Consider the following 72,089-nt stretch of genomic DNA (forward strand, 5'->3'; position numbering starts at 1 on the left):
TGGTGGTATTGTTTTGTGTGTTTTGGGGGAAATGTTTGTGTCTCTAAAGAGCTGATTTAATGTGTGATCAGCTGATTTAGGATGTTATTAAATACATTGCTCTGCATGCGTGTAATTCAGAAAGCTAATTTGTCCTTTTTCTTTACCGTCAGCCTTCAGGCATGGTTTATGATCTGTAAATGGTAAAAGTACATGTATGACCTTCTTCGGCCACTGTGGTCCTTAATATTATTGTAGTTTCTCTTGAGTTTTATAAATTTTTTCCTGCACCATCTCAATGAAAACCTTCTCATTTCTCCTCATCTCACAGCAAATCAGTGAACAGCAGTCTGTTCATGTCACATGTGGTCCTGACTAATTCCCAGTCGGACCTGCTCAGGAGCAGGGACCAAAATAGTAGGTACTGCTGCGGAAAAAACAGTAATGGAAATGCTCGCAAAGCGAGCTGAGTGGAGTCGAGTAGAGCCAAATCGAGCCAGTGGAAAAGGGGCATAAAAGTTAAGACAATGGAACAGTGAGTGTTCCACCATTCGGTTCTAACAGTCCAACTTTTAAGTTCACCTGAGTCTGCGCCCAGGTGTTCAAACACAGTGAGACACACACAGTTTCAAAGCACGGTGGCTTTCAGAGTCCAACAGCAATCAAAGTTTCAACAAGACATTGCATGCACATACAACTTAGAACACATTGGACTATAAGTGTCGGTTCTAAATCGCCCTAAAATCCTACTCTATCCTGCCCAGGCTATTTCTAATAAAAATGAAACAAAATGGGATTACTTAATGTTGTCATCTCTGGAGTAGGGGAGAGAGGAGGAAGTAACAAACTCAAAGACGGTCGGCTTCCCTCCTTTGGTAAAGGGGAAAAATATGACGGACCGTCAGCATTTGACTGGAACAAAAACAAAGAGGAAAATTTAATCTCCTTTGAAAACCTTCGTGGGTTTTTCTTGGGTTAAATCCATGCCTTTGATCGGTAAAGTAAAGCATTTAGCTCGTTGAGCTTCTCATGAATTTGGCCAGTAAGGAGAAGGAATGAAAATCCATGTGTGAATGTCTTCTCCAGAATGATGCGCACCTCTGTTGCGTGGTAACCGCGTCTCGGTTTCCAGTGGGAGAAAAAGCAATGGTGGAGCATCTCCCATGTTCTTATATAGCCCACTGTGATATCAAAACTGCGACAGCCCTTCCTATTGGCTGCAATAGGATAATTCCTGTATTCAGCCGGCCGAGCTGTGATCCTGATACCTTTTCTCCAGGTCGTGGGGAAAACTGCTTTAATTAGAGCTGCTGTGGGAAGTTTCAAGGGACTCAGGATGTTTCTGTAGGCCTCACAAAATAACTCAAGCTCACTTAATTACTCCCTTTTTATAAATGAATGCTGGGTACTCGAACAGCAAATCATTGCTTACCGTTTTGCCCAGTATCGGTGTGATTGGTGTCCCATTTGGATCCAAAGATTCTTGAAAGTAGAAGTCTAACTTTCCCTCGAGTTTCAAGGCCTTCCCCTGATGCGCAGTCTGGTCTCTCCATTAGCTGCGGTATACAGCTGGATTGTGGGTGAACAGAGAGGGGAGCCCTGACTCCTTTTCCTGGGCTGTGTTAGGTAGCAGGTTGATGTGATTAATTTTGAAAGTTCCAGAAACGTTCATACCGGCCTTTAATGTTGTAACCCATGGCTCGGGTTCCAACACATAGTTTTCCTCTTGTGTTGGTATAAGACATCTGTTATTGCAATACAATAGGGCAGCACTGTTGCCCTGTAGCATGAAGCTACTGGGTTTGACTCCTGGCTGGGGGTCTTTCTGCATGGAGTTTGCATGTTCTCCCTGTGCATATGTGGGTTCTCGCCAGGTTCTCTGGCTTCCACCTACAGTCCAAAAACATAACTGTTAGGTTGGTTTCTCTAAATTCCCCTTAGGCATGAATGAGTGTGTGTGTCTGTGTTGCCCTGAGATGGACTGGCAATCTGTCCAGGGAGTACCCTGCATCCTGCCCATAGACTGCTGGAGATAGCCACCAGCTTCCCAGCAACCCACCATGGAAGAAGCAATAGAAAATGACTGACTGACAGCAATACAATATTTATTTAAAATTAATCAAGAACTAAACAAAAGGGATGAGGATAAAGGAAGTAATAAGCAAATTAAGTGTGACAGATGACATGACATGCACCAGAGAACCAGAGCATATACGGAAAGCTGAAATGGCTACAGTGGTTCTGGGATGGAGGCTTCCTGAAGTGCTCAGACACACTCACAGACAATGAAGGATAAAGGGAAAAGCAGAAGAAATGACAGAGTGGAGACATGGTCTTGGCATTTAATAGTAGCTTGTCACCATGTTGCCTAAGTCAGACAGTAGAAAGACTGTGGAAGAGTGTAAGTGTGTGTGCACGCTGATGTGTTAGAGATTGTTACCAGAGCTAATACCAGCATAGTGGTCAACAGGGAACAAAGCTTAATTGTGCTCTTCAAAAGTCACCTTTCTCATCTTTTCCTGCCTCGTACCTCTTGTTCCAATTTTGAAGTTGTTTTTCCTCTTTTTCTTTACATTAGCTTGCTCTTGTCTTCTATCATTTTTATTTTTTCAAATTCTGTTCATGTATTTAATTTTTATGAAATGTTCATTCATTTTAACTATTATGTTTTAAGCTTATTTGAAAACCATTAGTGCAGGATATTTCTGCTCTAACCTTTCTTCACAACAGTAACTCACCAGTAACTGAGAAGGGGTAATTTGTTATTTTTGAAATGTAAAGGATTTTGCTTTGTGTTCATTTTGCCATAATCTTCTGGTTCCCTCAGCTTTTGCTACTCAGTCGCACCTGTTTCCTGTTTCAGTAATCACCCTCCTAAGCATGTTTACATTCTGGTTTCTATAGGAAACTGTGAGAACCTCCTTTTAGCAGCCCCTGTTGTAATGCCAAGTTGTAGCTTTCTGGCCTGGGTTTAAGTATTGTTTTTGTCTCTCGTCCCCCAGCTTACAGGTCCTTCTCAAAATATTAACATATTGTGATAAAGTTCATTATTTTCCATAATGTCATGATGAAAATTTAACATTCATATATTTTAGATTCATTGCACACTAACTGAAATATTTCAGGTCTTTTATTGTCTTAATATGGATGATTTTGGCATACAGCTCATGAAAACCCAAAATTCCTGTCTCACAAAATTAGCATATTTCATCCGACCAATAAAAGAAAAGTGTTTTTAATACAAAAAACGTCAACCTTCAAATAATCATGTACAGTTATGCACTCAATACTTTGTCGGGAATCCTTTGGCAGAAATGACTGCTTCAATGCGGCGTGGCATGGAGGCAATCAGCTTGTGGCACTGCTGAGATCTTATGGAGGCCCAGGATGCTTCGATAGCGGCCTTTAGCTCATCCAGAGTGTTGGGTCTTGAGTCTCTCAACGTTCTCTTCACAATATCCCACAGATTCTCTATGGGGTTCAGGTCAGGAGAGTTGGCAGGCCAATTGAGCACAGTGATACCATGGTCAGTAAACCATTTACCAGTGGTTTTGGCACTGTGAGCAGGTGCAAGGTCGTGCTGAAAAATGAAATCTTCATCTCCATAAAGCTTTTCAGCAGATGGAAGCATGAAGTGCTCCAAAATCTCCTGATAGCTAGCTGCATTGACCCTGCCCTTAATAAAACACAGTGGACCAACACCAGCAGCTGACACGGCATCCCAGACCATCACTGACTGTGGGTACGTGACACTGGACCTCTGGCATTTTGGCATTTTCTTCTCCCCGGTCTTCCTCCAGACTCTGGCACCTTAATTTCCGAATGACATGCAGAATTTGCTTTCATCCGAAAAAAGTACTTTGGACCACTGAGCAACAGTCCAGTGCTGCTTCTCTGTAGCCCAGGTCAGGTGCTTCTGCTGCTGTTTCTGGTTCAAAAGTGGCTTGACCTGGGGAATGCGGCACCTGTAGCCCATTTCCTGCACACGCCTGTGCACGGTGGCTCTGGATGTTTCTACTCCAGACTCAGTCCACTGCTTCCGCAGGTCCCCCAAGGTCTGGAATCGGCCCTTCTCCACAATCTTCCTGAGGGTCCGGTCACCTCTTCTCGTTGTTCAGCGTTTTCTGCCACACTTTTTCCTTCCCACAGACTTCCCACTGAGGTGCCTTGATACAGCACTCTGGGAACAGCCTATTCATTCAGAAATTTCTTTCTGTGTCTTACCCTCTTGCTTGAGGGTGTCAATAGTGGCCTTCTGGACAGCAGTCAGGTTGGCAGTCTTACCCATGATTGGGGTTTTGAGTGATGAACCAGGCTGGGAGTTTTAAAGGCCTCAGGAATCTTTTGCAGGTGTTTAGAGTTAACTCGTTGATTCAGATGATTAGGTTCATAGCTCGTTTAGAGACCCTTTTAATGATATGCTAATTTTGTGAGATAGGAATTTTGGGTTTTCATGAGCTGTATGCCAAAATCATCCGTATTAAGACAATAAAAGACCTGAAATATTTCAGTTAGTGTGCAATGAATCTAAAATATATGAATGTTAAATTTTCACCATGACATTATGGAAAATAATGAACTTTATCACAATATGCTAATATTTTGAGAAGGACCTGTATTTTTGTGCTTTTGGACCTCATGCTTGTGAAACATTGAAGTTATCATTACTGCGTCATCCTGCCAGCCAACTATAGAGCTGTACGGAAAGCAAACCCACTAGTTCACTTGATGCCTGATATACTCCAAACACTAACAGGTGCCATGATGAAGAGCTAATCAGTGTTATTCACTTCACCTGTGAGTGGTCATAATGTTATGCCTGTTCATTGTAAACCAATGTTATTAAAAGCATTGATTTCAAATGGTTACTTGATTAGTAAGTACGAGGCTGGGAATACTTTATATGAAGTCTATGTTGCAATTTTTATAGTAAAAAAAATACTTTATAAGGACGTTAAGAAAAAATGGTTAATTCATATGATTACAGAACAGCATTTTACTCACCATTCTTTTGTTTCTTTGTGCAGTGACAGTTATGTCGCCACATAAATCATCCTCCCATAACAGAATAAATCCTTGAGTATGATGAATAAGTAAAGATTTCTCTACCATATCAGAGCTTTTCGACTGAAATCAGTTGCATTTAAGCATCACTTTTACTGCACCATAATCTATCCTCTCCCTTTAGCAGGACTATTGAGGCATATGTATAATGATTCCACAAATCACAAAGGATATGCTGCTTCTGATATTAGTCACAGCTAACTCTGAATTGTAGCTTGAAGTAGTGACAGTGGGAGAAATAGACCAAGTGTGAAAGGGTAGACTGTTTTTAGAACCAAATCAATGGAAAATTAATTTGTATGAAAAGCTTTAAACCATTGTTTACCCTCTTTTAATCTGTTGCCTGTAAAGTATTTGCAGTGCTTATTAGTTAGAAAATAATCATTTGCTTTAGCTGCAGTTGCCTTTATTACACTTTGGCCTAATAAAGGAAGCACATTTTGTTCTGTAAGCGAAGCATCGATCAAAATGAAATTTTTGGTGCATGCTAGCAATCTTTTCTTCCCAGATATAATTACTTTCTGTGCTTCTTTCTTTAACTCTACTTTCTCACTCACATACCCCAGTGTCAGCCTTGCAGCAAGAATGTATCTGTTTTTGCTTTGGGTTCAATCACTGATTGTCATTCTCTGCCATATTGATGAATTACAATCCTTGCTTATCTTGCTTTATTTTTTGAAACAATGTAAAGACTTCATGTGAGACTAACCATATTACTCATTTAACCCCTACCATGTCCCTGCACTAAGGTCAAAGTAATCCTCTCTTTAATTCTATGCTGCATTTCATCCTTTTGACATCTCACACTCAACAGGACTCTTGAGCTCAGCCTACTGAATTTGGGAAAGTCGCCTATGACTCGAAATAGACAACTATAATAAACAACGCATGAAGAACACCAATTTCAGTCTAAAGAATTCTGCCAGACTAGTGCCACAACACTAAATGGTAATGGCATCAACCTTAACTGCATTAGCAGGGCCAAAGCAATACTAGGCTCCTCATTCATCCAAAACAATTGCAACAATTTTTCTTCAACACTATATTTGAAAGATTACTTTTTTCCCTCATTTACTGACTTCACTCTACTATATTCTTTATTTTGTGATTTATTAAGCTGATATCACACTATTTCCTATATTGTCATGTATGCAGGCATTTTGAAAAACACATGTTGTTGCAGAGCTGGTTTCAATGGTGTATGTGTACTGGGATCAATTGTGCGGCCTTCAATTTTTGATTCAGATGCCTCCCTCAACAAAATGTAGCATTTACATGCTGTAGCATGAGTTAAGCAATGTTATGATTGGGTCATTGCTGTAATATTTGAGTGTCAACTCTGGGCATTTGTGTGGTTTACATGTCATGTCAGAAGTACCTCCATGGCAGCCTGGCTTATGATGCAGGAGAGGTATTTTCCAGTCAGTCATTTTCTACTGCTTATTCCATAGTGGGTCGCAGGGGAGCTGGTGCCTATCTCCAGAAGTCTATGGGCAAGAGGCAGGGTACACCCTGAACAGGTCGCCAGTCCATTGCAGGGCAACACACAAACAACCAAGCACACACTCATTCATACACCTAAGGGCAATTTAGAGTGACCAATTAACCTAACAGGCATGTCTTTGGATTGTGGGAGGAAGCCGGAGTACCCGGTGAGAACCCACACATGCACGGGGAGAACATGCAAACTCCATGCAGAAAGACCCCCGGTTGGGAATCGAACCCAGGACCTTCTTGCTGCAAGGCAACAGTGCTACCAACTGGTATCATATTTTCCTGTCATTGAAAGCAGAAGCATTTAGCTATTATTGTTACCTGGGTACATTATATTGCCAAAAGTATTGGCTGATTCATCCAAATAATTTAATTCAGGCATTTCAACCACATAAGCAGTTTTGGTGCCTTTTTTTGCTTGCTGTTTCCAACATCAAGAACACTGTAAAAAATATGTACTCCACATACTGAATAACTGCACAAGTTGACCACTCTCATCCAAACCCACAGTGTGACCCCTATGAACCATCTGGTTAATGTTATGGTAGTAACATAGAAACAATACTGCTACTGTCCTTATGAAAAAAAACCTCTAGCCATGGCTAATTGGAAATAGTTGTCCCATTTAAGGTAATAAAATAAAAAAATAAAAAAAATAAAAAGCTTAAAACTGTGCTGGTAACTTTTTTTTTTTTTTTTTCAGACAGATCTCTCTTGTAAATTAGTTGTTGGCTCTCAATGCAGCAACCTGTAAGCTACATGTAATTTTCACCAAAAGCTTCTAATGCACTTTCACTGTAAGCATTTAACTCTTACAATTCCGTTTTAATCATAAACCTTTTTTTGCCTGAAGTGCTTTAATGAGTGCACATCATTTCTGCTCATGTCTAAATCTCAGTGAAACACCATAAAATGTCTAAAATGTACATCAATCAGCTGCTACATGTAAACAACTTTCATGGTTTTGGAAGGCAATATTTACATTATTTGCCTGCTTACAGATTATTTCTGTTTTTCCTTTTGGTCACAGTTATGTTTCTGGACATCAAACTAATTTTAATTTGATTAAATTATCATTTCATATATCAGGGGAAAAAAAGATTTCCCCAACCACCCTGGCCTTATGTGAAAAAGACATTGAACCTCTAATCAAAACTGGTTGTACCACCCTCAGCAGCTGTCATCAAGTGTTTGAAACTGGCAACGAATATCTCTGGAGCATTTCTGGCTCACTGTTCTATTAAAAATTATTTTAATTCAGCCACAATGCAAGGGTAAGCATCCCAGCAGTTTTAGGTAATCCCACAGCTTTATCGGATTCAAATCCAAGCTCTGGCTTGGCCACTTTTTTTTAACTATTCGGAGGTGGACTTACTCATGTGCTTTGGATCAATGTCCTGCTGCATAACCCAATTGCACTTCAGCTTGAAATCACAAACATGGTTGGACATGGAAATAACAAGGTTCCATCAAATACAGGTACATCTCAAAAAATTGGAATATTTCATAAAAGTGCAAAAATATTTTGCCAGTCATGTCCAAAAGTGAAACTCATATATTATATAAAATAATTCCGCAGAGTGATATATTGTATGTCTTTGCTTCTTGTAATTTTGATGATTATGGCTTACCTTGTAAAGAAACCCTAAAAATTCAGTGTCACAGGAAACTAGAATACTGTGAAAAAGTTCATTTCCGGACACTCGTAGTGTCACACCCTTATCAGCTAATTAACTCAAAACACCTGCAAAGGTTTCCTGAGCCTTTAAACAGTCTCTCACTCTGGGTCTGTAAGCTATACAATCATGGGAAGATTGCTGACTGGACAGATGTTCAGAAGACAGTCATCGACACCCATCACAAGGAGGGTAAGCCATAAAAGGTAATTGCTGAAGAAGATGGTTGTTCACAGAGTTCTGTATCAAAGCATATTAACAGATAATTGAGTGGACGGAAGAAGTGTGGTAGAAAAAGGTGCACCAGCAACAGGGAGAACCGCAGCATTGAGAGGATTTTGAAGCGAAATCCATCCAAGAATTTGAGGAAGCTTCACAAGGAGTGGAGTCGGTGCATCAAGAGCCACCACACACTGACGAATACTAGACAAGGGCTACAAGTGTCAAGCAACTCCTGAACCAGATACAGTGTGGGAAGCATCTTAACTGGGTTAAGGATAAAAGCAACTGGACTGTTGATCAATGGTCGAAAGTTATGTTTTCAGATGAAAGTGATTTCTGAATTTCATTTGGAAATCAAGGTCCCAGAGTCTGGAGGAAATGTGTAGAGGCATAGAATCCCCTTTGCTTGAAGTCCAGTGTGAAGTTTCCACAGTCAGTACTGGTTTGGGGTGCCATGTCATCAACTGGTGTTGTTCCACTGGGATTTCTGAAGTCCACAGTCAATGCAGCCATCTACCAGGAAATTCTAGAGCACTTCATGCTTCAAGCATGATCGCTTCTATGCCATGGCACATTGATGCAGTAATTCATGCAAGAGGAGGCCCAACCAGGTATTGAGTGCATAGAAAAGGGCATACTTTTCAGAAGCCATTTGTGTTTTACTTCAAATGACTACCAAAAAAATATATTGCATTGTTGGTCAGTATTCTATTTTTTTGAGATGTGCCCGTATGGAAAGTCATCCATTTTCTAATGAAGAAATTCAGCCCCAATCCATCACACAACTGTCATGTTTCATTGTAGGTTGGATGCTCAATTTTAAATGCAATGTTGCTGTGTTAGTTTTACAAAAGATTGATCTGCAAGAGGTTTCACTTTTGCCTTGTCAGTTCACATAATTTTCAAAAGTCCTTAAGATCCTCATGTTGTTTTCCATTTTTCACTGAGACAGGTTCATGTATTCTTTTTGGTCAGCAGAGGTTTTTGCTTTGGACCTGTCACAGGGATGCCATTTTTTCCCAGTCTCATGAATCATGAAAACTGATGTTAACTGACACAAGTGAGATCTGCAGCACTTTAGATTTTGTTCCAGCTTATTTCATGACCTCCTGGATGAGTCATTAATATTTATATGTAATAATGTTGGTTAACTGGCGACTGCTGGTAAGGATCCATGTTTTTTTTTCATTTGTGAATAATGGCTCTCACTGCTGTTTGCTGGTGGCCAAAAGCATTAAGAAATTATTAGCCTTTGTAGATGGCAGTGACTTTGCTTCTTATCTGTTCATTAATTTCTTCAGATCTGGGCCTAGTGCGATGCTTTTTTAGATGTTTTAACCTCCTTGATGGTGTCTGACAGGTCTTTTTTTGAGTGATTTCCTGGTTGTACAGGTCAGGCAATTATCAGGCCTGGGTGTTTTCCAAAAATGTGACCAATCGCATTTAATTCATAAGGCTAGGTTTGTTTATTGTACAATTTTGGACACCTGAGGTACATGAGACACCAGAATCATTTTAGAACCTTGTAAGGGCCAGATTGTTTTTATCATAGCCTGATTTGTAAGACACTGGATTTCAAAGAGACAATAGTTTCTTTTAACTTTAAATCATGAGGTATTTTGAACAACTATGAAATATAAAATATAATGGCATTTGTCCTAAAATAAAAATCTAATTACTTACTGTGCATCTTAAAAACTTTTCACCATATTCCTTTTATGACTCTCAGCAATGATCCAGGTCCTGGGCTGTTCTCTAATATCTGCTGTGCCCAATTTTGACATCACAGTCAGTGTCAGGTTCCCTGGAATAGAAACACTTCCACAGCTTGTGTACATGATTGTTAAGCCAAAAAGAGCAAGGAAAACAATTATCTATCTTTTTGCAGAACTAATTGAAAGCATTTTCTTTTTCTCTGCAGGTGGCTGCTGCTGAATAAACATGAGGGAGTCACTGCCAACTGAGCTTACCCTGAACTGGATATCCTGCAGGTGGGGAAATAAATCCATACACAGCTAAGATTTTGATGAAAGTATGATACAGTGCAGACCAAATGCTGTTTTGATTAGATTTTTTAATATATTTATTTCTCGATTTTGCAAGACGACACCGTTGGCAGGCTGGAGATGATATCCTTTTTTGAAGTGTTTCAGCAGCCGAAACCTAACAGCCTACAATTTTAGCATGTTACCCATTTAGCTGTCACTTGGAGTCAGACTGAGCTAGACAATGTGCAAGAAATGAAAATGATCAGTTACATTTCAAACATGTCCGAAAACCTCTCTCTCCGGTTAATGGATGTTACCAGTGACACCTCAGTCTCATTACATGTTATAAAAAGAAAAGGAAATGAATACTCAAAAGTAAATAGAAAAAACAGTACATAAGTGGACAAGGTATTTAAATATATTTTGAAGGACCAGTCAGGACAATAACTGATATCAACTGCTATCTAATACAACCCCTGGGATGTAATCAGTGGAGCTTATCTACAGTATATCTACAGTGTAACACAAACAAAAAGTCATTAACAATAAACTTGAAGCTGGTTCCACAAGACAGGAGCCTCATGTTGCATAGCTGTGGTTTCATTTCTACTTCTAGAATGTATAACAACCACACACAAATTGCAATATTGGATAGTAGTGCTCTTTGGAACCTGTCCAGGGTGTACCCTGTCTCTTGCCCGTAGACTGCTGGAGAAAGGCACCAGCTCCCCTGTGACCCACTATGAAATAAGCCATACACAAGATGAATGAATGAATGAAAGGAAATTGTAAACTCTGGCTTAGTGGACCTGAATTGACAACCAGACAGAATACAATTTACGGATTTTATTGCAAAACATAGGGTGGTGGAAGTTCCAAAATGCTGGTAGATGCACTCAGGAGCAACTGGAAAGAAGAAGGGAAGGTTGGTGATCTCAATAAATGTGCTCTATGACTTAATCTGGTAAACAGTCTGTAGTTGGAAGGATCTTAAGTAGCAGGTGAAACAGGTGAGTGGCATGAGCGGGATTACAGGCAAGGGGAAGACTGACTGAGCGTGACTCTCTGTGAACGTGAACAGTAATGGAAACTGGGATGCAGACTGGCAGGATCATTACTAATTTTATTTTCAGCCCACATGCAGAAACACACTGAGAAAGCACAAAGATTTAGCAGTTTTCTTGTACAATGAAGAATAGCAAAATGGCTTGAGATGTTTAGACAGCAACCTGTTGGTGTCAAGTGGATTTGGTTGGCTGGATGAAGCACTAAGGTTCAAAAGAGTGCTGATACTGCTGCTGTGGGTGGTGGGAATTGTAATCCAGCTGACCTGATAGGGCTCTGTGTTGGTGGATGCATGAGATGGGCAGAAGGGCAAGAGATGGCAACTGCTCCCCAAATGCTGATGTGGGAGGAGAAGCTAGGTAATGCTCCAGATAAGTATTGATAATTTGTTTGCCAATTAAAACACACAGGGGTGTGTTTAAGGGTGTTATTAATAATCTGTATGTTTTTTCAGGCGTTAATACATCTAAAAAACAAAAAAAAAAAGACATGCATCCTTTTATATTTTAAAGGTATAATCAACTTAATGTTGACCTATCACATGAAATCCTAATAAAGGAACAGTGTAACCTGACAGAATTGTAAGTTAATTTTGCTTTACAGCAGGACCTATTTGTTGAATATATGAGCCAGTCTAAATCCGTTCAAAATAGAAAAGACCTAAAAAAGTAAATAAAAAAATTGTGCTTCACTACATCGATGGAACGAGAAAAACCTTCAGCTTCTGCGTCAACATACTGGAAAAGCAGCTGAAAATAGGTAAGACGAATATGAGATTAACAGAAAAAAAAAGAACTTCAGTATACTGTTTCCAAGTTACAAATTGACTCTAGCAATGATGTGTTTGTTTTTGAATCATGAGAGACTCCATTTTAGGAAAAAAAGGAATGATAATTTTAGTTACCTGTAGCTTTTCTAAAAAACATTTTACTTTTTCATCTTAGAGTTACAGGGTTACAACTGTTAGGGGCGATGTCAGGAAGGGGCAGTTACGTCTGTTTCTTAGATAACATATCACCTTTGAACTCAAGAAGGGTTTTGGTCTTAAAAACATAGTCTTTGCAGTTGAGATAACACTGTCATGTTCTGGTATAAATACTGTGTGTAAATGTTGGGGCTCTGTTTCATTGGTTAACCTCAGTGTCAGGGTCTTCAAATGCTGAATGTCTTTGAACCATAACACTTGTTACATTGAAAAATACCAGTGCTGACAAGAAAAAATGTCGGTAAATATTTCAGGAAACTCGGAAATTGTGGCTTCTTCTTCTGATAATTCACAAAAGCACAATGACATCTTTAAACGTAAGTAAGTAAGTATTCATTTTTAAGAAATCATTAAATGCATGTGAATGTTCTCAAATTTTGTTTATATATATTGTTTATATATATATATATATATATATTTGTTTCTTTGTCATAGAACCCACTGCTGATGACCTTGATGATTTCATCTTGACACAATCAGATTATGGTAAGTAAATGTTAAATGCAATAATATATATATATATATATATATATATATATATTATAGTTAACCCTTGACAATGTTTCAATTTATAGATTTGATGAGAGAGGTAAACCCGAATGATCAAGTTGGAGGGTTCAGCGGCTGGAATCGACAGTCAAAATTAAGAAGGCGAATTATCTCCAAACAAGAAAAAACCGCAACAACCAAACTTTCTTTTAACACAGAAATTAAAACTGATTCTTTGAATACCCCCCCGTCAATTATCATCATTTCCCCTGAAGACACACCGGACAAGTTACCGGCACCACCAGAAAGTAAGTCCTAAGAACTATCTATTTTTTCTTTGAGAGTGAATGTATTTTAAACCTCAGATAAAAAACTGTTTACAGATTCGACTGAGAGCTCTGTGGCAGACATAGTTGTCGAGCAGGAGCAAGGTAAGGAAATAAAAATTAAATAAAAACAATATATATATATATATATATATATATGTATTTTAAGCATAGTTCAATAAAATGTCATATAAACCTGTTTACAGATACATCCAAAGATGCCACATTGAATCCGCCCACCAGGAGGTCGCTTTTCAAAGATCAAGACAGCTTTCAGCAGAGAGGCACCGTTTCAGTCCAACAAGAAGTGAAATCTGGAGGTTTTACCGCAAAGAATCGGAGTAAGATAAAAAAAAACAAAAACGTTTTAGTTTTATTTATGAACGCTGTGCTGCGCAGCGTAAGATAACCTTTATTGTCTTCTGTTTTTACAGAATATTTAACCCCGGCCAAAAGACAGCGACTCAGAGACTCAAGACTGCGCTACAAAGCAGAGCAACACTAGTGAGTGGATTAATGAACGGTACGTTTTAATTCATACATACATACTGAATTAATTTGAATTCCTTTATTTTTTTTCCAGCTTTAATGTGATTATTTCAATATATATATATATATTTATTATCTATTTATTTATTTTTTGTTCATTCTCCTTACAGAGGTAACGTTGATGGTAGGACAGATTGGTCACAGAAACGGACAGCGCAGGAAGACAGTCTCTACAGCCTCACGGAATCTTCGTAATAAGGCCTCATCGTTAACGCTTCTGGCAGCATGTCAGATTCTGTTAAAGAAGCATTTTGGTGACATCAAGGTGATTTTAAACTGAACTGATCACTGTGTTTTGTTTTTTGTTTTTTTTTGTTTTTTCTGTAGGTTAGTTTTATTTTTATTTTGTTTCTTATGTTCATAGAAATGGATAACCGAATCAGACTTGCCCTGGATGAAATAAGAAATTTAGTTAATGAACTTCACGAAATTCCCGTTAATGCAGAAGTAAATAGCGCACCGTCTCCACACAGCATTGAGCAAAATTATCATAATCCTTCTACGTCACACTCCGCAGATCGGCACGGGGGTCATTTTAATACGGACGTAGCAGTTAGTTCTGATCAAGTAATCAGACTTGCCCTGGATGAAATAAGAAATTTAGTTAATGAACTTAACGAAATCCCCGTTAATGCAGAAGTAGCAGATAACATCGTTTTAAATGCATCTCCTGCTAACAGTGAAAATGTAATAAATGAACATCAGCACGGTGACGTTTTAAACGTAATCAATCAGGCTCTTTCCGATTTAAATAGCGCACCGTCTCCACACAGCAGCATTGAGGAAAATGATCAGAATCTTTCTACGTCACACGCCGCAGATCGGCACGGTGACGTTTTAAACATAATCAATCAGGCTCTTTCCGATTTAAATAGCGCACCGTCTCCACACAGCAGCATTGAGGAAAATGATCAGAATCCTTCTACGTCACACGCCGCAGATCAGCACGGGGGTCATTTCAATACGGACGTAGCAGTTAGTTCTGATGAAATAGAGCGACATCCTCCAGCTGTGGTTGTACGTGAACATTTTAATAACCATGAAATAAGGAGACCTTTTACCATACCGCCGCCCTGTCCAAGTAACGTTCCAGATTTAGCAGCATTCTATACAGACATCATGCGTATTATAATTGAATTAGCCGACGCTGCGAGATTGTTAACCAGACGTAACGACGTTGTGCAGCTGGAATTAGTGGGTGAAAATCTCAATCGTCACATCACATTTACTGTTACAGATGATGGAAATATGATCCTGCCTGCTTTCGAAAACTTCCTCGACGATTTAGTACAATCGAATGCAAATATACTTGTAGATAATAACATGGAATTTGTTCTTCAGGTTGTTAATGAACCAGCAGGAGGTTCTAAGCGTAAAGCTGCAGGAACGTTAGACTGTGAACTGTTTAATAAGAAAATGCGTCATTTGTATATTATAAACAATACCGGTAATCAGTTATGTTTTGCAATCAGCCTCGCACACGTCTCTGACCCTGAGCTTACTGATGACCGTGCCGTAGAACTGGGGAGGAGATGGCAGCATCAGGCAGGCCTCGACGAGCAAACAGCAGTTACTTTTAGTGATATTGGTAAATTTGAAACCATTCTGAAGAGAAAAATTGTAGTGTTTCACAGAACCACGGGCTCTACTGCTCTGTGTAAATTTGAGACCAGTTTCCCTGATCGTTCAAACCCTCTGTTTTTGCTGTTATTTCAAGGTCATTACTATGGGATAAAGAATCTCAAAGGTTTTATGGGGTGCAGATATATTTGTAATTACTGTTACGCCAGCTATCAGAATGCCAATACACACCATTGTGAAGGTTATTGTCCAGTGTGTCGAACATATACATGTATGCAAGAGATTAGCAATCCTGTAAGCTGTGCAGGCTGTCAAAGAATCTGTCGTAATTCTTCATGTTTCAGCAGACACAGGGAACCGCGCATCAGAAATAGTGCTGAAAGGCCTATGAGTGACTGTGAGTTGGTAAAACTGTGTAAAGTATGCAAACGGATATACGTTATTCCAATCAGTAAACCGAATAAACCACACGTGTGTAATGTAAAATGCAGTATTTGCGGTGAAAATGTACCCCCCAGCCTAGACATTACATGCGATGATCATAAGTGTTACATTCTGCCTTGCAGTGCAATTAATCAGCTTGATGATAAACTGATTTTTTATGATTTCGAATGCCTCGTCAATGAGAGCGGCATGCATACCCCCTTTCTGGTCTGTGCTAAAACGTTGAAAGGTGATGAATGGTACGCTTATGGACTGAATTGCACCCAAAAATTTATCCTGCATTTCAGGAGGCCAATGTACAAAGGTTACACCTTAATAGCGCACAATGCGCGGGGGTACGATGGTTACCTGATTCTCACAGCAATGCTGCAGTTAGGGATTAAACCTCATATCGTCATGGTAGGGAGTAAACTTCTCTGTTTAACCGACCCTGATTACAGGTTAAAATACATTGATAGCCTGTCCTTCATGTGCATGAAGCTTAGTGCCATGCCGAAAGCGTTAGGCTTTACCGATCAAAGCAAGGGTTTTTTTCCCCACCTATTTTCCTCTGAACAACATCTCCAGTATGTGGGGGCTTTTCCTCCTCCATCCTGCTACGCTGTAGAACGCACGAGTCTTCAAGAACAACAGGTGTTTAGTAGCTGGTACAGAGAAGCGAGCAAAGAGGTCTTTGACTTTAAGAAAGAAGCTATTCGTTATTGTAAAAATGACGTTGAAATTCTTTTTCAAGGATGCTTAAAATTCAGAGACGAGTTCTTTAAGGAGACAAGTGTGGATCCGTTTAAAAGTATCACAATAGCATCAGCCTGCATGAAGGTTTTTGTAACCAATTTCCTTCCTCCTCAAACCTTAGCCATTCCATCACCTCTGGACTACAGACGTAGCAGTAAAACGTTCTCCAGCGCGTCCATTCAATGGCTCGGCTGGATTGCAGACAGCAGAGCCATATTTATCGAGCATGCATTAAATAGGGGTGAAAAGAAAATCGGGCCATATTCAGTGGATGGGTATGCAGAGATTAACGGTGTCAAAGTTGCGTTTGAATTTTATGGCTGTTTTTTCCACGGCTGTAAAAAGTGTTACATGCCTCATGACAAGTGTCCGTTGAGAGGGGTCGCATTTGAACAGTTTTACGCAGCCACTGTTGAGAGAAGCAAGGTGTTACAAACTGTGTACGGCCTTCGTCTCGAAGTCATATGGGAGTATGAGCGGATTGAAATGAAAAAATCAGACCCAGGGGTGATCAGCTTTCTTGAGAAAGTTAATGCACCCGAACCGCTATCCCCCCGGGATGCGCTGTATGGTGGACGCACCTGTCCTATGAAGTTGAGGTACACAGCGGAACCGGATGAAACTGTACACTATGTGGATTACACATCTCTGTACCCTTATGTAAACGCCAACTGCGTTTTTCCCCTCGGACACCCCACCATCATTTACAAAGATTTTGATGACCCCAGCAGCTACTTCGGTATAAACAAAGCTGTGGTCTACCCACCACGTAACCTGTTGTTCCCTGTTTTACCTTACAGAACATCCCAAGGTAAACTTGTGTTCACTCTCTGCCGCTCATGCGCTGAATTAAATAACCAGTTAGGTCCTTGCACGCATAATGATCAAGAAAGAGCTTTGATGGGAGTCTGGACGAGTGTAGAATTCTGTAAAGCGTTGGAGTGTAGTTATCGTCTTGCTAAAATCACAGAGGTGTGGCATTTTGAAAAGAGAAGTGATACAATCTTTAAAGGTTACATTCGTTGCTTTTTAAAGGGTAAGCAGGAGGCTTCAGGCTATCCGTCTGAAGCAGTGGATCAGGAGAGTAAGTCAAAGTATATAAGCGACTACAAACTGCATCAGGGCATCCAATTAGACCCTGAGAAAATCGAGATGAATCCTGCCAAAAGGCAGGTTGCAAAATTGTGTTTAAACAGTTTTTTGGGGAAATTTGCGCAAAGAAGTGATCTGTCTCAGACCACAGTCATCACTAACCCTGAAGACTTTTTCAGCTTCATGTTCTCGAGTAAATACAGGGTTAACTATTTTCATTTTTTCAACCCTGAAATGTGTGTAGTGCAGTGGAACTACAGCAAACGTGTCATATATCCACCAAGTAAGACAAATAATGTGTTTATAGCAGCATTCACCACCGCTTATGCACGTTTAAAACTTCTCAGCAGCATGGAGAAGTTACAGGACAGATTTATATTGACACGGACAGTTTGATTTATGTGACAAAAAGTGGTGAAAGTCCTCTGGAATTGGGGAATTATCTGGGTGATCTTACTGACGAGTTAGATGGTGACAGCATTTCGGAGTTTGCATCGACAGGACCCAAGAGTTATGCATACCAAACTAAAAACCGTAAAAAAGTAGTGATACGTGCTAAAGGCATCACTCAGACGCATGAATGCAGCGAGAGGGTCAATTTTGACAGCATCAAAGGGCTGGTCGAGGGCTACTTACAGGGGTCAAGTGAGGGTGTCATTGAAATCCCTCAGCACACGATCAGGAGGGATAAAAGAGATTCCGTTTGACAAACGCGACATTTCTTAAAAAGTTTCGACTGGTGTATGATAAGAGACGTCTTTTTTCTGACGGGACAACTCTGCCTTTCGGTTATTAGAGTTGAAGAAGAAATAAAATAAAAAGTCACATGGATTTACAGGAGATTGATTTTGATCCTAGATTTAGAGCCCCTTTCTCATGTATGATAGTTGGACCCAGCGGCTGCGGGAAAACTTTCTTTGTAAAAAGTATTTTACAAAACTGTAATCATGTCATGGATATTGTTCCAGAAAATATTGTATGGATTTACACATCTTTTCTACCCATGTATGCTGAATTGCAGAAGATGAATAAAAATATTACCTTTGTGGAAGGATTGCCTCATTCTTTTGAAGATGAAAACCTGTTTCCTCCTGATCAGAATCATCTGATTATTCTAGACGATGTTATTGCTCAAGCCTCAGATGATGAAAACGTGATGAAAGTCTTTACCCAGTTTCGTCACCATCGTAATATGAGTGTTATGATGTTGACTCAGAATGTTTTTCATCAGGGAAAGTTCAGTCGCACTATTAGTTTGAACTGTAATTATATGGTGTTGTTTAAGAACCCGAGAGATAAACTCCAGCTGAATATACTGGCCCGCCAAATGTTTCCATCTCAAAAGGGTCTCTTCTTGGAGAGTTTTGAAGACGCAACGAGAGAAGCTCATGGATATTTAATCATCAATTTTACGCCTACCTGCCCAGAACATTTCAGACTGAGAACGGGGATACTTCCTCAGCAGTGGCCTGCTGTGTACGTACCCAGAACAAAGTAAGTCATCATGTCAGCGCGTATAAAAAGGAATTTACCATTATTCAGAGCTTTGTACCAGGCCTGTCCACAGAAACGTAAAGATATTCTCGCACACTGCTCTCCCGACTTTATTCAGGCTCTGTGCGAGATTGCACTGAATATCCTAAAAGGTAACATTAAACTATCACCCTCTCAACACCGACAATTGAAGAAACAAAGAAATATCATCAGATTGTTGGGTGATAAAAGAACCGGGATAAAAACTAAACAGTTGGCTCTCAAAAAGCAACGAGGTGGTTTTATTCTCCCCATCTTAACGGCTCTTGCACCCTTGATCGGTGATCTAGTGGGTGGAATCATCAGGAGATAATGTCTCTCAGAACATCGCAGAAGATGTTTCTCATTTCACCTCATCAATTCAAGCGTCTGACCCAGTCAGACACGTCCATCAGACAGACGGCGGAGGAGAATTTGGATGTTGAAATGAGAGCGATATTAAACGAGCCGGGTTTGACTTCTTATGAAAAAATCAAGAGATACGATGCTCTTCTCCAGAGGTATCTGACTTTACTTAAGCAAGGTGTCAAAGAAGAAAAACAGCGAGTCAGTTTAACGCTGCAGCATGACACAGAGGTTCCTGAACATGAGCGGTCCCAAGAAAAACAAGGCCCAGGGCAGGACGAGGCCCCTAAGGATCAGGTTCTTACGGAAGTACTGAAAAGCCTTCCTAAACACAACCGTAAAAATGCCGAGTACATTTTGAAGAAATTATCCGAAAGAAGTGAGAGTTGAACTTCGCGAGGTGAATTTGTATTTAAAGGAAATGTTATAAAAAGGTCCCACATGATTGATTTGTTGAAAAATCTCATGCTTCCGTTTAAAAAATCTGGAGCATCACAAACCCGAGGATGGTCTGATTTTCTACACTCCATGTCAGAAGTAAACATACCTATATCTTCAGTCATTAACCCTTATGCTCGTGAAGAATATAGACGTTTCAAAACAGAGGGTACATCGATTGAAAACGGGGGTACACCCCCCAGCGTTAAGCAGAGAAGAAAAAGAAAAAGAAGGCAGATAACTCATTCTCCCTACTGGTCGAGATCTGAGCTGGAAGATCCAAAAAATGCTGATGGGAGATCAAAAAGGTCTCTTCGTAAGACGACACTACCACCCCGATGGATTACATTTTCACCATAAACCGTTATAAGAAAAATGAAACATGTAGTCTATTTCTTTTATTCAATAAAATATTTATTGATTATATTTTTCAAGTCTAACTTCGTTCTCTACTTCACACACTAACATATGATATCATTACACAAATATTAAATCATAAGAAGAAAAAAAAAACAAACAATGAAAAAAAAAAATAAGACATTTTAAATTCCATAACAATCCAGAAACATCTCCAAAGAGCATGTTCCGTGAGTATAAAATTTACAACTTTGATTAATGACACATTTCTGATATTTTTTCACAAAGTTAGATACCATTAAATCATTTTTAATCACATCTCCGGTGTATTTCGACAACACTTGCTGCATTGATAATCCGCACGCTCTATGACATAGATAAAAAATGCAATGGTGACCGCACACAGTGGACAGAGTGTTTTGAAGCTGATTATTATGATACAATATTTTTGAGGATCTGTCTTCTAAAAATGTTACGATGCTTGACGGGTAGAACTCGAAATCCGGAGAGAATCCATAAGAGTCAAAAAAGCTGGATTGACCATTCTCATCCAATGTCAGAGCTAGCCAGTGTTCCCCCGGCATGTGTGAAGGATGTGTATTCACAATAAAGTAGCCCGGCCCCGGGAATTTGTCAGCTAGCAGCGGCAGCTGGTCGCACGGCCACACACCGCAAAACAAATCTCCCAGCAGATGACGCATCAGGCTCTCAATTTCATGATTATTCATGCCTGATTAGATTAATAATAATCCACCAGCACACGCCTCTTTGAATCAATCTCTAAAATAGAATCATAACAAGCGTAGATGATCACGTGGTGGTATGAGGCAACGGGTTTCTGAAGCGCATTTCCAATCTTAAATTCCCACTGGAAACTGGAGATAGAGCATCTGTGTCCTCGCCCGGGTTAAGATTAAATGTGAATAGAGAGTATCCTTGATTAAATTCCTGACGTGTTATACTCAGTGGAAGATCTTTTAGATGTCGTCCTGTAGCTGTAAACAAGTTGTAATACTCTCTCACTGAATGACCTTGGTTAAAATTTGGCTTGAAGGCTTTAGCAGGAATTTGTCTGCCATCCTTACACAAAGCTAAATATTCCATATCAAAATGATTAAAGTCAAACGGATTGAGATTGCGTGTTCCTGTAAAAGCGTCATGATCCAGTAACGCAATCACCACATACTTGGGAAAGACGCCTAAGAAAAGATTCTCTTGGTTGCATACCCTTGAATTTTCAGGGATGGAATATGTTTTTACATTCACACGTGAAAGTGGATACAGAGCATTTGCTTTCATTAAAGCTGAAGCGTGCCCCAGTCGTACAGCTGGAGAGACAGTAACTTTTTTGATAAAAAGAGATGCTCCTAATATCCTGAGTTTGTAAGTGGAGTCTCTTGCGGCCATGAGACAAAAGGCATCGTTGGCTCTTGTAAGTTTAATTTTAAGGTCAACAGAGTTTAAAAGAAGTCTCTCGCAGAAAAATATGTCTGCATGCAGGGGGCCTAGGAGATGTACCTCCCTGGAATTTGCCGTAAAGCCTGCTCTGCTGTTAAGACCTTGGTTAGGGCTGTTAGTTGTAACAATAGAGTTCAGAGCACCTGCAGTGTCTTTATAAAAAAGACCAGAGCTAAACTGGGTTTTTAAAGAATCCTCAGAAAAGTTTAACAATGTCTCAATCATGGCTCTATATGGATGTGTAGCGCTGGATTGTGAAATCATTCGATCTCCGAGAGTGACGTCACACTGACTGAAGATGGTGTTTAACGGGTAGTTGATGAGCCCTACAGGTGCATCATCTGGCAGATTTGTTCCATTCTCGTTAGTAATTTTCACTCTGAGATGCAACAGCGTATCGTTGAGATCCAGATACTTTTCTCCGTCTCCCGGAATGAAAAACTCGATCGGCCCTCCATCAGTGATTGCTGATAAAGGCTGGATCTCGGTGTAAATTTTATCTTCGATCGATAGCTGCGTCATCGGGGCAGAAAATAAGTCCAACTCTGCCAGCGTGCACTCTGATGATTTGTTATGTAAAAGAGCCATTATTTAAATATATCAAAACTTGCGGATGACTTCCTTCCTCTTCGTTTGTCAGCTGCGACTGATCTCCTTTTTCGCGTTTGTCGTTGTTTTTTAACCGTCCTTAAACGATCACCAGGGGGTCTTGTTCTGGGTCTTTTGGATAAAACCATAATTCCTGAACCTTCTTGACCTTCGGTGCGTGTAGAACCACTCATTTTACTCACGGCTCTACTGATGACATCCGAAGCGATATTTGATGCAGCCGTTTTAAGATGGGGTTTTGCAATTGCAAATCCTTTTTTAACCAGAGGGGATACGAAGCGGAATAATTTTGAAAATAATGATCCAATTCCGCGTCCGTACATGACGGGGCCCCATAAAACCCTGGCAGATTACCGCCTGATTGACTTACATAGTAATTTACAAAGCGATTTGGATCACGTCTCAGACTTAGCTGTGCCATGTTCTCTCTTGCCTGCTTGATGCAGTGTTGAATGACCAGCGTAATATGAATGATAACCAATCAATCTTAGAGGTTATATACATATCTCTGGAATAGTTTATACAAATAAAATTTATCTCAGGCTACGTTGTGATATCACCGGTCTGAAGTGTAGTCTTATGACGGTCTTTCCATAGACGAAATTTACAGGAACGTTTTGGTCCAATTTAATTTCTATATTGATATTTTCAATATGTCTTCTGGAGACTGGAAGGTAGTGGGCGGGGTTAAACGTCTGAGTAATCATATCACTGAATGTGCCTTGTACTTTGACGGTCCACAGTAAAGGTGCAAAAGTGTCGCCTACTATTTGTGGGCTGACCACGTCGCTGTAACAGTATAGGTGATAGAAACCAGCCTTTATATCCGCCGGAAAAGGAGCCAGTTTTGGTTCAGAAACATGAATCCATTCCCCTGGTTTCACGCCCATCATATAAGCTAGAGTGCTGAAGAAGCGTATTTCATACGGACTGTTTGCTTGAAATGCAAATCTCTTTTGAACTTTGCTGAATTTAATGCGTAAACCCGATTTCAATTTTTTGAAAAACATTTCCATCTCTGTCTCGAGTTGAATAACGCTGTTATAGTAGCCACTTCTGATCCTTTGCGTATTGATCTCCACATCACCAACCTTCCTCCATTCAAAGTAGGCATCATAATCCGGTAAATTATGCCATGTATGAGGATATGAAATCTCGGCTAATGCAACCATCCATTGGCCTTCTAAATCAATATGTTGAGCTAAATTTACACGGAAACTTGAACTGGTATTATTTTTAAACACTTCCATGCTAGCATTAGATGGAAGAGTAACGTAAAAGCCATCATCCTCTACCTGACGGTTCATGATGCTGTGTCAACTGTGAGGTTTAGTGCAAACCTTTTTATACGTTTCGAAGTTCATCAAACTTGATCCAACTGTTGAATTTCTCAGGCCAGTTTTTCCAGCTTACAAAAACCTGTTTGACTCCCTTGACCGTACGTTGTTTTAATATTTTTTCCACTTGATACATCTTGTCGTTAAATATTTTTACTTTTTGAAGTTCCTCAGCGTAAAAGGAACCCTCGATAGGTTCTCCATCCAAATCTTTGAGTTTGTATACAGGAGGAGAACGGGGTATCCGGTCATACACTGTAAACACTTCATCCGTAAAACTCTGTTTGTATTTTTTGTCAAACACTCCACGGACCTTGGATATTCTGACAAGATCCCCTTGTTTAAACGTTGTCACTGAGTCCTTGCAATATCTGTTGGACTTGACATCATACAGATTCTGAAACACTTGAAAGGCATTTTCTGGGGTCACTTCCATAGGGCTCATTTTAATGCTGGAGTGGTAGGAATGGTTGTAGCTTCTAGCTAGGTTTTGCAGTACATCGACGTACCGCCGGGTATTGTTAGCTGTAAAATATCTCCACATCCTTGTTTTTAATGTGCGGTTAAATCTCTCGACCACTGAAGCTTTTGCTTCACTCGCTGTGGCAAAATGTTCAATACCGTGTTTCTCCATTAAAACCTTAAATTTCTTGTTAAAAAATTATTTACCGGCATCAGTCTGAAGTTTTTTGGGGATCTGACTTTCTGTAAAAACTGATTCAAATGCCTTTACCACCTCAGCGGCTGTTTTCCTCTTCAAAACTCGTACATACGCCCTTTTTGAAAAGATGTCAATGACTTTTAATAAATAATTATAACCATCATTTTCCATGGCCAGAGCTTGCATGTCACAGAGATCAGCCTGGAACTGCCTCAATGGTCTGGTGACAAAAACTCTGTTTCTCGGGAACTTTATTCTTGCAGGTTTATGTAGAGTATAGGTATCTTCTCCTGATAAAAAATCTTTAACTTTTTCAACCGCAACCTTCTTTCCTGTTTCATCTTGCATAACCCTCCTCAGCCTATCTACACCCCCAAAACTTCCCGGATTTGAAGGGCTATAATATACTTTCTTCATCAGCCGTCTTCCTGCCATCTCTGCCTTATGCTCACTCTGCCGATTACTTGTTAAATAATGAGAAAAAACACACAGGAGGGTAGATTTATCCTTATTTTTTATTTAATATAAACAAAAAACAACCAGAAAACAAAATCAGATAAAATGCAGATGAATTCAAACACTACTAGCTTTTAAACAACACTTTTGGGAAAGGTTACTATGTTCCTACTTTAATTGTATTTAATAGTAAAAAAAAAAAGAAGAAAAATCATATAATGCAGATTAACTAAAGTACTGGAATACTAAAAAAAAAAAAAAAATGATACAAGTCATCAAACATGTGAGACCAGTTTGTCAGTCCTTAGCACTCTGAAACAGAGTTAAGTTGTTTGAGATGTTTCTCATCGACCATGCGATCATAAACGTGCGCTATTGCACTGTGGATGCCTTGTACCGATTTCAGTTCATATAAAACCGTCTTGGCAATCGTCTTCACTCTGAAGTCATCCGTTTGTATGCTTCGAAGTACCAGAAGATTCTGAATAGCAGTAATGAGTTTGGGGGTTACGAGTCGTCGTACGATGCGTTGAAAGTTGACTTGGTAATAATCCTCCCCCAGTACCTCCAGGCAATGGTGTTGACGCTGGCTTGGGTGGTTCGTTATACATCCATAGCAGGTTTCTCTGAGAAAGTTCAAAGAGGTTATGTTGAATAAATGAAGTATCGCTGTTTTCACCGTATTGATGAGGGTGGTTGAGAACCAACCGTCAATTTCGTCCTCCTGGTTACTCTCATCCTCTGCTGAAGGCTGAGGGTCCTCCATCGGTCCCAGAGTTTGTGTAGGGGCTTCGGTAGAGGGTGAGTAGCCGGTGGCTACCTCCTCCTCCACAACTACCTTCATGTCTTCAGGCAGGACATTCGCGTCTACAGACTCAGCCATGAATAGCGGTGATGGTGAGCAGAGGTCTGGAGAAAGCGGTAGATATTTCACGTTGTATCCTGTAGGTGATGCAGGACTGAAGTGGTTCTCTGAGAATGAGGATGTTGAGGTGGATGGTGAGAAGAGGTCAGGGGAAGGCGGATGATATGGTCCAATGTTGAAGCTTTCATCGTGCTCAGGAGAGAAGTGGATCTCTGCTCGGTGGTTGTAGAGATCCCTGTATGGTGTCGGTCCACTCATTCTCATGATACGATTCTCAGTGTCTGTGAGCTTGCAGTTATCCCCCCGTATATATATCATAGGAAGGGGCGTGTCCTCAGAAGAGGGTTCGTTCTAAACGTAAAACAGGAAACGTCAGCGTTTTTTTCACTGACATGACATCGATCCAACTTCGTGACTTTTGGAAAAGGTCGGAAAGACGATGTCCAATTTCACTCATCTTCTCTGCCCAAGCTTCAAACGGCAGAGCCAGCATTGTCTTGAATACGCCGCAGTCTTGATTGAAAGCCTCCAACACAAACAGATCTGAGGGACTCGTCTGGTTGTTCCTGCGTCTGCTTGCCCGAAAAGACCAGCGGCCATTTGCTGTGGTTTTTGACCCCCACACTGCGCTAAAGAGAGGTTCTCTCTCAGCTATTTCAACATCGGATGGTATATGAAACATTCTCGCCCGTTTTACAGGTCGAGGAGACAGTTCATTTTCTTCTTCTTCTTCTTCCTCCCTCTCCTGCCTTGAGACTGTTTCAGGGCTATCATTAAGGTGCGGGATTGCAAGCTTTAACACAGCCCAGTCGCTGTAGGTGAGTGTACACAGAGCCAGTGATCCATTAAATACCTCATCTTAATCCAATTGATACAGGCAAAGCTCTCCTATTTCATACATGAAAATATAACCCCAGCTGCCAACCAGGCCATATGGCTCCAAAGACCATTCTTCCTGCAGAGTGTTGAACGGGGGTCTTTGTACCCTGCAGATGTAGTATGTTGATTTCTTAGGAGCATTCAATTCACGGGATGAATACTGGTAGACGGTCACTGGGGTTTCGCACAGAACTGACATACCTCTTGGCCGAACCAAGGTCTGATTTTCAACCATGGTTGTTGAAGTTGATGTTGGATCCTCATCATCGGTAGAGTATGTCACGACGGGAATTCCGATAGGTATCTCCGTTGAGGAAGTATATGATGCAGTTGCTTGTTCATCATCATCATCTTGGCACGCGTTGCGTTTCTCCTCCGCTTGACGATAAACTCTCTTAACTCTAGCCATTGTTGAACGGGTGTTCTTTTTTTTCCAACGAATGCTGCATGTAAAGTGCAGAGTTTTATCTCTGTATTTAAAGTAAACACTAAGGCACGCCCTATTGTTTTCATTGGGTTATTCAAGGTTTAACGATGCTTACAAACACACCCCCTCTATTTTTAATTGGTGCTGATGCCAAACAGTTTCCGATAATACCATATTTGTCTTGTTCTATTTATAACAAACACACCCCTGTGTTTTAATTGACTCATTTAAGGTATTGCCCCTAATGACGACAACCAATCAGCATCCACTGTTACGCCCCCCTTGGACACACCACCTGCTTGACCACGTGACCTCCTGCCCACATGGCAACCACATGGTGCCCATATGGCGCCCACCGGAAATCCCGCCCTCACCGGAAGTCCCACCCACCTGTCAAAAAGTTTGATGAAAGGGTTTACTTAAATTCTCTACAGTGGAAGAGATTCTTTAAAAGTGATTTCAGCGTTGTCTGATAAAGATCTACTCCAATGAAATTTTCTTTCAGAATCAATGGACTCAATTAGATTAAACACAACCAGCCCAGAGTGAGCAGCCTAATCCCCTTTCAGTCATCCTCCTACATGAGAAATTGCCTATCATACTACCAAAATACTCATTAAAATTTCAGATGGTGTTTTAAAAACAAGCTTCATGTAGATCAAAACATGATGAAATGAAGGGGAACATTGTCTTTTTGTGTCTTTGAAGTGTGTGCCTCACTTTTGTAAAAACTTCTCCCATTGCAAAAACAGATCAAGGGCTTGGAATTCACAGTGTTCCGCTGGGTCATGATCGGGTACAATATGTTCTGTAATATCGCAGTCTGTTTTTTAATGTTAGAGGATCATCTGGCTGTCTGAGAATATTGCAATGATTTATTGATTGGCCCCACGTGTTCAGATAATTGTTAGCTAAATTATTCAGACAGTGAGTGGTGCTTCCGTTTGAGATGCAACCATTTTATGCTGCAATAAAAGTAAAACATATGTAAAGTGTTGTGTGAGCATAAAAATGAGGTTATTGTTTGGTCTTTGCTGACATATGTGAGTATGTTGCAGTGGTGTACATATGTGGCATCCATGATATGCAAAAATATGGCAGAATGTTTCAAATAATGCAGGGTGGTTTATGTGATAATCAAAGGGTGTGTGCTACAATTTAATGTACAGGATTTAAATATACAGGATGGTGATGTTGGAGCATTATTTTCCTGTGGCATTATGTGTTATATTGCCATTAAAATGAAAGGCTCAAATTTAAGACTGTTGTGGTTATTACTGCCCTTGGAGTCCTTTTGTTAACCCCAGCTTTTCATCTCTTTTTTTTCTCTTTAAATAGAGAAATGTGTGCTTAATGAAAAATAAATTTAGTACCTGCTTAAAGGTTATTTTTAGAAGGTATATTTAATCTGACAAATGGGCATCATGGGTACTTATATTCTAATGTAGTAATTAATAAGATTACTTCAAATCTATGGCAGGGGTATGAATAACTTTGGGCTTGATTGTATTTGTACACTTGAGGGCAGACATAACTATGTCTATGTTAAATAGTGTGCTGTCACCAAGCAGCTGTTTAAGAGAGTATGACTCAAGATTAATTTATGTTGAGTTCAGCAGGTGAATCTAAGTATTAAAATAATTAAATTTGCTCTCAGTCTCGGTGGAATCCCGAGAGAATATGACTCTTTAGCAGCTTAAACCTCCAGTCTGTTCACTGTTAATTATGTCTGTGAGCTGTTTACTGTGTCTTTTTGCCGCTTGGTGTTGCAGTGCAGAGTGAATAGAAGCAGCTCTCCCGCTGAAAACATCTGGTGCTGCAGCTGAAAGCAACGTAACAAGATATGTGAGAGGGAATAGACTGCAAAGTTCAAGGTGCAAATCGAAGGAAACAAAGCTGGAAAAAAACAGACAAGATATGTTTCTCCTTACTGTAGATTAGTCTATACAAGCATCAGTATTTTCATTTTCTCATTTTATATTTTGTAAAGGCCCAAGAGAGGATCTTATGCCAGTTTATACTGTGTTTTTGAATCAGATAATTTAGAAGAGTATGCTTTTGATTTGAAAAGTTCTCTAAAACTCTGTAACTTTAACATTTGTGTAAACTCAGCTAAAAAAGAACACCTAACGTTTCGTTGCTGCTGGTAACCGAGTGGTTAAAGGCCCCATTTAAAAATGGAATTTTGTCTAATTTTATATTGTGTGTAGAAACAACTGTGGTTTATTTCTTGAGTTATGTGGTGTTTCTATGTTTAAATACTATTTAATAACTATAATGACTGGGACAAAAACTGTTTTTCAACAAAATAGTTTGAGTTCCTGTTAGACTGGAAAATGTTTCCACATTAAAATAAATTAGCAATGGATCAAGTAAACTACTGTATGTTTGTGTGTGCTAAAAGCTCGGAATAAGTATTTTCTAATCAATCATTCCTTTTTAAAAACTGTATGTAGAACAGACATGAACAGGCAGGAATAAACGGCGATGTGTTTTAAATAAATCTACATCTGTAGAGCGAGGCAAGGATGCTAGAACTAATTAAACTTTTATGGATAGCAGCAAAAGAAGATTAGAGGATGTCATCAATGCTGAGTCACTGAAGCTACCTTGTCTTCTAAAAACATTCATGGTTACATAAGAAAAGTCAGTGCAATGTATGCCAGCTGTGAAGGCAGTCAGCAGTAGTGGGGCTAGATGAGTGGGAGAGTTGTGAAGCTGGCTGGCTGCTGCCAATAGCAAGCAAGTATCTGGTGTGTGTGAATGTTTGTGTGTTTGTGCTTTACTGCTCATGTATTTAATGTACAATTAAATTATATCCATAAAACATTGTCTCATATCTTTCCTTTACCAAATTAGCCCTTATCCATCAACTTTTAATAGGTTCTGTATGTTGTGGAGAGCATAGTGCAGTCTTAATGCAGTGTGAAGGATAGGTGAGATTATTTTTCTTCAAGGTTGGCTTTTTGCTGTTTTAGAACAATGTTATGTCTTCTGTGTTTTTTTGTTTTTTTTTACATTCAGTCTCTATTTGACTACCTTCTGTCACCTCTTATCTTAACTAGATGCCCTGAATGACCTTGTCATATTGATTCTTGTGGATCTGACCTACATGCAGAAAAGCAATTCAGGAGACACAGTTTTGCAGTAACATGTTTATTTACCACGGTGGCGCAGTTGGTAGCACTGTTGCCTTGCAGCAAGAAGGTCCTGGGTTCGATTCCCGGCCTGGGGTCTTTCTGCATGGAGTTTGCATGTTCTCCCTGTGCATGTGTGGGTTCTCACCGGGTACTCCGGCTTCCTCCCACAGTCCAAAGACATGCCTGTTAGGTTAATTGGTCACTCTAAATTGACCTTAGGTGTGTGCATGGTTGTTTGTGTGTTGCCCTGTGATGGACTGGCGATCTGTCCAGGGTGTACCCTGCCTCTCACCCATAGACTGCTGGAGATAGGCACCAGCTCCCCTGTGACCCACTATGGAATAAGCGGTAGAAAATGACTGACTGTTTATTTACAGTGAAGTGATGTGAGCAGGGAAACAGAAACTGGGAAACCAACTGCAAAACAAATAGGATGATGAGCAGGGTAAACTCAGGGTCTTGAACTAATGAATAAAGAGTTAGTCTTACAGGGTTAATGGAAAGATCTGCCAGAAGGTGAGAAGTGGAGAGACCAAGATGTTTATTGATGAGGATGGGAGTAACTGTGTGCCAGAATGATTAATGGGTCCAGGTCTTCAGAAGTAGGTGCGGTGGAAAGGAGGAGGGTGAACAAGGTTCTTGAATGGTCTGCAAAGAGTAAGGAATTCAGGAGGCGGCCAACCAGCGAGGTCCAAGAGGTTTGGCTCTTTGTTCATGGAGTTTAATGGCTTCCTTCTGGAAGAGGTAAATCCAGGCAAAGTTCTGCACAAAAGGCAAGGTCAGGTTCAGGTAATCCTACAAAGGAGCAAAAATCCAAATTTAGATGAAGTCAAGGCAAGGAACAAGACAAGGTAATGTGGCTAAAGCTGTACCACTAAGGGACAACACTCTGGCAGTGAGTTGCTGGCAGCCTCCTCCTCATATACCCCTCAGCAGGTAATCAAGGGAATGATGAACACCTGTCACCTCTCCTCCAGGTTCCACGCCATCTATAGGCTAAGCAAAGTAACAGCACCAAAACAACAGACAAAAACCCAGATCCTGACAGACCTACACATTGAGTTACTGTGACAATGTCTGCTTCGGTTTGCCGTTTTCTCATCTACACACCTGCTTGTGCTCCTCTGATTACTCCTTATCACATTTCATAACCACAAGCCTGAATGTATTTTATCAGGATTTTATTTGATAAACTCAACGTTGGTCACTTTTCAAGTCGTCCTTATATTCTATATTGGATTGAGGTCTACACTTTGACTAGGCCACTCCTACACATGAATATGCTATGATCTAAATCATTCTGTTTTACCTCAGACTGTATCTATATGTTCGCTAACCTGCTCGAAGATGAGCTTCCACCCCAGCAGTGTTCCCTCTAAGCTGTCTTCAGCACCCACATCATAAGTGAAATCCAAACTAAATTCTGAATAAAATAAAGACATAATTTACTCTGTACCATTTTACTCAATGACAGTTGATAACAGGATGTGACTACAGTAAACCAATGATATGATGTGGTTCACATGTATTTACTTACTAGACCAATCAATGTCATTGACAGCGCTGTTTGGTTAAGGCTGCTAATTATTGCGAAACGGACAGGCAGTGGCACATCCACTCACCAAGTCAAAATGAAAAAGTGCAGGTCTTTTAAAATGAAATGGCTGTCGGAGTATATGCAAACAGAAGCAAAAGAGGTGTAACTCTTTGAGATTTATTATTTTTCAAGTGAGAAAGGGCTGCATTGCAAAATATGCAACAAAGCTAAGGTAGCAAGTGAGTTTTCAGAGGGAAAAGTGTGGACTAAATGGAAATTTGACTATCTCAAGCGTCACATTCAGCTGAAAAGCTATTTAAATGCTGTTGGACTCTCACGAAGGTGAAAGATGGGAATGGGGATTATTACATTATTTAAGGAGAGCGCTAAAGATCGAGAGAAGAGGAAAGAGCTACCATTAAAAAATAAATCCAATCTTATGAAAGTAAAAATGTTCTAATTGACAATATTTTACTCACCATCAAAATGAAAGTATCAGTGCTATCAGTTCAATAAGTCCATAATCACATAGCATGTAAGTATCAAAGTTTACCAGAAAGCTGACAAAGCAAAAATTATGCATTTTTGAATTTGTGAACTCAGTCATTGAGACTACACAGAATGAGACTTTATACTTAGTTAAAAATGCACCCTGACATATGCTCATCGTAGATGAGAGTACAGACATAACATTACACAAAATGCTAGTTCTATATATTAAATACAGAGAGGAAGATGACATCAAATGTAAAACTGTGTTTAGCAGCATCATCCACCTGACAGGATGCACTGATCATGATATTGTGCAGACAATAATTCAGCATTACTCCAAGCAGGGACTTGCAGAGAAGGGTGATGCTGACCTCCGATGGTGCAGAGTGACACTTGGAAAGCACAGCTTGGTTGCAGCTTTATTTAAACAGAACAACACTGTGTGGCCCATAGAGAGGACTTGGGCATTGATGATGCCTGGAAAGATGTGCTTTTGATGCATGATGTTGAAACTCTTCTTAGAACTGTATATTCCACTTTTTCTGGGTCCACTGTGAAGAGGCAAAATTAATTACCTAGCAAAGATTCTCTATTAGGATACACTGTAATACAGGCGATGGGTGTCATGGCACCAAGCTCTGAATGGCTGTTCTGAGGAACTACACTCTGCTTGAGGAATACTGCAAGAGAGTGTTAACAGAGATCCAATGGCAAATTACTGCTACAAAACGTTAGGTGATTCAAAGTTCAAGGTTACTCTCATTGTTTTGGAAGATGTTTTGGGCAAGCTGGCATAACTCTGCCTTTCTTTGCAAAGATGCAACCTGACTGTGATGGAAGGACACTGCATTGCTAGACAAAGATTGAGAAGTTGCACTCCCAATTCTTGGATGAGAATGGTGTTCAGTTGAGTCACTGTGTCAAAGAGGTGATGAGAACCTCATCAGCTGATGAGATGAGATTACTCTTTTTATTAGTAAGCTCTGTGATCACTAGGATGCTCATTTTCCAGATAATTAATTAAAGGAGCGGTGTCCATTTAACATTAAAGCGTTGAGCTCAGACATCAGTTTTGAGTATGGACCAACAGACATTGCCACACTCACAAATCTACATTCTATTGAGGCCATTACCAAGGAATCTGCTGAATTCAAGTACATAGTGAAGCTAAAACGTAAACAACAATCAGCACATTTTCAGACATGGTGGCTGCAATATTTAGATGTAACCACATATCCACAGCCTGTGGATATGTGGTTTCAGGCATTCAGGCATTTCAGGCATTCAGTGCAGACTGTGAACGAAGCTTTAGTTTAAAGAATCGTATCAAAACAGCATTCAGAAATTATCTTGAAGTGCATATTTGGACCATCTGATGTTTAAAAAGTTAAATCAGGAATCAGGTGGGGCCATCTGGACAAAGTGTACAACCATTGGAGAAGTGAGAAGGACAGATATATGAAAATAAGGTGAACTGTATTATCAGATTTTTGCTTCTGTTTAGTCTAAACTAGACTGACTAGTAGAAATGCTAAAAAAAAAATAAACAGTAATCATATATCATTGTATTTTCTACATCATGCTGTACCCCCCGCCCCTTTTTCTGTTTTGCATCTCAATAGGGGACACAGCCAAAGAAAACCAAGATCTGTCTTTTTCATTGTGGGCCAGATCACCAGTATCTAAAGGAAATTACTGCTGTTCTGTTGATTCCTTTAGTAAGTCATGTAACTTGGTATTATTTCAGGTATGAAACTGGTGTGCCTGCACAGTGATCCAATGAATACTCGGAGTTTGTGAAAACCCATGAAAAATGAACAATTTGGGGGAACATTGCCTCCCAGTCTAAAGTCTTTTGCTGCCTAGAACAGTTTTTTTTTTTTTTTCCCCAGACTTTTCTTGCCTTACTAAATAGGTTATCCTGAAGCCAACAGGCTTCAGTGGTATCAGAATTAATGGAGCTGAATCCAAATCAATGTCACAGTTTTTTTAAATTAATATAAAAAATAAAAAACATTTTTTAATCATCTCATTGCTTTAAAATGCATTACTTGTTATAACTTAAAGTCCTGATAAAATACATTAAAGTTTGTGCTTGCAATGTGACAAAAGATGAAAAAAGTTCTTGTTTCTGACTAGATCAGATTCATCAATTTGCCCATTCATGGACATAAAGCTGTTTTTTTTTTCCATTTATGTTTTGTTTGATTGTTTTAGTTCTGGAACCTTAAACTTAAAAGAAAAAAATTTATTTTTTCCTCTTACATGATGGGTCATGACAGGTATCAGTTAAGCAAAACCTTTGTGACTGCCAAATATTTATTCTTTGTAATACCTGACGTGTTACATCTGTTCCTCTAAAAATATCAAGTTCTTCAATCTTCCCTCCTTTGGGAATTAATCTTGAATTCTTGTCGGTGTTGGAAACTTTTCAATGGAAACTTAAGTTTGTTGCCTACATTATTTATGATGGTGAATAGATTTTGTTATTAGAGAGGGGCCACAAGCTGAGGATTTGGCTGCTTTCCAAAAGGTATCCTTGTTTGCTGTACTCTGAGTGGCTTTTTAAGGATTCATAGGAGAAAGGGACGATGCTGAGAGGCACTGTTTGCTATTTGATTTGACCTTCAGATTTTGCCAAATCCCATTTGTTATGGGGCTAAATACTAATAGAGATTTATTTCAACACGTACCAACACACACACACACACCAGTCCAATACACTTAGAGTACTGGGCTCTTCTGTAAAATGCTTCAATTATTTACCAACATGCATACATTCTGCCTTGTACCATCTTCAATCAAACCAACCGGTGGTCGTGTTTTCTGTGCGAGAGTACGGTGGTTTGTGGGCAACTGGGGAAATTCTTCATGGTTTTTAAGAGTGGGAGCATGAAATTATCATATGAATTTGTAATCTGAGTGAAGAGCAGGAACATAGAGGCTCAAACAAAATAGAAAGTATATTTTGAACAGTTAGTTGCCCATTTTCACATTCACATGAATAATTCTGAGTATACCTGAAATGAGGGTTGACATTCTTCTGGGGAAAAGGTGAACTGAATTATTCAGCTTCTTTCTTCAGAAAAAGCTCATTTTATGGTTAAGACTAGCAATTAACTAGTGAATTTAATTTCCAAGATCATTTATGGAGGCACAAAATGGATAAAGCAGATTGTCTGTAAAATATAAGGCTTGTTACTGAAAATATCTATGAAATGCATGGCTGAGATCAATGCACAATATACTCACTGACAGAAAAACCATCTTTGCAGAAGAAAACAATCAGTTTGGACTCAGGTGCTGCCCACGATGACCTAAATATTTCACAATTTACACAGATTCTTAAGCGTGAGTTCAAGTAAGTGTGAGTTTTTGGGGGTCATGTGAAAAGAAATATATTACTTTTTGCATTAAATATTCAATTATTTTTAAAGAACTGTTTACATGTTGACAATGTCTGATTTTTATTTGGCATTTATCTCTTGTTTTACTCATTAAACCAAATCTATTAACAAAAAGTAAGAACACTCTAACGCCAAAATGCTAGTGTTAAACTCTTCGTTTGAAATGACTTCAGTGAGACACTTGTAGCCATCTACCAGGCTCTGACATTAGTCTAAGGAAAGGTTGTCCCACTCCTTACTTTTAGATATTAAATTTTTGAGGGGTTTCTTGTATCCACAGCCTGTTTCAAGTCCCCCTGCAGCATCTTAATGAGAAATCTGGGCAGTGACTAGGCACAGAACTTTTCGTTATTTAATTCCAAGATAGTCTTTCATAGATTTGTTGGTGTGGTTCAGGTCACTGTTGTGTCCAGTTCTGCTTCAGCTTATTTTTTTACAGACGGTCTCACATTTTCTCAAGCACACTCTGATACATGGTGGAATTCATAGTGGATTCTATGATGATGAACTGACCAGGTCCTGCTGCAGCAAAGCATCCCCAAACCATGAGACTATCACCTCTGTGCCTCACAGTTTTGTTTTTTTTTGAGTTTTTTTTTTTGTTTGTTTTGCTGGAATGTTGTATTTGCTTTATGCCAAACATGCCCTTCGGTCTGGTGTCCAGATTACTCAGTTTTGCAGTCCCCTCCCCAAAGGACATTATTCCAGAAGTCCTGGTCTTTTCCTATGTTATCTGAGGAAAACCTCAGTCAGGGGCCTCCTGGACATCTTTAGTGGTAGATTAGGCAGCGCTCAATCACAATGCTATTGTAGACGATGTAATGCTTAGGAAATGTGTGAAATTTAATTTCCTATCTGAGAATTTTTAAGTTTCCATAAAGTTTCCTTACTTCCATATGAAACATTGGTACTGCCTTTTAAACAAACATACTTAGAGATAACTGACAGGTAGAATTTAAGGAGCTTTACAAACATAGTAAATTATTCCAAATAATTTTTTTCTATTGAGTTGAAAAAAATGTATAAAATAACAATATTGGTGGACACGTTTAGTTTAAAGAATGTGTTTACTTTCTATAACAGAGTTTTGACCATAAAAAAACTAAAGAAAAGACAAATCATTTCAAGTTCAGACTGCTCACTAAAGACACATGGTTGTTGTGTATTATAACTGCCTCTGAGTAAGTTTTAGTTCAGTTGTTTTGATGGTCTAGTCTATTAAAAAAGTCATTTAATTATACTGAATATTTGAACAAAACTTGGTGTTTTTTGTTTTTTTTTCTGGTCTGTGTTTGTCTCATCATGTTGGCCTTCCTTTTATTCTGTGCTTCATCTTTTTTATTTTCTTTCAGTGGCTTGTAACTCTTCATTTGTGTTAGTTTTTGAATGTATTTCTCCAAGAGCAGGACTTAGCATTGTTTACAAATTAGAATGAGGACTTATTGGCACACCAACATGTTTAATCCTAACAGATAGCAAGCTAATATGAGAGATTTGGAGTATGAAGAAAGGCTAGAAGAGGGGCTGGGAGGAAAGGGATATGAAGAGAAGGGCAGAGTGAAACAAATCTGCAGGATTTCTAAGCATCATCTCTGAACATGGCTGTTTGGTCTACGTTAAAAGAAACTCTCATTTTCTTTCTGTCTGGAAAGATTGCAGTGATAAATTCTGCCAAGTTTGAGGAACTTTCCTTCTCTCTGGCTTTTATCGTTTTATTTTTTTGTATTTCTGTCTTTTGTATGTTTTTCCCCAACCCAGCTGCTGTTTGCTATCTTGGCTCTCATGCATAAAACATGAGCAGTTGCAAATACCTTGAACAGTGTGCATCAGTGGAGAAAAGCCAGGCATCCAACATTACCTGCGCCTTGTTTCCTGTTTTTTAAAGGCTCTCTCAACTTGCACAGAGAACTTCTGGCAGCTATAATTGTAAAAAACAAAACCTAGAAAACATTATGTTTAGTAGAAAAGCTGTTGGCATTTAGATTCAACCTTTGGAATGTGTTTCAAGGTCATTAGTTCAATGAATAAAAGCAATTTGCATGCATTTTCATACCAGTGATGGGAATGACAAATTCCATTTAGAGATGTCAGTTAGCTGGACCAAATAATTTCAGGTATAATACATTTAGTTTGAGCTGTCAAAGGTAGATGTACAAGAAAGTCCAAATATTACATTTTAATGACTTCTCTCCTGTAAAGTTGGATAATATGTGGTAACCTTTGTTAAAATGACATCATTCATCACCTTATTAGTACATAAATATATGCATGTACCTTTATGAACCTGAATGTGATATGTATTAAACGGCACCTAAATATCAGTCTTGAAGTCGAGCTGATTTTTTTTCACCTGGACATTTTTTTAAATGCTTTGATCAAAGGTTTCTGGGTTCTGATCTAATCCCCAATATTAACATTTTCATATTTGCCGATATAAAGTGCTTTTACTTAAATATTTTCTACTGTTTATTTTTTTTCATATCATTATGAATAAACCACATTGGCACTGTCAGCTATACTGCTGCAATTTGTGCCCACACCTTCAGGTGTATTTATATTTACTAGATTTTTAAACACACAATAAAACTCCTTTAATGCCTATGTTCATATCCTTGACAGCTGGAGATCTACTAAATCTAAATAAAGACTGCTCAGAAAAGCTTGTACTGTAACAACAGATTAAAATGTTTCTGCTTTTGCCTGACTAGGATCCATCTATCCATCATCTGTACCTCTTTTCATTGCCAAATTGTGCGGGTGTATCTCCAGCAGTCATGGGCAAAACATAGACTCACAGGACCGATAACCATGCATGCACACACTCATAACTAAATAAAATAGAAAGACCAATTATTAATCATGTTTTTGGACTGTAGGAAGAAGTTGAAGTACTTCAGGCAAGAATAAAGTCCCTTCCTTCACAGCTAATACCTGATGCAGTGGTCTGTTTTCCTGTGGCATGTTTATCACAAACCCATTAACACCACACCTGGAGCTGCAGTCCAGGTCATGTACTTTATAGACATATAGAAGCCATTGTGGGATCGAGGTTTGTTAGGTTGATAAAGTTAGCTATATGTCTGAATGCATTTGGGTGATGAAATGTGTGGGGTGTGGACGTGGTGCATCAATTAGCAGAGTAATGGTCTGAATAATGAATTTTTTTGCCATCTGGCCCAGTGGATGCTCATTCTGCTAACGTTGTTAAACACTGGGAATAGGGGGACTATCTTTCTTTCAGTGTGTCTGGATGCTTTATATTAGGTATACTGAATAATTTTGCTGAAATGTTCCATTTGCTTTATGCGTGAGAGAGTTCTATAGTAATACAGGTCCTTCTCAAAATATTAGCATATTGTGATAAAGTTCATTATTTTCCATAATGTCATGATGAAAATTTAACATTCATATATTTTAGATTCATTGCACACTAACTGAAATATTTCAGGTCTTTTATTGTCTTAATACGGATGATTTTGGCATACAGCTCATGAAAACCCAAAATTCTTATCTCACAAAATTAGCATATTTCATCCGACCAATAAAAGAAAAGTGTTTTTAATACAAAAAACGTAAACCTTCAAATAATTATGTACAGTTATGTACTCAATACTTGGTCGGGAATCCTTTGGCAGAAATTACTGCTTCAATGCGGCGTGGCATGGAGGCAATCAGCCTGAGGCACTGCTGAGGTCTTATGGAGGCCCAGGATGCTTCGAAAGCAGCCTTTAGCTCATCCAGAGTGTTGGGTCTTGAGTCTCACAACGTTCTCTTCACAATATCCCACAGATTCTCTATGGGGTTCAGGTCAGGAGAGTTGGCAGGCCAATTGAGCACAGTGATACCATGGTCAGTAAACCATTTACCAGTGGTTTTGGCACTGTGAGCAGGTGCCAGGTCATGCTGTAAAATGAAATCTTCATCTCTATAAAGCTTTTCAGCAGATGGAAGCATGAAGTGCTCCAAAATCTCCTGATAGCTAGCTGCATTGACCCTGCCCTTGATAAAACACAGTGGACCAACACCAGCAGCTGACACGGCACCCCAGACCATCACTGACTGTGGGTACTTGACACTCGACTTCTGGAATTTTGGCATTTCCTTCTCCCCAGTCTTCCTCCAGACTCTGGCACCTTGATTTCCGAATGACATGCAGAATTTGCTTTCATCCGAAAAAAGTACTTTGGAGCACTGAGCAACAGTCCAGTGCTGCTTCTCTGTAGCCCAGGTGGCGCTTCTGCCGCTGTTTCTGGTTCAAAAGTGGCTTGACCTGGGGAATGCGGCACCTGTAGCCCATTTCCTGCACACGCCTGTGCACGGTGGCTCTGGATGTTTCTACTCCAGACTCAGTCCACTGCTTCCGCTGGTCCCCCAAGGTCTGGAATCGGCCCTTCTCCACAATCTTCCTCAGGGTCCGGTCACCTCTTCTCGATGTGCAGCGTTTTCTGCCACACTTTTTCCTTCCCACAGACTTCCCACTGAGGTGCCTTGATACAGCACTCTGGGAACAGCCTATTTGTTCAGAAATTTCTTTCTGTGTCTTACCCTCTTGCTTGAGGGTGTCAATAGTGGCCTTCTGGACAGCAGTCAGGTCGGCAGTCTTACCCATGATTGGGGTTTTGAGTGATGAACCAAGCTGGGAGTTTTAAAGGCCTCAGGAATCTTTTGCAGGTGTTTAGAGTTAACTCGTTGTTTAGAGTTAACTCGTTGATTCAGATGATTAGGTTCATAGCTCGTTTAGAGACCCTGTTAATGATATGCTAATTTTGTGAGATAGGAATTTTGGGTTTTCATGAGCTGTATGCCAAAATCATCCTTATTAAGACAATAAAAGACCTGAAATATTTCAGTTAGTGTGCAATGAATCTAAAATATATGAATGTTAAATTTTCATCATGACATTATGGAAAATATCACAATATGCTAATATTTTGAGAAGGACCTGTATATGTTTTGAGGTTTCGAACATTTGTATACGTGCCTTAATGAGATCTGAATTTTGGGATTTCTTTACCTGTAAGCCAAAATCATCATAATTACAAGGAATAAAAGCTTAAAATATGTTACTCTATGTGGAATGAATCCACATAGAAAGTGAAATAACTGTTTCACTTTCTGAAATGACTGGCAAAAAACATTGCACTTTTAGGCAATATTCAATTTTTTTTTAATGTACCTGTATACTGGAGTCTGTTTGTATAAATGTGCGGATTAGAGAAAATCTGCAACAAATTTAAACTTATACCTCCAATTGTTTTGAACAGTCTTTGAAGCAATCAATCCATCCTGTCAAAAAAAAAAAAAACAATTATAAAAATTTAAAAGCTAAAAGAAAATATAAAAACTGGCATTATGAAAGCAAATATAAAAAGGAATTACTGCACATTGTTGGCAAGAATATCTTTGGATTTATTAAGTAAAATCCCCATTCATTTTACAAAGTTCATATTAGCAAATATATGTTCCATTTGTCACTTCAGCATACTGACATATTGAAAGCCCTCCACTGGTAAGACAGTATATTGTGGCCTTTAGTCATTTGCTAATGTACAGTAGATTCTGTACACAGAACAAGCAACATGTATAGCTGCACTAACAGCTTTGTGTGTTTTTCTTCATCAGAATGCTGTTAGGTTGCTTCAACAACTGAGCTCTGCCGATATAAAGCCAACAACTACCTTCATTTAGCTCACTACCCTCTATTTCTGTAGGTTTCTAGTTTGGATTGAATAAGCCAAAAAAAAAAAAAAAAACATTTAGACAGGATAAAATGGATTTTGTGTACCTGAAGGGTAACTCAGTGAAGCTATTAGAGGCAAGTGTCTCTCTTCTGATGCTGGATCCAATTTAACTCTTCCTTTGATCCCTCCTTGCACTTTCTGAACAATGCTCTCACAAATGAGTTTTATAGAAGTGCCTCTCCTTACAATTGTATTTTTCTATTTTATAAAAATAAAGAAAATAAAAATGAAAAGCAGGAAAAACAAAGCTCTCAGGTTTTTATAACACACATTAATAAGTGAGTATATGGTCTTATAAGAGCAGAATATTACCTATACTGATTCATTGGTCTTTTTGATTAAGTATATTTGCAAAATATGATAAATATTACACCCTCTTGCTGAAAGATTAAGCGTCTTTTATCTGAGATCTGTTTCAGAGCTCATATCTTTTTACCTATTTGGAGACAATGACACTACTGTCTCCTCATAGCTTGAAAAACTATGCAATCATTAGACCTTCTGCACCATTGGGAATAACAAGCCATGGTTTACTTCACACCTCAGGAAGAAGCTCACAGCAGTGGAGATTGGGCGCGGTACAGGCAGGCCAGGAACAGACTAACAAAGGAGATCAAAGCAGCCAAGAGAAGCTACAGTGAGAAGCTTAAGAACAGCCTTTCTACTGGTGATGCTTCAGCTGTATGGACCGGTCTGAGAAACCTGACTGCCTACAAGAGCCCCTCCACCCATCCTGAACAGAGTGGTCTCCTGGCCAACCGTCTGAATGGCTTCTACTGCAGACATGACAAGAAGCCATTCACACCTCATCATCCCCTCCACATCCCATTCAGGAACAAATTCCTCCCACAAAGCTACCAACCCCCTACCTTCAGATCCTCTGCCTGCACTAAAAATCTCAGAGGAAGATGTAAATAGGCTCTTTCAGCGCATGAAAACAAAGAAAGCTGGAGGACCTGATAATGTCTCCCCATCATGCCTGAAAGCCTGTGCAAATCAACTCGCTCAGATCTTCACAAGGATCTTCAACAAATCACTGGAGAAATGTGAGGTCCCCTCCTGCCTCAAACGATCCACCATCATCCCGGTGCCCAAGAAACCCACCATCCTAGGATTAAATGACTACAGGCCTGTAGCCCTGACATCTGTGGTCATGAAATCCTTTGAGCGGCTGGTGTTGAAGCACCTGAAAGACATCACAGGCCCCCTGGACCCCCTGCAGTTTGCTTACCGAGCAAACTGGTCGGCAGATGATGCTGTCAACTTAGGTCTACACTTCATCCTGCAACACCTCGACCACCCAGGGACGTACGCCAGGATCCTGTTTGTAGACTTCTGCTCGGCCTTCAACACCATCATACCAGACATCCTCCACCAGAAGTTCACCCAGCTCAACGTCCCAGCCTCCACCTGTCAGTGGATCAACAGTTTCCTGACAAACAGACAGCAGCAGGTGAGACTGGGGAGCATCTTCTCCCGAACCATATCAATAAGTACTGGTGCCCCCCAGGGGTGTGTTCTATCTCCACTCCTCCCTGTACACAAATGACTGCACCTCAGCGGACTCGTCCGTGAAACTCCTTAAGTTTGCAGATGACACCACTGTCATTGGACTGATCCAGGACGGTGATGAGTCTGCATACAGACAGCAAGTGGATCAGCTGATACACTGGTGCGGTCAGAACTACCTGGAACTCAACCCAATCAAGACTGTGGAAATGGTGGTGGACTTTCGGAGAACACCACCCCAATACACCCCCCTCACCATCCTCAACAACAACGTGTCAGCCGTGGACCACTTCATGATCCTAGGAACCACCATCTCTGAGGACCTGAGATGGTCTTCACACATAGACACTGTTCGAAAGAAGGCCCAGCAGAGACTGTACTTCCTGAGGCAACTCAAGAAGTTCAACCTTCCACATGAGCTGCTGGTCATCTTCTACACTGCCATCATTCAGTCTGTCTTGTCTTCATCCATCTCAGTGTGGTTTGGCTCATCCACAAAACAGGACAGGTCCAGACTGCAACAAATAATCAGGACTGCAGAGAGAATAATCAGGGCTGACCTTGCCTCCATCCAGGATTTATACAGGTCATAATGTCATGATGAAAATTTTACATTCTATATTTTAGATTCATTGCACACTAACTGAAATATTTCAGGTCTTTTATTGTCTTAATACGGATGATTTTGGCATACAGCTCATGAAAACCCAAAATTCCTATCTCACAAAATTAGCATATTTCATCCGACCAATAAAAGTAAAGTGTTTTAATACAAAAAACATCAACCTTCAAATAATCTGTACAGTTATGCACTCAATACTTGGTCGGGAACCTTTGGCAGAAATGACTGCTTCAATGTGGCGTGGCATGGAGGCATCAGCCTGTGGCACTGCTGAGGTCTTATGGAGGCCCAGGATGCTTCGATAGCGGCCTTTAGCTCATCCAGAGTGTTGGGTCTTGAGTCTCTCAACGTTCTCTTCAATATCCCACAGATTCTCTATGGGGTTCAGGTCAGGAGAGTTGGCAGGCCAATTGAGCACAGTGATACCATGGTCAGTAAACCATTTACCAGTGGTTTTGGCACTGTGAGCAGGTGCCCGTTCGTGCTGAAAATGAAATCTTCATCTCCATAAAGCTTTTCAGCAGATGGAAGCATGAAGTGCTCCAAAATCTCCTGATAGCTAGCTGCATTGACCCTGCCCTTGATAAAACACAGTGGACCGACACCAGCAGCTGACACGGCCACCCCAGACCATCACTGACTGTGGGTACTTGACACTGGACTTCTGGCATTTTGGCATTTCCTTCTCCCCAGTCTTCCTCCAGACTCTGGCACCTTGATTTCCGAATGACTGCGAATTTGCTTTCATCCGAAAAAGTACTTTGGACCACTGAGCAACAGTCCAGTGCTGCTTCTCTGTAGCCCAGGTCTGAGGAATGTGGCACCTGTAGCCCATTTCCTGCACACGCCTGTGCACGTGGCTCTGGATGTTTTACTCCAGACTCAGTCCACTGCTTCCGCAGGTCCCCCAAGGTCTGGAATCGGCCCTTCTCCACATCTTCCTCAGGGTCCGGTCACCTCTTCTCGTTGTGCAGCGTTTTCTGCCACACTTTTTCCTTCCCACAGACTTCCCACTGAGGTGCCTTGATACAGCACTCTGGGAACAGTCTATCGTTCAGAAATTATTCTGTGTCTTACCCTCTTGCTTGAGGGTGTCATAGTGGCCTCTGGACAGCAGTCAGGTCGGCAGTCTACCAATGATTGGGGTTTTTGAGTGATGACCAGGCTGGGAGTTTTAAAGGCCTCAGGAATCTTTTGCAGGGTTTAGAGTTAACTCGTTATTTCAGATGATTAGGTTCATAGCTCGTTTAGAGACCCTGTTATGATATGCTAATTTGTGAGATAGGAATTTGGGTTTTCATGAGCTGTATGCCAAAACATCCGTATTAAGACAATAAAAGACCTGAAATATTTCAGTTAGTGTGCAAGAATCTAAATATATGAATGTTAAATTTTCATCATGACATTATGGAAAATAATGAACTTTATCACAATATGCTAATATTTTGAGAAGGACCTGTATTACACTCTAGTCACTAATGCACTAATCAGAATGTGTCTGTCTTTGGATAGTTAACATAGCTTGGAATAAACAAAAGGGAGACACAAACACATGGTGGGTTGTTCCTAAATGAAGGTAAGATAACTAGACAGCTCCTATAAACAAAGCTACCCAGAACTACCCAGAACTGTGCCCCAATTCTTGGCACAAAGTAAAGCTTCTTCCCAGTGCAGGTTGGACTCCATCAGAGCTGGTGTTGATGAACAGGATTTCCAGGCAGCTGGAGAAGAGGGTTTCTGCAATGGTTGTTGTTCTCAGCCAAAAAAAAGTGAACAGCTCCCTCCATGTTGATAGTTAGTCTTTGCTTAAAGGGGAGGAGTTTAGGTGTCTTGTTTACAGGTGATGGTGGGAGAGATTAGGAGATGGATTAAGGCCTATTTGCAGTAATACATACACTGCTTTTGTCATATAAGGCTGGAGTTGTGCAGGACCAATGTGTGAACAGGAGCATATGAGCTGCATAGTTAGAATATTTAATAATGACTGAACAGGTTAACTTACAGAACAAAGCAGGACATAGAACATGGGTTAAGAGAGACTGGAATTGATAAATAGTAGGATCCTGTGGCGAGCCATGAAAACCATATCATTTAAACACAGAGGCAGGGTGGAGAAATTAGCAATGCACTACAAAGGCTAATCAGGAGAAATGTGGAGCAGCTGGTTGCCCAGAGAATGCAGTGGAACTTAAAGGGGGAGGCTACTGAGCAAGAACACCGAAACATTGGAAGGAATGTAACAAAACTAAATGTGCAGGAGTACAGGAAAAGAGTAAACAGCAACTAGGGAGGCAACAGATCCATAAAGAAACTCAAAATCAAATACCTAACACAGGGGAATCATAACAACTATAGTCTGTCATTGTGAAGAAAGACATGAACCAAAAAAAAGCAATGCTCTCGATTAATTTTTCTATCTTCACCATCAGTTATGAGATATACAGGTCCTTCTCAAAATATTAGCATATTGTGATAAAGTTCATTATTTTCCATAATGTAATGATGAAAATTTAACATTCATATATTCATTGCACACTAACTCAAATATTTCAGGTCTTTTATTGTCTTAATACGGATGATTTTGGCATAGAGCTCATGAAAACCCAAAATTCCTATCTCACAAAATTTGCATATTTCATCCGACCAATAAAAGAAAAGTGTTTTTAATACAAAAAACGTCAACCTTCAAATAATCATGTACTCAATACTTGGTCGGGAATCCTTTGGCAGAAATTACTGCTTCAATGCGGCGTGGCATGGAGGCAATCAGCCTGTGGCACTGCTGAGGTCTTATGGAGGCCCAGGATGCTTCGATAGCAGCCTTTAGCTCATCCAGAGTGTTGGGTCTTGAGTCTCTCAACGTTCTCTTCACAATATCCCACAGATTCTCTATGGGGTTCAGGTCAGGAGAGTTGGCAGGCCAATTGAGCACAGTGATACCATGGTCAGTAAACCATTTACCAGTGGTTTTGGCACTGTGAGCAGGTGCCAGGTCGTGCTGAAAAATGAAATCTTCATCTCCATAAAGCTTTTCAGCAGATGGAAGCATGAAGTGCTCCAAAATCTCCTGATAGCTAGCTGCATTGACCCTGCCCTTGATAAAACACAGTGGACCAACACCAGCAGCTGACACGGCACCCCGGACCATCACTGACTGTGGGTACTTGACACTGGACTTCTGGCATTTTGGCATTTCCTTCTCCCCAGTCTTCCTCCAGACTCTGGCACCTTGATTTCTGAATGACATGCAGAATTTGCTTTCATCCGAATAAAGTACTTTGGACCACTGAGCAACAGTCCAGTGCTGCTTCTCTGTAGCCCAGGTCTGGGGAATGCGGCACCTGTAGCCCATTTCCTGAACACACCTGTGCACGGTGGCTCTGGATGTTTCTACTCCACACTCAGTCCACTGCTTCCGCAGGTCCCACAAGGTCTGGAATCGGCCCTTCTCCACAATCTTCCTCAGGGTCCGGTCACCTCTTCTCGTTGTGCAGCGTTTTCTGCCACACTTTTTCCTTCCCACAGACTTCCCACTGAGGTGCCTTGATACAGCACTCTGGGAACAGCCTATTCGTACAGAAATTTCTTTCTGTGTCTTACCCTCTTGCTTGAGGGTGTCAATAGTGGCCTTCTGGACAGCAGTCAGGTCGGCAGTCTTACCCATGATTGGGGTTTTGAGTGATGAACCAGGCTGGGAGTTTTAAAGGCCCCAGGAATCTTTTGCAGGTATTTAGAGTTAACTTGTTGATTCAGATGATTAGGTTCATAGCTCGTTTAGAGACCCTTTTAATGATATGCTAATTTTGTGAGATAGGAATTTTGGGTTTTCATGAGCTGTATGCCAAAATCATCCGTATTAAGACAATAAAAGACCTGAAATATTTCAGTTAGTGTGCAATGAATCTAAAATATATGAATGTTAAATTTTCATCATGACATTATGGAAAATAATGAACTTTATCACAATATGCTAATATTTTGAGAAGGACCTGTAGACTTACCAAAAGAACAACATTCCAGAGACAACTGGCTAAAATGAGCCTTCTCCATAGAGTAGGGCTCCCTGCTAATGACAGATTTTGTCCAGACTGGAGCTGCTGCTTTTCTGCATTGAACTGAGCCAAATGCACAGGATTGGACACATCATGTGTATCTCCCTATGGTGGCTTACCTGGGAATTTTATATTACTATGGACTATGTATCCCTTCTGGCTTGGGAATACCTTGGGGTTCCCCAAAATAAACTAAAGAGTGTTGTCTGGGCTTTCCTCCTAGATCTGTTACTCCTGAGACCCAATCTTGAATAAGATGGTTAAATGGAAGTAATGCTTACATTTTGCCTACCTGCAGTGTTTGAGTGAATAAATTATGCTAAAACATGTGCTTCTTAAATCTTAAAAAAGAGAGTGTAATGGCAGGAAGTTACATATTCATCTTGCATGCTAAGATGTCTGACAACAACTTCCAAGGTTTGTATAAGCCAAGGGTTTGCAGTTGGCTGTTAGCCTTTGGCCAGCCACTCTGTGTGTATTTTTTTTTCAATAATAACAAGACTCCATCACCAGCAGTTGGTTTCTTTGCAGTCAAACTTCATTTCTAAGGCTGATCTGGTCTTTTGGCTAATTTATTTCAAGGTTGAATTGATCTACCATCATATTCAATACAACAGAAAATGCGTTCAGATGGGGCTCATTTATCACTTAAGAAGTTGTTTTGAAAAAGCCTCAAGAGGGGTCTGAATACTCACCTAACGCTGAGACACAGTACATGATTTTTGGCCCAATTTTCCTCCTCCGATTTCACAGTCAAGGAAAGTCTGTGTCAGTCTGCAATAGTTGTAGTCAGTCAGCAGGGCAAGTCAGCCACAAAAATCTGTTAGTATGAGATGGGGTGAAGACTGTAGTCTGAAGGTGTGCGAAGGGACCTGACTTCACCAACCCAGCTGTAAAGACGTGTTGCCAATAGCCAATGAAATAGAGTCTTGGATAGGGCAACAGCTGTGAGATAAATTTATTATTTTTGTGGCACCAGTGGCCTTTTCCTTGTTTTTCCAAAGTAGGCTGACAGGAAGAGAGGTGGAGAGAGAGGGAAGACATGTAGCATAGGTGTTTGGTGTCGGCTTTTATACTTGGGTCAAGCGTTCCACTGCTACACTACATGCCGCGTCCTGAGACAACTTTTTTTAAACTCCTGAAAAAATAACTCACCCGACCAGAGGTTTCCGGCCACTGCCCTGTTGCGCCTGTGGGCAGGGGCTGGGCTAGTCAGGAAACTGAGGAATGCTGAACTTGAGAGCTCAGTCCCGAGGAGTTTCTGCTACTATGCAGAGGAGAGTGTCCTGTGTACCTTCATCACCGTATGGCACAATGTCATGCATCAAGTGAAAAAAAAGCTTATTAATATGCTAACTCACCACAATGTGGTCAGGGGTGTGAATTGCAATCTGTCAAAATGACTGACGGCCTTTAGTTTTTTTTGTTACCATTATGAAAAATGGTCAGAAAAAGAAAATATTCGGTTATTGCCACCCCTGGTTTAGAATACTGCAAACAGACAACCTCACAACCTCAAATAAATGTTAGTCTCAACAGGAGTATAACAAAGAATACAAACACTATCCTAATAATTTTCACGTCTGGGTTAAACTAAACCTATATTTAATTACATCTTATTCTTTTTAGGTGAGTCCAAGTTTGAGATCTTTGGTTCCAACCACCGTGTCTTTGTGCGGCGCAGAAGAGGTGAACGGATGGACTCTACATGCCTGGTTCCCACCGTGAAGCATGGAGGAGGAGGTGTGATGGTGTGGGGTGCTTTGCTGGTGACACTGTTGGGGATTTATTCAAAATTGAAGGCATACTGAACCAGCATGGCTTTCACAGCATCTTGCAGCGGCATGCTATTCCATCCGGTTTGCGTTTAATTGGACTATCATTTATTTTTCAACAGGACAATGACCTCAAACACACCTCCAGGCTGTGCAAGGGCTGTTTGACCAAAAAAGAGAGTGACGGGGGGCTGCGCCAGATGACCTGGCCTCCACAGTCACCGGACCTGAACCCAATCAAGATGGTTTGCGGTGAGCTGGACCGCAGAGTGAAGGCAAACGGGCCAACACGTGCTAAGCATCTCTGGGAACTCCTTCAAGACTGTTGAAAAACCATTTCAGGTGACTACTTCTTGAAGCTCATCAACAGAATGCCAAGAGTGTGCGGAGCAGTAATCCAAGCAAAAGGTGGCTACTTTGAAGAACCTAGCATATAAGACATATTTTCAGTTGTTTCACCCTTTTTTGTTCAGTATATAATTCCACATTCATAGTTTTGATGTCTTCAGTGTGAAGCTACAATATTCATCGTCATGAAAATAAAGAAAACTCTTTTAATGAGAAGGTGTGTCCAAACCTTTAGTCTGTACTATATCTATCTATCTATCTATCTATCTATCTATCTATCTATCTATCTATCTATCTATCTATCTCTCTCTCTCTCTCTCTCTCTCTCTCTCTCTCTCTCTCTCTCTCTCTCTCTCTCTCTCTCTCTCTCTCTCTCTCTCTCTCTCTCTCTCTCTCTCTCTCTCTCTCTCTCTCTCTCTCTCTCTCTCTCTCTCTCTCTCTCTCTCTCTCTCTCTCTCTCTCTCTCTCTCTCTCTCTCTCTCTCTCTCTCTCTCTATCTATCTATCTATCTAACTACCCACCCACCCATGCCTCCCGGGGACTCCAATATTCTGCCTGGAGAGGGTGATCGGGAGGAAAGGCCTCCCTGATCTGAATCAGAGTGGTGTTTCATTATTGAACTTCTGTGCTAGTCACGGATTGTCCATAATGAACACCATGTTCAAGCATAAGGGTGTTCATCAGTGCACTTGGCACCAGGACACCCTAGGCAGGAGGTCGATGATTTACTTTGTTGTTGTATCATCAGACCTTAGGCCGCATGTTTTGGACACTCTGGTGAAGAGAGGGGCTGAGCTGTCCACTGATCACCACCTGGTGGTGAGTTGGAAGAGGAGAAAGCCTAACAAACTTGGCAGGCCCAAGCGCATAGTTGAAGCCGTCAGCCAGGGATGTATTCAACTCCCACCTCCACGAGAGCTTTGACCAGATTCTGGGGGATGTTGGAGGCAGTGGACCATTTCTCCGCATGTATTGTCGATGCTGCTGCCCGTAGCTGCAGCCATAAGGTCTGCGGTCCCTGTCGCCGTGGCAATCCCCGAACCTGGTGGTGGACACCGGCAGTAAGGGACGTAGTCAATCTGAAGAAGGAGTCCTATTGGCTGTGGTTGGCTTGTGGGACTCCTGAGGCGGCAGACGGCTAAGTAAGGGCAAGCGTGCAGCGGCTTGGGCTGTGGCAGAGGCAAAAACCCGGACCTGGGAGGAGTTCGTTGAGGCCATGGAGAAGGACTACCAGTTGGCCTCGAAGCACTTCCGGCAAACTGTCCGGCACCTCCGGAGGGAGAAGCAGTGCTTCGCCAATGCTGTTTACAGTGGGGGTGGGAGGCTTCTGACCTCGACTGGGGACATTATCGGGCCGTGGAAGGAATACTTCAAGGATCTCCTCAATCCTGCCATCACGCATTCCCTGGTGGAAACAGAGGCTGTGGTTCGGGGTTACACTCTTTCATCACCCAGGCTGTTAAAAAGTTCCGCGGTGGAAGGGGTTTGGGGGTGGATGAGATCCGCCCTGAGTACCTCAAGTCTCTTGATGTTGTGGGGCTGTCATGGTTGACACGCCTCTTCAACACTGTGTAGCGGTCGGGGACAGTGCCTCTGGACTAGCAGACTGAGGTGGTGGTCCCCTTTCATAAGAAGGGTGACCGGAGGGTGTGTTCCAATTACAGGGGGATCACACTCCTCAGCCTCCCTGGTAATGCGTACGCCAGGGTATTGGAGAGGAGAGTTTGGCCTATAGTCGAACCTCGGCTTCAGGAGAAGCAGTGTGGTTTTCGTCCCGGTCGTGGAACACTGGACCAGCTCTATACCCTCTACAGGGTACTCGAGTGTTCATGGGAGTTTGCCCAAACAGCCCACATGTGTTTTGTGGACCTGGAGAAGGCATTTGAATGTGTCCCTCGTGGTGCCCTTAGGGGAGTGGTCCAGGAGTATGGAATCGGGGGCCCTTTATTAGGGGTCATCCGGTCTCTGTACAAGCGGAGCAGGAGTTTGGTCCGCATTGCCAACACTAAGTCGGACCTGTTCCTGGGGCATGTTGGACTCTGGCAGGGCTGTCCTTTGTCACCGGTCCTGTTCCTAACTTTTATGGACAGGATTTCTAGAGAAGAGAGAGCTGAGCCAAAAAGCAAAGCTCTCGATTTACCAGTCGGTCTACGCTCCTACCCTGAACCTATGGCCATGAACTTAGTGTCATGACCGTAAGAACGAGATCTCGGATACAAGCGGCTGAAATGAGCTTCCTCCGTAGGGTGGCCAGGCAATCCCTAAGAGATAGGGTAAGGAGCTCGGCCATCCGGGAGGGGCTTGGAGTAGAGCCGCTGATCCTACACATCGATAGGAGCCAGTTGAGGTGGCTCGGGCATCTATACCGGATACCTGGACGTCTTCCTTGGGAGGTGTTCCAGACACGTCCCACAGGAGGAGGCACAGGACACAGCACAGGACACACTGGAGGGACTATGTCTCTCTGCTGGCCTTGGAGCACCTTGAGCTCCCCCCGGAGGAGCTAGAGGAGGTGTCTATATTTTAGATTTTTACAAAATAGCCACCCTTTTCTTTGATGACTGCTTTGCTCTCTTGGCTTTCTCTTCATGAGCTTCATAAGGTGGTCAACTGAAATGGTTTTCCAAAAAGTCTTGAAAGAACTTCCCAGAGGTTCGTTGAGGGACGGCTAATGGTTAATATTTCAGTCATTACAGAAAAGGGCAGCTACTTTAAGGATTCTATAAAAGTTTTTTTCAACTAATTGTTTGCTACATAATTGCATATGAGTTCATTCACTGTTTTGATGCCTTTATTGAAAGCCTACATACAATATAAATAGTCATAAACTTAAAGAAAATCATTCAATGAGAAAGGCGTTCTAAAACATTTGACTGGTATTGTGTGTTTTTGTGTGTGTATACATTTATATGTGTGTGTGTGTGTGTGTGTGTATTTATGTGTATTATATATATATATAATTTTACTTTTTATTCTTATCTGTGTGTGTATCTGCCACAGTGATGTGTGTAGTACGCCAGTCAGCTTTGATGGATGAACACATGACAGTTTTGCTGCATGTATTGGATTGTCAGACAGGCTTTATTGTGACATTGATGATTGACAACACAGTTTAATTACATGGACAGCTCACAAGCCTTAAGCACATTATAGAATTAGGATGAAGATGTTGAAATAGGACTGCTGCTAACACACACACCACTTGGTGAGAGTACAGTTTAATCAGGCTTGCTATACAGCACCATTAAATAAGACACAAAGAGAGATGGAAAGCTTGAATGCAGATAGACATATGCTATAACATCCTGTGTGAAAAGGCGACCTTTAGTGACTGGATTTACAATAGGGATGAAGGCACCAATTCACATTTTATATCAATCCTTCCTACAGCAGCTAAATCACTGTCTAATGACAAATACATGCCTAAAATAGTCTAAGCTCTTAAAAGACTGAACCAGTGTTTACTCTCTTGTAAGCTGAGCAAAATCCAGAATTCTGCCCTATATGTAAAATATTTTGAAAATTACAAATATATACATTTTACAATTTAATATCAATTATCAGATAACTTAACCTTACACCTTAGCACCATCATAAAAAAACACCAAAGTCCTCATGAACAGAAATCCCCTAAGCTCCTGAACCTTTACATGGTGTCTCCAGGGAAGCTTTATTCCAAACGCCTTGAAGATGATACAGAAAGAAACTTTACACTAACACTTTTACCTCTAGACTTTGCACACAAGTAATTGCTTAATTTTCACCAAACAGTAAAGTGGAGTAAAGCATTGAAGGTTGTATCAAATAACTGGTTCATTACCCGAAGGTTTTCAATACAGTTCTATTCAGTGGCATCTGGTGGCCAATAGCATGAAGAGTAGGTGAAATGAACATTTTAAAATGAGCCACTTCATTATGACTGCTCGCTCTGTCTAAAGTGACAGCTTTTGTTAAATTATCATGTGACAGTTGTCTCTGATATCTGCCTATTTTGTGGTGCTTTGTACATTTTGTTATGCTGCGGTAAAACAATTATGTCTGTCAGTCATTTTCTACCGCTTATTCCATAGTGGGTCGCGGGGGAGCTGGTGCCTATCTCCAGCAGTCTATGGGCAAGAGGCAGGGTACACCCTGGACAGGTCGCCAGTCCATCGCAGGGCAACACACAAACAACCATACACACACTTATTTATACACCTAAGGGCAATTTAGAGAGACCAATTAACCTAACAGGCATGTCTTTGGACTGTGGGAGGAAGCCAGAGTACCCAGTGAGAACCCACGCATGCACGGGGAGAACATGCAAACTCCATGCAGAAAGACCCCTGGCCAGGAATCAAACCCAGGACCTTCTTGCTGCAAGGCAACAGTGCTACCAACTGCACCACCGTGCAGCCCAATTATGTCTGTTGTTTTAAAACTTTATTCTTCAACATTATTTATTAAAATTATGTCTGTTGTTTTAATAAATAATGTTGAAGAATAAAGTTTTCCGATTTATATCCAAATCTGCTATGATGTGGTCTCCGTTTTTTGTGACTTCTTATGCTTTTTGAATGTAATAAATAGGCAAAAAGTCAACCTTATACCATAGTTCTGACATGGGGATCATCAATGGAATTCAAATGTATTAACCAATAGAGGCCTGGATTTGGAGTCACACACAAAATTAAAATGGAAAAAACACACGACAGGTTGATCCAACTTTGAGGTAATGTCCTTAAAACAAGTCAAAATGAGGCTCAGTATTGTGTGTGGCCTCCATGTGCCTGTATGACCTCCCTACAACGCCTGGGCATGCTCCTGATGAGACAGCGGATGGTCTCCTGAGGCACCTCCTCCCAGACCTGGACTAAAGCAACTACTGGACAGTCTGTGGTGCAACGTGACATTGGTGGATGGAGCAAGACATGATGTCCCAGATGTGCTCAATCGGATTCAGGTCTGGGGAACGGGGGGGCCACTCCATAGCTTCAATATCTTCATCTTGCAGGAACTGCTGACACACTCCAGCCAAATGAGGTCTAGCATTGTCCTGCATTAGGAGGAACCCAGGGCCAGCCGCACCAGCATATGGTCTCACAAGGGGTCTGAGGATCTCATCTCGGTACCTAATGGCAGTCAGGCTACACTGCCAAACTGGTCATGCTGAAGGATGTTGCAGGCAGCAGATCGCTCTCCACGGTGTCTCTGTGTCATGTCTATCACATGTGCTCAGTGTCAACCTGCTTTCATCTGTGAAGAGCAAAGGGCACCAGTGGCGAATTTCCCAATCCTGGTGTTCTCTGGCAAATGCCAAGCGTCCTGGTCGGTGTTGGGCTGTGAGCACAATCCCCATTTGTGGACGTCGGTCCCTCATACCATCCTCATGGAGTTGGTTTCTAACTGTTTGTGCAGGCACATGCACATTTTTGGCCTGCTGGAGGTCATTTTGCAGGGCTCTGGCAGTGCTCCTCCTGTTCCTCCTTGCACAACGGCGGAGGTAGCGGTCCTGCTGCTGGGTTGTTCCCCTCCTACGGCCTCCCCCATGTCTCCTGGTGTACTGGCCTGTCTCATGGTAGGAGTTCTATAAAGGAGTTCCCGGAGATGCTTAGCACTTGTTGGCCCTTTTGCCTTCACTCTGCAGTCCAGCTCACCCCAAACCATCTTGATTGGGTTCAGGTCCGGTGACTGTGGAGGCCAGGTCATCTGGCGCAGCAACCCATCACTCTCCTTCTTGGTCAAATAGCCCTTACACAGCCTGGAGGTGTGTTTGGGGTCATTGTCCAGTTGAAAAATAAATGATGGTTCAACTAAACGCAAACCGGATGGAATAGCATGCCGCTGCAAGATGCTGTGGTAGCCATGCTGGTTCAGTATGCCTTCAATTTTGAATAAATCCCCAACAGTGTCACCAGCAAAGCACCCCCACACCTCCTCCTCCATGCTTTACGGTGGGAACCAGGCATGTAGAGTCCATCCGTTCACCTCTTCTGCGCTGCACAAAGACACAGTGGTTGGAACCAAAGCACAGATGTCCACTGGTCTAATGTCCATTCCTTGTGTTCTTTAGCCCAAACAAGTCTCTTCTGCTTGTGGCCTGTCCTCAGCAGTGGTTTCCTAGCAGCTATTTTACCATGAAGGCCTGATTCACAGTCTCCTCTTAACAGTTGTTCTAGAGATGTGTCTGCTGATAGAACTCTGTGTGGCATTGACCTGTTCTCTAATCTGAGCTGCTGTTAACCTGCAATTTCTGAGGCTGGTGACTCGGATTAACTTATTGTCCGCAGCAGAGGTGACTCTTGGTCTTCCTTTCCTGGGGCAGTCCTCATGTGAGCCAGTTTCTTTGTAGCGCTTGATGGTTTTTGCGACTGCACTTGGGGACACTTCCAAAGTTTTCCCAATTGTTCTGACTGACTGACCTTCATTTCTTAAAGTAATGATTGCCTCTCGTTTTTCTTTACTTAGCTGCTTTTTTCTTGCCATAATACAAATTCTAACAGTCTATTCAGTAGGACTATCAGCTGTGTACTGGATCCACCTCCTGCAAAACACAACTGATGGTCCCACCCCCATTTATAAGGCTTGAAATCCCACTTATTAAACCTGACAGGGCACACTTGTGAAGTGAAAACCATTTCAGGTGACTACCTCTTGAAGCTCATCAACAGAATGCCGAGTGTGCGGAGCAGTAATCAAAGCAAAAGGTGGCTACTTTGAAGAACCTAGAATATAAGACATATTATCAGTTGTTTCACACTTTTTTGTTCAGTATATAATTCCACATGTGTTAATTCATAGTTTTGATGCCTTCATTGTATATATATATATATATATATATATATATATATATACAGGGGTTGGACAATGAAACTGAAACACCTGTCATTTTAGTGTGGGAGGTTTCATGGCTAAATTGGACCAGCCTGGTAGCTAGTCTTCATTGATTGCACATTGCACAAGTAAGAACAGAGTGTGAAGGTTCAATTAGCAGGGTAAGAGCACAGTTTTGCTCAAAATATTGAAATGCACACAACATTATGGGTGACATACCAGAATTCAAAAGAGGACAAATTGTTGGTACACGTCTTGCTGGCACATCTGTGACCAAGACAGTAAGTCTTTGTGATGTATCAAGAGCCACGGTATCCAGGGTAATGTCAGCATACCACCAAGAAGGACGAACTACATCCAACAGGATTAACTGTGGACGCAAGAGGAAGCTGTCTGAAAGGGTTGTTCGGGTGCTAACCCGGATTGTATCCAAAAAACATAAAACCACAGCTGCCCAAATCACGGCAGAATTAAATGTGCACCTCAACTCTCCTGTTTCCACCAGAACTCTCCATCGGGAGCTCCACAGGGTCAATATACACGGCCGGGCTGCTATAGCCAAACCATTGGTCACTCATGCCAATGCCAAACGTCGGTTTCAATGGTGCAAGGAGTGCAAATCTTGGGCTGTGGACAATGTGAAACATGTATTGTTCTCTGATGAGTCCACCTTTACTGTTTTCCCCACATCCGGGAGAGTTATGGTGTGGAGAAGCCCCAAAGAAGTGTACCACCCAGACTGTTGCATGCCCACAGTGAAGCATGGGGGTGGATCAGTGATGGTTTGGGCTGCCATATCATGGCATTCCCTTGGCCCAATACTTGTGCTAGATGGGCACGTCACTGCCAAGGACTACTGAACCATTCTTGAGGACCATGTGCATCCAATGGTTCAAAAATTGTATCCTGAAGGCGGTGCCGTGTCAGGATGACAATGCACCAATACACACAGCAAGACTGGTGAAAGATTGGTTTGATGAACATGAAAGTGAAGTTGAACATCTCCCATGGCCTGCACAGTCACCAGATCTAAATATTATTGAGCCACTTTGGGGTGTTTTGGAGGAGCGAGTCAGGAAACGTTTTCCTCCACCAGTATCACATAGTGACCTGGCCACTATCCTGCAAGAAGAATGGCTTAAAATCCCTCTGACCACTGTGCAGGACTTGTATATGTCATTCCTAAGATGAATTGATGCTGTATTGGCTGCAAAAGGAGGCCCTACACCATACTAATAAATTATTGTGGTCTAAAACCAGGTGTTTCAGTTTCATTGTCCAACCCCTGTATGTATAAATAACACAGGACTCAGGCAGGTGTGAAAAAATGCTGTAAGCAAAAAATGCTTTCAAAAATGGAAGCATTAATCATTTATTTTGATCAATCAGCAACATGCAGTGAATGAACAAAAGAGAGATCTAAATCAAATCAATATTTGGTGTGACCACCCTTTGCCTTCAAAACAGCATCAATTCTTCTAGGTACACTTGCACAGAGTTTTTGAAGGAACTCGGTTGGTGGGTTGTTTCAAACATCTTGGAGAACTAACCACCGATCTCTTGTGAATGTAGATTTATCTCATCCTTCTGTCTCATCCCAGACACACTCCATAATGTTGAGGTCAGGGCTTTGTGGGGGCCATACCATCACTTCCAGTAATTTTTGTTCTTCTTTACCCTGAAGATAGTTCTTAATGACTTTGGCTGTATGTTTGGGTTTGTTCCCTTAACATTTTGTAAATTGATAAAAATAAACAATCATCATTTATATTTCTGAAAGCATTCTTTGTTTACAGCATTTTTGCATGAACTTTTGGAAGGTACTGTATATACTGCAGGTTTTCCCACTTGCAAAGTTTGTAAAAGTCTTTAATTTTATCTTCCACGGCAGTGTCTCTTGTTCTCCTGCATGTCCTGGCTCCGACGTGGCAGGGTAGTTCTGTTTTCTGCTTCCTCTTTAGCTCTGTGGTGTTTACTAGGTGCCATGGGTGTGGCCACTGCTTTTGTCTCCTCTTACATCTGCTGCTCATCATTCCCTAACACATGGTAAATCTGCACTATTGTTCAATGTATTAATTCCCATTGTATTATGTACTCTGTCGCCTTGTGCTTCAGTGAACACTGTTTGCTCTACTACATTAAACAAATGATCAATACTTATCTGGAGAAACACTTACCTCTATGAGCCTCTCCTCCTACATCAGCATTTGGGGTACAGTTGGCTGCTCACTTGCCCTTCTGCCCATCTCATGCATCCAACAACACCACGGAGCCTTACCAGGTCAGCAGGATTACAATTCCCACCACCCACAGCGGCAGCATCACCACTCTGCTGAACCTTAGTGTCTCTTCCAGCCAACCGTCGCTAAATCCACTTGTCTCCAACAGGCTGCTGTCTAAGGATCTCAAGCCAGTGTATCATATGCTTGTACTCCCCATTGTATGTGTGTATATATATATATATATATATATATACATTGCATAATTAACACATTAAAAATTTATTACACACAGACTGATTTCAAACTTTTATTTCTGTTAAGTATGAGGAGATTATAATATCACATCAGTCCAATAAAATAATACTTTTTATTACAGAAATGTAGGCCTTTTTATAGGACTGTTTTACACATGCTTAAATATTGACATTTTCCAAAAAATAATCTGACAAACAATCCTTATTGGAACACTATTGTAATATTCCAATGTATTAAATATGACTGTATATATAGACAAAATTGTATAATATGCTCATCCCAGGCGGCCATCTAAGAGGAGGTCGGAGTACAGGCGCTACTCCTCCACATCGAAAGGAGTCATTTGAGGAGGTGTTCCAGACCTGTTCGACTGCGAGGAGACCCAGGGGACGGCCTAGGACACGCTGGACGGACTGTCTCTTGGCTTTCCTAATCTACCAGCAGTACAGCTGCCTCAATGTGTGGCATGTTCCCTTAAATAGTGATTAAAGGCAGACACAGAGTTAGATTAATTTCACCTTATCGGCTATCTTGTCAGCACTGTTACAGACTTTGAGATGCTCTTTAATCACATAGAGCAGAAGGAGGCACCAGACCACAGAGAATTAAGCACATATTCATGAGTACCCCAAGACAAGTACTAACAGTCTCTTTGGGTGTGTTCAGTCACACTAAGCATGCATTTGAGCTGGTTGACAACAACACTGAAAGACACAAAGCAGTTTGCTTGAACACATGCTTGATTTTATTTATTATGTATTTATATATATATTGAGCACCTGTGTGTGCATGTCAAAAAACAGAGCAGCTTGAGCAGCTTATCCTCTCGGCTTGGCTACTTCAGTCAAAGAAACTCAGTGCAACACTAGGACAGTTGACACCCAGAATGTAAAACCTGCTAGACAAAGACTCTGCATAGCAGAAAACGAACAATTTGCACATCAAGTGGTATCAAAGACAAGCTTCAAATATTAAAGCAGAAATCCATCTTTTGAATACAATGATATTACTAATAAGGTGCTAATTCTGGACCTTGTGGATAACATCTCAAAACAATAAATTTAACGGTTACCTGCTGCTTTTTTAATAAAAACATGCTGCAGCTATACAGGTTTATGCACGACATCAGCTTTTAGGTGTCATTCTACACTGTTACAAATTGGCTGAAATGTGCTGTCTTCAAGTCTGAAAAGCTGAATTTAATCAGAATTTTTATCATTCTCCTTCAGATTCTCCAGATGTACAAACTGTTGCTCTATAAGGGCAACAAAGTGGTCTTCTATATCATTGTTCTTAATATTCTCTGGAAATCTAGTCCACATGTAATGACCACAAATTAAAATTTTAATAATCTGTACTTTGAAAATGTTTATTGTTTAAATGTCCAGTATTTCTTACCAGAAACTCAATTTTAATTAGCTGCAAACGGAGCAGGGAACCTCCGTCTTGCAAGTTTTAGAAAGTGCCTAAATGAAATGTTTATAGTTTTTAGCAACTTACTTTATAAAGCCGTTTGGGTGCCTTCTCACTGGATGTAGACCCTGCCACGCCGTACAAAATCAGCTAGAACATTAATGATATTTGGAGGTTCTCAGCGAGGTCCTTTCCCCAATAGGAACACAATAGGCTCACCTCTACATTTGGTAAACTGTGAAAGTTTCTTGAGAGTTCTGAGCATGCTTAAATGTTGATAGCAAGGTTGCTGGAGTTTATTGGCATAATATCAGGGTACTGGGTGGTGAGCACTTGCAGTAAATTGATAAGGTGAGGCCTGTGTGAAGTATTGTGTCCTGGGGCCTCATGTATGAATCGTGCTAACGCACAAAAACCTTGCGGCGCATTGTTTTATGCACAACTTGGCAAAAATGAATGTTGCATGAAAGTGTTCAGAAATCAAAGCAAATTTTTGACCTGCCATGAAAATGTGCAATAGCCACCAAACCTTTTTAATCAACAGTAATAAACTACAAAGAACCAAAACTCACCTAAATACATTGAAATATAACTCCATTCAGTTTTATTTAATTCATGGAGCATCAAACCTGATGTTTTATCACAATCCACCCAGGATTTAGTAAACCAGCAGCAAAAGAAGACCAGAATTATCACTCACTAATGAAAAACATAATCTAAAAACTTTCTTACCTTCATATGTTCTCTCCTAAACATATAATCCATCGTTTCGTTTTTATTTTTATTAGGCAACTACATCTCCCAGTGTGCTTTTTAAGCAGTAGTACATTTCCTGCCTGTTGTTCCACAGGACTTCCATATTCTTGGTTGATTCAACGAAAGGATAAGTCTGCATCACAGGTCTTCGTCTTTTTACAGCTGTTAATTGGTGGGACTGACATCAGTGTGTTTGGTATAATCTGATTCTATGGGCTCTACAGATTAAAAGGAGGGGTCGTCTGTGCAATTCGGACCAACCAAACTCAATTTATTGTTCTGCGTAAAGCTGACTGTCAGTGAATGTGAATGCTGTTGGAGCAAAAGAAAACAGTTTCTCCATGTTTTATTAAAATGAAAAATAAATGTTGGTAATTTTAAAAAGAATATGTTAAAATGAACTATTTTAGACATGTAAAAAAAAAAGCTTATTTACCTCTTCCTACCCATCCCCTGCAAATGGGGGAGGGTGGGCTTTTTATTTTTTTATTTTTGTTGCAGCGCTATTTGCCTTTATTTTTCCCAGTATTTAGACAGAAAATGGGGACAGAAAGAGGACATGTGGCAAACGTGGACTGGGCTTGAACCCAGGATAACAGTGTCAAGGACTAAAGCCGCCATATATGGGTCACACGCTTATCCCCCTACATCACCAGCGCTGCGTGAGGGTGTGTACTTTTTGTACTTTTTTCTACGTTCCTTGCTCTGCCTCCCTTTAGGTAAACATAGATGTGTGGTTTCCTCTACAACGTCAGACTCTTTGCTAAAAGCTGATAAACCACTTCTACGAACACAATTGAAACTACAAGCAGTTGAATCAGAAAGTAACCAAACTCCATAAAATGCAAGTCACTGCCGTAAACTGGTCTTAGCTGCCCTCCCAGCAGCTTGCACACACAAACAGCATCTGCAGAGAGCACAGACCTCACAGATTCCGAAAATATAAGTTTTATCCCAATCCAAGGGGCTTTCATGAAGTTTGCGCTCGAAATAACATGCCCAAATGTTTCTCAGCAATTACAAACTCTAAATAAATAATATTCGTTCAAATTAAAGCTAACACTTAGGAGATTCCATAAGAAGTGTAAATATTAAAGTAGCTGGTATTGTTCCAGAGATAACAGGAATGGAACACAGAGAAAAATTTGATTTTTGTCTCTTGCCAGATGTTTTTTTTTTATTGTACAGTATATAAACCTTTTAGAAATATCATGAATATGGCTGCAATCTTTTGATAATGGGCTGCACAGTGGTGCAGCTGGTAGTACTGTTGCTTTGCAGCAAGAAGGTCCTGGGTTCAATACCCAGCTGGGGTCTTTCTGCATGGAGTTTGCATGTTCTCCCTGTGCATGTGTGAGTTCTCAATGGCTACTTCAGCTTCTCAATGGCTACTTCAGCTTCCTCCCACAGTCCAAAGACATGTCTGTTAGGTTAATTGGTCTCTCTAAATTGTCCTTAGGTGTATGAGTGTGTGCATGGTTGTTTGTGTGTTGCCCTGCAATGGACTGGCGACCTGTCCAGGGTGTACCCCGCCTGTCGCCCATTGCCTGCTGGAGATAGGCACCAGCCCCCCTGCAACCCACTATGGAATAAGCGGTAGAAAATGAATGACTGACTTTTGATAACCCTAAATCCACTTGTGGACATTACCCGTGCAATGATTCATGGAGCTGAGGTAAACTAGAGCAAAGTTACATAGCTTTTAGTAAAGACATACTTAGGTGTTTTTCCCATTGGCACAATATGGCACATGTTGGCAAAACTTGGCACCGTTTACAAAAAAGTTTGTTTTTACTTGCAAAACATAAAGTACTTCACACAGTGTGTCTGATGACAGTTTTCTTAATATAAATAGGAGGCATATTTATGACATTATGATGATTGAGCAATGAATGAGCTTAGTGCACCAGCTAGACAGCACCGTTTGGATTTGATGCAGACATTGTAGAACTTAACGGGTTCGAGCTGACAAGCGTTTTATTTTCAATTAGGTTTGAGTCACTGATGTCATTCAAGAAGTTGTTGGTTTCCTGTAATTTACTACAAACATCCCTAATGGTGTGTGGGCACAGTCTCTTGTAGCGTTCTTCCACTGAAACAAACCGGTTCAGACCGTAACATCACCGTTGTCATGGTTATTTGGAAACATGGTGGGTGCAGATGGAATATAACCCACACCTTCCAAATAGTTCCACTTATGTCTTGTCAATCCACAGAATTGGTTCCCAAAAGTCTTGGGGCCATCAAGATGTTTTTTGATAAATGTGAGATAAGCCTTTTTTGGTGTGCAGTGGTTCTGGCCTTGGAACTCTCCCATGGAGCCCATTCTCTTTCTTATTGGTAAACCATTTCTGACCTGGTTGATTTGTGAATGTGCTCTATGAGTAATTTTGGTTGATGGCCTGGGAAGGTTCACCGCTGCTACATTTTTTCTCCAGTTGTGGATTTTAGCGTTGACTGTAATAATAATAACAATAATAATACTTGGTTTTGGTTCTTATTTGTGTTTTTCATTATTGTTTATTCCTTATTCTGCTGTAGTCAGTGTTCTTTATCATTGGTTGCTTTCTTAGTTATTCCTTGTACTTAGTTTTTTTAGTTTATTCCATGTGTATTCAAGTTGATTCCCTTTGGATCTACATTTATCTTTTGCTACTTTATTTAGTGTTGTCTTTATGTCTGCTCCCAGTCTCCTCCTTCAGTTGCTCAGCCTTCCCTCTCCAGATGCCACTTGGCAATAAGGTTCATTCACCCCACTTGTGTCTGCAAATTACCTTGATCTCTCTCACCTGTGTCTCCATATCTCCTCACTTACCCCTTGTATTTAAGCTCTCTGGTTGTTTTTATTATTTACTGGTTCCTTACACTGATTTCGTGCTCCCCTTTGCTTCACTGTCCTCTGTGCTTCTAGGGCTACCTGTTTCACCTTTTTGTGAAAGACATGTTTTTGTAAGTTTTTCTTATTTTTACTATTAAAGTATTGAACCAGATTTCTGTTCTGCTGTGAATTTGACTCTTTTGCTACTAATACATGACACTGGCTTTAGTTTGCTGGTGGCTGTGTAACCCTTTCCAGACTGATAGATGTGAATGACTTTGTGTTCTACTGTTTTAGACGCTTTTTGGATGCTGTGTTGCCTCTTGAAATCTTTCAGCCACAGGAGAGGTTCTATTTAAATTATTTATTATCTCTGCATGTCGGGTAAGAATCAGGCCAGGGTTTAACTTGTGAAACTCAGCTTACCTTTCTAAAATATGTAGTTTCATCATAGTTAATTTATGATTTAACAAGGAGTGTGATTATTTTTTCCCAGAGGTCCAAGTTAGTTTGAATACCTATTTCTCTTAATCAATAAAATAAACATTTGAAAACAGCTTTTGTATTTACTGAAGGTATCGTCCCGTATTAAAATTTGAAAGCATTAAAACAATTTAAATGCTACATTTGAACAGTTGCGTAACCAGCTGAGATACACTTTGCTAAATAAACCTCAGGTCATGTCTTGTACACCTAAATTTTTCTTTGAAGTTGGTTTAAATATAGAAAGTGGCTTTTGTTACGAAGCTCAGAACTTCAGTAAATTAATAAAAGGCTCCTCTTCTCCACTCTAAAGGGTAGATGCCCATGACAAAAATTCATTATCCTTGAATGATAATTTTGTCCCTACTTACAAATGACATGCTCAATCCCACTGTTTTTGTTTCTATTTAACTGCATACCCTTTACTTCTCAGAAACTGCAATAATACAGTTTGTTGCCACTACATGATTACAAAATAGCTCTGCAAACTAAGGGATTTTAAACAGGACTGGATTAAATTATCTTATTTCAGTTTTTGTGCAAAAGGTTTGTTCTTGCCAAAACATTATTTAGTTTTATTTGCATATGATCTTATTTAAAAAAGCAAACCAAGTAGGTGTTTTTTATGTTCTTCCTGTGCATGTGCTTTTTTCTGGTACTTTGGCTTGTACTACAATCCCAAAGTATACAGGTAGATATTTGCCCACAATAAATTCCCCTTTAATCTGGGATGGACGGACTGACAGGGTTGGACAGACTGAATGATTGATTATTTATTTGGGTGAATGTATGTGTACCAAATAAATTTAGGTTGGTGACTATGACAATATTATTCACATATTGATTTTCATGACTCAGTATTGTGTAAAATGTACCTTTCTAAAATCTTTCCATAATCATCCACTTTTCTCTGGATCATCAGTTTCACAACAAAACTGCTGGTATTCCACCTATCAGACTCTTTATTATGTAATTTTTGCTTGGATTTTGCAGCACTAGTGGCCTTTATTTTTGATATTTTTCCAATTTAGGCAGCCAGGAAGTAGGGTGGAGAGGGAAGAAAGATGTGCAGCATAGGTCTCTGGGGTTGGGATTTGAACCTGGACTGGCTGTCGAAAGCTGAGGCATCTGTGTATTGGTTGCACACTGTACCGCATTTTTGATGAAATGCTAATGACCCTCGACTACAAGAGGAGAATCTGGTTGTACATTAATTTTTCCTTATGGGAAAAAAAACAGCTTTTTTTTTCTGTGCACTTGATTTCCAGTAACCTTCTATGCCCTGGTTTGATGTACTTCCACTCCCTGCTCTTCCTTCCTGGCAGTAATCCAGGTATAGTAATGCCAGGAAGGCCAATACACTTGGGGACTCAAGCTTGGTTCCTTAAACATGTAATCACGAAATTGATTCAGCTTTATTTAATCACTTAGTCATAAATGTATTACTAAGGAAATGAGGGGATGTGAGGTCCTATGTTTCCTATGCTTTTTATTTTACAGGGGTTTTGATTACAATCTCTAGTATTTTACAGAAGGCAAATGAAAGTAGAAAATTAAAAGCAAAAAGAACCCTCCTGAACTAACAAACCTCATAATGTCTGGTCGTCATGGTTAGCAAAATAACTCTCAGTCCAACAAGGCCTGAGAGTTAAACGAGCCATTTAAAAGATTAAAGTTTGTAGATAAGAACTGTATGTATTGAGGTGAATAAGAACTGCATTGATGGAAGACTCTGTTATCTACCTTAAAACAAACTTTAACAGCTTGTTTCAGCATTTCCACACGGATAAATACTTCAAAAGGTAAATTGTATTTTCCAAGTATTCAGAAATTCAGTTAAAGCCTGAATTCAGAATCAGAGATGATGACTCAAATTTTAGACTCAGACTTGAGTTGTGCATGAGTCACAAAAACTAAAACTTCGGTACTCAAGTTTTAAACAGTCTGCATGTCAAATAACCGGGTATTAAAGCTCGTCAGCATGTGGGGAACAAACTGCAGCTCTGACAGCTAATGTTCCTCACACTCATAGTTCACTGTGGAAGGGTGCGCTTGATTTTTAGCCAGTGACGTTCAGGACTATAATGGCTAAATATGTATCATACATTATCTTAATGTAACTGTAGTTTTTTAATAATGATTACACAGAAATATCTTCAATACAATGTTGTATTAAATGACTTCTGGTTTATTTACCTAAACTGAACTTCCCGTTCTATTCATTCAGGCAAACTCTCTCTCATTTACTCACTACACTCTGCCCTGTGTGTTGTATTGTAATTTATCAAACCACACAACATGTTTATTGTTTGAAATTAAAGATGTTTAATGTAAGATTTTGATATTTTTTCTAATAACCATAACAATCATCTGACTCAAAATCAGAAGAGGACAACCCTACAAACCCTATGTAGTGCACTAAATGGTGAATGAGTGCACGATATCCACATGAAGATTTAAAGATTAAAAGTAATGTTTGATTCATTCAAAATCTGATATTAATTGGTGTTAATGTCATTGTAATTTTTTCTTGAATTATTTTACTTTATCTTTCTGAGGTACAGTAAATAGTACAATTTAATACTTTGAAAATAATTTAAAGCGGCTCATAATTATCATATTCAGTTAAATGTTAAAGGATGAAAAAATAATAGTATATAATAATAAAGTTTGTGTTTTAAATTAGGCCTAAGGACATAAGGTACATTTACAATCTATAGCAATTCAGTGTTACAGGCAGATTAAATTGAATGCATTGATGAGAAAACGTTTATCTCATTCAGACCCGAGTTGGGCTTGGGCTCGAGAAAAAATTACTTGTAAACATCTCTTCTAATAATACATTTGACTATAAAGGTATTTGAACTGTGATAGACTGGTGACCTTTCCAGGGTGTCCACTGCATGAATGGATACCAAATTATTACTTATCTGTGAGACTAGGGTTGTATATCTGTCTGCATTTTGTATGAGTAACTGTAGTGTGATGAGGGTTTTCTTAGAATGGTATTTTTTGTCAAAACCTGTCTTTGAGTACACTCAAACATCAACTGTAGGAGACCAATCTTAATGAATCGAATACAAATACTTACACAAATACTCTGTGACCCGCTACCATAGGTTTTCCATTCTGAGACACTATAGCAGAACCCATACCACCTGACTCTTCACTGGATTACAAAGCATCTTTGGTAAAAATATTGCAATCCATACTTCCTCACAAAGGGCTTGCCAAGAGGGGCCACAGATGACGATGTGTTGCTCACATATTTGCAATTATGCTGAATAAACTCAATGATAGAGACATAACAAATAACATTGGAAAAATCTGCAGCCAGAAGGCTTGAAGAATTAACCTGAAATAAAAGTAAATTTTGTGAAAATGACATAGTGCAGTAAATAAAAATACAGAATCATTATAGTCTTATTGAGAATTTAAAATTGCAAATTGGTCACTGACTGTCAGCACTATCTCGGGCTATATCCATATTCCTATAGTAAAAAAAAATCATCCATTTGATCAGGCTTAAGCAAACTGTGTTAGACTGAGGTCCTAAACACACTTTTGTGGTTTGTTTTGCCACATTTTCTGCAAATTTCTTCCTAAAAGTTAGGCGGCGCTACTGAGAATATATTTAATCTAAAAACCGCATCTGTGTCAGGTCCTAATGGCATGCAAACTCAGAGATTTATGTTAGGACCCTTACTGTGCTATAATGCGCATAGTTGCTGGGAGATACATAATGAAGAAAATAACTGAATTAGCAAAAAAAGACACAAATCTAGCTGGACTGATTTCCAAACTGTGGCACATATATATAGGATGTACAAAATGTATAAGCATAAACAGTTAAGCATTTTGCTAAAAAAAAGCAAAGCAAAGCAAAAAAACAAAAAACTAAATTAAAAAGAAGCCCTGGAATATTGCGATAACAAAGCTCAGCCAACAAATAAATCAGGATTTGCAGAAGCTTGGTGATGTTATTAAAATTAATTATTAAAAAATATAACTGACATTGTTGATTGAAGTTCAGTTGTTTGACTTGTTTTTCTGAATACATTTTTTCATAAGTAACCCCTGCTAAGATCAAATTTTTATGAAGAAATAAAAGAAATCTTTTCACTTTGTTCACCAAAAAGCTTTGAGAATAAAAGTAAACAAACAAATAAACTAAATTAAAGTCTTGTGCACAACAAAAAAACATTAGCAATATGCATGTTTTAATGATTTGTTTTGTAGGCATAAAGCTACTTTTTAAAAAGCAATCTTTGCAAAACTTTCTAATCTCCCTATCCAAAAATTTGGAAAAGCAACTCCAACATAAGTTACTGAATAACATTTGGGAAGCCAAATATGCGCACACATCCCCGTCTCTCTTCAAACATGCTGCCATCCAACCATTTGATGACTGTTTGTCGACTTATTTAGCTCTAAGCCGCACTCCACTGGGTGATTACCATATTCCATTGTTGTGTGTGAACGGGTGCATGTCAGCACTTCTGTATTTGTATTTATTAAAAGAGGTTCCAGCCTTTGTTTGCATGTCATTTCTCCATTTTGCAGCGAACTTGCAGGGTCTTATGTGAGTGACTTTGTACTTGGGTGTCTTTGCGGACTTGTGTGTGTGTCTGTGTGGTTGTGAGTCAGTGGTCCATGGAGTCTCATTAATAGCTTCATTAGGGCCAGTGAGATCTCATTTGGACGGAGTGAATTATTCAACCTGTGAGTCAGAGAGACACCGGCAAACACCATAGTCAGAGAAAGGTGGGGAAAAAAAGGGGTGGGGGGAGATAAAGAGTGCCTCATGGTGAGTAATTATCACACCAGAGTTCCCAACTGTACAAAGTTTATGGTTAACCAGATCCCAATTTATTTGTTTTTAGCATCAATGTCCTGCATTTCTTCTTTCACTTCTTTAAGTTTGGACGTAGCATTTACAAAGGTCTTCATAAAATTTCTTAGTGGTTTCCTGTGTCCTTATGTATAACACTACTGGGGACCTGTATTCATGCAAGCTGAATAATGACCAAGTCATTGTTTTGCAAGTATAAATCTTTTTCTGTAACCATCTAAATCACTATACTTAAATCTTATGGAAAACCTATTAGGTAAGCTGAAGAGAATGGGGCATAAGAGAGGACCAGTATACTCAAAAGTTACTCATAGTAAACGTTTTAGCATGTTATAATGCTGCTGGAATAAAAGATCAACCAATTTGAGGGATTTTTGGCATATAGGGGTGTCAGTAAGTAACTCTTTTTATGGCTCTTGTTGTTTTACCTTCACTCACTCACTGTCTTCAATCCCATCTGCCCTCAGAGTGGCAAAAACTATCATTCAAGCTGACGCTGAAATTTTTAACCTCAAACTGCTCTCAGACCCACAAAAGCACATATTTTTCTCTACCCTCTGCTCCCACACACACACACACACACACACACACACACACACACACACACATACGCACATGCACGCACAAAGACAACCATATTAATGAAATGCACAACTCCCCTTCCTGCAGTGGACATTAGCAAAACCCACATGGAATAAGCTCACACACCTACATATGAGCACCTAGACACACATTTGAAGTGCAATCAGTATGACTAAACAGCCTGTGTGTAGCCATGAAGGCTCAATCAATCATCCCTGAAGTTGGGAGCAGGTAAGGAGGCCTAATAGCCTTTGTGGATCTCTGTGCGCAGGTGTGTGTTGCATTGCGCGGAACGTGTGTATGTAGGCAGGTTGTATCTAGTGTATGCTGGTGACAAAGAGCAGGGAAGAAAGGGTTGGTTAGTCATTGCCTGTAACTGTGGGGGTGGAGGTGAGGCATGACTGGAAAAAAAGTTATCCACTTACAGCCTTCCTCCCTCTAAATTGACCCTGTGGAGTTTTTCCCTCCCTGTTTGCTTTTTGGTCATGTTACAAAAGGTAAACTGAACTTCTGATTGAGCCAAAAGGTCATTGTAAAGATGACAAAATTTTCATTCAGTTTTTTATCCAAATATTCCATATTTCATAAATAAGTGCAGACTTGATTAAATATTGTGTTAAGGCAATTTTAAAGTGCCTGTGACATCGAATTTTCATCATAAATCCAATTAAATTTATGGAAAGGAAACATTAATAAAATATTTCAAAAAGTAAATTCATGTCACTGAAATGAACAGTTGACATATAGGTCCTTCTCAAAATATTAGCATATTGTGATAAAGTTCATTATTTTCCATAATGTCATGATGAAAATTTAACATTCATATATTTTAGATTCATTGCACACTAACTGAAATATTTCAGGTCTTTTATTGTCTTAATACGGATGATTTTGGCATACAGCTCATGAAAACCCAAAATTCCTATCTCACAAAATTAGCATATCATTAAAAGGGTCTCTAAACGAGCTATGAACCTAATCATCTGAATCAACGAGTTAACTCTAAACACCTGCAAAAGATTCCTGAGGCCTTTAAAACTCCCAGTCTGGTTCATCACTCAAAACCCCAATCATGGGTAAGACTGCCGACCTGACTGCTGTCCAGAAGGCCACTATTGACACCCTCAAGCAAGAGGGTAAGACACAGAAATAAATTTCTGAACGAATAGGCTGTTCCCAGCGTGCTGTATCAAGGCACCTCAGTGGGAAAGTGTGTGGGAAGGAAAAAAGTGTGGCAGAAAACGCTGCACAACGAGAAGAGGTGACCGGACCCTGAGGAAAATTGTGGAGAAGGGCCGATTCCAGACCTTGGGGGTCCTGCGGAAGCAGTGGACTGAGTCTGGAGTAGAAATATCCAGAGCCACCATGCACAGGCGTGTGCAGGAAATGGGCTACAGGTGCCGCATTCCCCAGGTCAAGCCACTTTTGAACCAGAAACAGCGGCAGAAGCGCCTGACCTGGGCTACAGAGAAGCAGCACTGGACTGTTGCTCAGTGGTCCAAAGTACTTTTTTCAGATGAAAGCAAATTCTGCATGTCATTCGGAAATCAAGGTGCCAGAGTCTGGAGGAAGACTGGGGAGAAGGAAATGCCAAAATGCCAGAAGTCCAGTGTCAAGTACCCACAGTCAGTAATGGTCTGGGGTGCCGTGTCAGCTGCTGGTGTTGGTCCACTGTGTTTTATCAAGGGCAGGGTCAATGCAGCTAGCTATCAGGAGATTTTGGAGCACTTCATGCTTCCATCTGCTGAAAAGCTTTATGGAGATGAAGATTTCATTTTTCAGCACGACCTGGCACCTGCTCACAGTGCCAAAACCACTGGTAAATGGTTTACTGACCATGGTACCACTGTGCTCAATTGGCCTGCCAACTCTCCTGACCTGAACCCCATAGAGAATCTGTGGGATATTGTGAAGAGAACGTTGAGAGACTCAAGACCCAACACTCTGGATGAGCTAAAGGCCGCTATCGAAGCATCCTGGGCCTCCATAAGACCTCAGCAGTGTTACAGGCTGATTGCCTCCATGCCACGCCGCATTGAAGCAGTCATTTCTGCCAAAGGATTCCCGACCAAGTATTGAGTGCATAACTGTACATGATTATTTGAAGGTTGACGTTTTTTGTATTAAAACACTTTTCTTTTATTGGTCGGATGAAATATGCTAATTTTGTGAGATAGGAATTTTGGGTTTTCATGAGCTGTATGCCACAATCATCCGT

The 72,089-nt window shown here is 40.5% G+C and overlaps 1 long non-coding RNA gene across 1 annotated transcript; it reads left to right on the forward strand.

Annotated features, from left to right (window-relative positions):
* Positions 1-8,315: 8,315 nt before the first annotated feature.
* Positions 8,316-29,872, forward strand: LOC124860870. Its single transcript, XR_007036474.1, has 3 exons — positions 8,316-8,419; positions 10,357-10,426; positions 28,827-29,872. It is a non-coding gene; the product is annotated as an uncharacterized LOC124860870 (long non-coding RNA).
* Positions 29,873-72,089: the final 42,217 nt, after the last annotated feature.

The sequence above is a fragment of the Girardinichthys multiradiatus genome, chromosome 23 (assembly GCF_021462225.1).
Source record: "Girardinichthys multiradiatus isolate DD_20200921_A chromosome 23, DD_fGirMul_XY1, whole genome shotgun sequence".
NCBI lineage: Eukaryota > Metazoa > Chordata > Actinopteri > Cyprinodontiformes > Goodeidae > Girardinichthys > Girardinichthys multiradiatus.